Source organism: Chlorocebus sabaeus, chromosome 6, assembly GCF_047675955.1.
Source record: "Chlorocebus sabaeus isolate Y175 chromosome 6, mChlSab1.0.hap1, whole genome shotgun sequence".
In the NCBI taxonomy this organism is placed as follows: domain Eukaryota; kingdom Metazoa; phylum Chordata; class Mammalia; order Primates; family Cercopithecidae; genus Chlorocebus; species Chlorocebus sabaeus.
This window is the reverse complement of record NC_132909.1, coordinates 11648378-11719898: the sequence shown is the minus strand read 5'-3', so window position 1 is coordinate 11719898 and position 71521 is coordinate 11648378. Positions and strand designations below refer to the sequence as shown.

At 46.8% G+C, this 71521-nt stretch overlaps 1 protein-coding gene and 1 pseudogene across 2 annotated transcripts; one reads left to right on the top strand and one right to left on the bottom strand.

Moving 5' to 3' along the window:
* Nucleotides 1-2938: 2938 nt before the first annotated feature.
* Nucleotides 2939-4174, bottom strand: LOC103234901 (putative elongation factor 1-alpha-like 3; annotated as a pseudogene).
* Nucleotides 4175-54870: 50696 nt separating this feature from the next.
* Nucleotides 54871-66513, top strand: IGFL1 (IGF like family member 1). Of its 2 annotated transcripts, none has more exons than XM_073016266.1 (5): nt 54871-55768; nt 56576-56643; nt 65144-65197; nt 65310-65553; nt 65867-66513. In XM_073016266.1, the coding sequence occupies exons 2-5, from the start codon at nt 56580-56582 to the stop codon at nt 65868-65870; spliced, it is 366 nt and encodes a 121-aa protein (XP_072872367.1). In that variant the 5' UTR covers nt 54871-55768; nt 56576-56579; the 3' UTR covers nt 65871-66513. The 2 variants fall into 2 exon arrangements, with proteins under 2 accessions (XP_072872367.1, XP_072872368.1); XM_073016267.1 differs by having other exon boundaries at nt 55751-55768; nt 64693-65197.
* The last annotated feature ends 5008 nt before the right edge of the window (nt 66514-71521 follow it).

Here is a 71521-nt window from a genome sequence, read left to right as displayed (position 1 = left end):
TAGATGTGCAGACAGAGGGAAGGGAAGGGCAGGGCAAACTGAGGCCTGCCAGGCAAGTGCCAGCTAGGGAAGGGCTTGGACAAGTTCAAATAATCCCAAAGCTATGGAAAGGACCTCAGCCTTCATGGGTGTGTGATGATTCCATCAGAAAATGTCTAAGGATTGGCCAGACTTTCCATCCTCCACTTGCTGGCACAGCATGGGGACGAGTTCATCCAGCCTGTACCATAGCCTTTGAAATGGTTCTCCTTTTCTGAGCTTTGTTCTTAGCTTCCTGTACATGTGCAGAGGTGTGGGGTGTGGTTTGGATGCACAAGGCTGCTTTTCCCTACTCCGGAACCTAAGAAGGCCAACAATGTGAAGATTCCTAGTGAGCCCAGGCTATCAGCTTGTTTGCTACCAAATGTTAGAAAGAAACGTTCGAGTTTGATTAGGTAAAATACACAGGACAAATAATAATATCTTTAATATACAATTATCATTCTTCTTCCAGATGAAACTTTAGCTTGACTATTGGGCATTGGGAAGTTAATGTGTACTTAATTTTTCATCTTACAGAAGTGGCGAGGGGCAACTTGAAGGGATAATTTTTAATACATTTTATAATGATAATCATTTAGAGAAATTATCCTTAATGTTGTATCTCATTAATACTAAGATGTCATTGAAAGACACACTGTTGTTTTACAACTCTAAGATGCAATCTCATCACTTAGAATATTTATACTTATTAACAGAGTTTCTTGCTCTGTTGAGACGTAGACTTTTGGAAGGCAAATAGAAAAATAAAAATATGTGGGAAATAAATGTGTTAAAGATGTCTTAAAATGTCTCCACATTTGGAGACTGCCTCCTGTGAATCATCTTTCAACCCCAGATTGGTTCCTGTGCTTTCTTACACAACATCGTTCTCAGTTCTACCAACAGCACTGGTCATGCAGAGTTTGCTTTTATTCTAAGCTGCTGACACCCATGCTGCAAGTTATCATTGAACTGGTGACACTAGCCCCTTCTTTCTTTGAATTTTCTTTCATCTACTCCTAGAGATTTTGACAACTCCTTCTGCCTTTCTTTCTTTTTTTTTAAATTATACTTTATGTTCTAGGGTGCATGTGCACAACGTGCAGGTTTGTTACATATGTATACATGGGCCATGTTGTTTCCCTTGTGCTGGGCAATCCTTTTGTGCCTACTCAGAAACAAAATGTGATACTCTTCATCCCTTTGTCTTCTTGTGCCCCATAAAGCACTTGGTTATTGATTTGCAAGAAAATATGTACCTGGGTTTATTCCTAAAACAATGAGTATGTGCTTCATTAACAGTAAATTTACGTCATGGTCTTCTATTAATGTGTCATTCTGCACACACAACACACGAGCCAAGTCATGGCGTTTTCTGATATTTAAAATGACAATTACACTCAACACATGAAACATAAGCAATCCACACAACTTAATTGAAGTGTCAAGAATATTAACCTGAAGACTTAGTTTGTCCCTGTACAAGCGGCAGCAGCTCTGTCACTCTACTTGTCTGGCAGCTATTGCAAGACCTTATTGATGATAAGTTGTATCACCAGTTCAAGGATATGGGAATGTAGACTATATATGTACATCTCTGGGTGAAGGAGAGTCATTCTAATTTGAAACTGAGTATTTATGAGGATCAGATGAAGTCAGACTTGAAAAAGCTCCCAGCACAGTAGCTGGCATGTGTCAAGCTCTTAGTGTTTTCTCTTCTCAACTGTGCTTTCTTAAGAAAGCTGCAAAACAGGCTGGCACAGTGGCTCACACCTGTCATCGTGGCACTTTGGGAGGCTGAGGCAGGAGAATAGCTTAAAGCCAGAAGTCCAAGACCAGCCTGGGCAACAAAGTGAGACCCTGTCTGTGCCAGAAAACAAAAATAAAATTAGTTGGGCATGGTGGCGCATGCCTGCATTCCCAGCTACTCGGAAGGCTGAGGTGGGAGGATCACTTCAGCCCAGGAGTTCGGGGCCGCGGTGAGCTGTGATGGCACCACTGTAATCCAGCCTGGGTGACTGAGTGAGATGCTGTGGAAAGGAAAGAAGAAGGAAGGAAGGAGAGGAAGAGAATAAGAAAGAAAGAGCAAAATATACACATCTTGTTCCATGAACTACTGACAATTTAGGTCATAGGCAATCATCCTTAGTCTAAATTTTCTTGAAGGAAGAAATAACTTTCTGGCACTAAGTTTCAACATAATTTAGGTACTGGACAATTTTTGCTGATTTAATGAAAATTATCAATCCTCCTCCCAGAAAATTGTTCTTAAATGGATGTATAGGTAGATATATAGGTAGGTAGGTAGGTAGGTAGGTAGATAGATAGATGTCTATCTTAAATAGATGTGTAGGTAAGATGTATAGGTAGGTAGGTAGATAGATAGATAGATAGATAGATAGATGATGGATGGATGGGTGGTTGGATGATAGATAGATGTTAGATTGATAGACGACAGACAGACTGCATGCAATTTCCTTTTTTAGACACTAATTTTACTTTTTTAAAATGTTAAAAATTTACTTTTAATTTTTTCATAAGTTATTGGGGTACAGATGGTATTTGGTTACATGAGTAAGTTCTTTAGTGGCGATTTGTGAGATTTTCTTGCACCCATCACCCGAGCAGTATACACTGCACCCTATTTGTAGTCTTTTATCCCTCACCCCCTCCCAACCTTCCCCCTAAGTTCCCAACGTCCATTGTATCATTCTTATGCCTTTGCATCCTCATAGCTTAGCTCCCACATATTGGTGAGAAGATATGATGTTTGGTTTTCCATTCCTGAGTTACTTCACTTAGAATAGTTTTCTCCAATCTCATCTAGGTTGTTGCAAATGCTGTTAAATCATTACTTTTTTTATGGCTGAGCAGTATTCCATTGTATATATATACATGCCATAGTTTCTTTTTTTTCTCAGTAAACTTTTTAAATGGGTCTCAAAATTCTGTGATAGATTTTTGGTCAAGCTGTTTCCATTAAAAAGTACTGATTTAGAAAACTAATAACTTAAAACTGCCACACGCAAAAAAGAAAACCAAAGTGGTCCACAAAACATTCTCCTTTCCTTCTGAAGGTTTTGTGATGCATTATTATCCCTAACTAGTCTTTTATTACTAAAGTTAAATGGCCAATTGAAACAAACAGTTCTCAGACTGTTCTTCCACCACTGATTAAGACCAGGGTGGCAGGTATTAGGGATAATATTCATTTACCCTTCTGAGCTTTCTGGGCAGACTTGGTGAGCTTGCCAGCTCCAGCAGCCTTCTTGTCCACTGCTTTGATGACACCCATGGCAACTGTCTGTCTCATATCATGAACAGCAAAGCGACCAAGAAGTGGATAGTCCTTGAAGCTCTCAACACACATGGGTTTGCCAGGAACCACAGCAACGATGGCAGCATCACCAGACTTAAAGAATTTAGGGCCATCTTCCAGCTTTTTACCAGAATGGTGATCAATCTTTTCCTTCAGCTCAGCAAACTTGCATGCAGTATGAGCCATGTGGCAATCCAGTACGGGGGCATAGCCAGTGCTGATTTGGCCTGGATGGTTCAGGATAATCACCTGAGTGGTGAAGCCAGCTGCTTCTATTGGTGGGTCATTTTTGCTGTCACCAGCAACGTTGCCAAGATGAACATCCTTGACAGATGCATTCTTGACATTGAAGCCCACATTGTCCCTAGGAAGAACTTCACTCAAAGCTTCGTGGTGCATTTCGACAGATTTTACTTCAGCTGTAACATTGACTGGAGCAAAGGTGACCACCATACCAGGTTTCAGAACACCAGTCTTCACTCAGCCAACAGGAACAGTACCAGTACCACCAATTTTGTAGACATCCTGGAGAGGCAGGTGCAAGGGCTTGTCAGTTGGATGAGTTGGTGTCAGCTGGGTGCAGTCCAGAGCCTCAAGCGGCGTGGTTCCACTGGCATTGCCATCCTTACAGGTGAGTTTCCATCCCTTGAACCAAGGCATGTTAGCACTTGGCTGCAGCATGCTGTCGCCATTCCAACCAGAAATTGGCACAAATGCTACTGTGATGGGGTTGTAGCCAATTTTCTTAATATAAGTGCTGACTTCCTTAACAATTTCCTCATATTTCTTCTGGGTGTAGGGTAGCTAGGTAGAATCCATTTTGTTAACACCAACAGTTAGTTGTTTCACGCCCAGTGTGTAAGCCAGAAGGGCATGCTCTCAGGTCTGCCTATTCTTGGAGATACCAGCTTCAAATTCACCAACACCAACAGCAACAATCAGGACAGCACGGTCAGCCTGAGATGTCCCCGTAATCACGTTTTTGGTGAAGTCTCTGTGTCCTGAGACATCAATGTCCAATGACGACAATGTTGATACGAGTCTTTTCCTTTCCCATTTTGGCTTTTAGGGGTGTTCTGGTGGCAAACCCATTGCAAAAAAGTACCACAGTTTCTTTATCCACTCGTTGACTGATGGTTATTTGGGTTGGTTCCACGATTTTGCAATTGCGATTGTGCTGCTATAAACATGCATGTGTGAGTATCTTTTTCGTATAATGACTTCTTTTCCTCTGGGTAGATACCCAGTAGTGGGATTGCTGGGTCAAATGGTAGTTCTACTTTTAGTTCTTTAAGGAATCTCCACACTGTTTTTCATAGTGGCTGTACTAGTTTACATTCTCACCAGCAGTGTAGAAGTGTTCTCTGATCACTGCATCCATGCCAACATCTACTGTTCTTTGATTTTTTGATTATGGCCATTCTTGCAGGAGTAAGGTGGTATCGCATTGTGGTTTTGATTTGCATTTCCCTGATCATAGTGATGTTGAGCATTGTTTCTTATGTTTGTTGGCCATTTGCATATCTTCTTTGGAGAATTTTCTTTTCATGTCCTTAGCCCACTTTTTGATGGGATCATTTACTGATTTGTTTGAAATCCACAATCCCCATCAAAATACCACCATCATTCTTCACAGACTTAGAGAAAACAATTCTAAATTTCATATAGAACCCACATAGCCAAAGCAAGACTAAGCAAAAAGAACAAATCTGGAGGCATCACACTACCTGATTTCAAACTATACTATAAGGCCATAGTCACCAAAACACCATAGTTCTGATATAAAAATAGGCACACAGACCAATGAAACAGAATAGAGAACCCAGAAATAAACCCAAATGCTTACAGCCAACTAATCTTCGACGATGCAAACCCAACCATAAAGTGGGGAAAGGATACTCTTTTCATCAAATGATGCTGGGATAATTGGCTAGCCACATGTGGGAGAATGAAACAGGATCCTCCTCTCTCACCTTATACAAAAATCAACTCAAGATGGATTAGGGACTTCCATCCTGAAACTGTAAAATTCTAGAAGATAACGTTGGAAAAACCCTTCTAAACCTTGACTTAGGCAAGGATTTCATGACCAGGAACCCAAAAGCAAATTCAGTAAAAACAAAGATAAATAATTGTTACTTAATTAAACTAAGGAGCTTTTTTTTTTTTTTTTTTGAGACGGAGTCTTGGTCTGTTGCCCGCGCTGGAGTGCAGTGGCCGGATCTCAGCTCACTGCAAACTCCGCCTCCCGGGTTCTCGCCATTCTCCTGCCTCAGCCTCCCGAGTAGCTGGGACTACAGGCGCCCGCCACCTCGCCCGGCTAGTTTTTTGTATTTTTTAGTAGAGACGGGGTTTCACTGTGTTAGCCAGGATGGTCTCGATCTCCTGACCTCGTGATCCACCCGTCTCGGCCTCCCAAAGTGCTGGGATTACAGGCTTGAGCCACCACGCCCGGCCACTAAGGAGCTTTTGCATGGCAAAAGGAACAGTCAGCAGAGTAAACAGACAACCCACAGAACGGAGAAAATCTTCACAATCTATACATCTGACAAAGGACTACTATCCAGAATCTACAATGAACTTTTTTAACTTTTATTTTAAGTTCAGGGGTACATTTGCAGGTTTGTTATATAGGTAAATTTGTGTCACAGTGGTTTGTTGTACAGATTATTTCATCACCCAGGTATTAAACCTAGTACCCATTAATTATTTTTCTTGATCCTTTCCCTCTTCTCATCCTCCACTCTCTGAAAGGCCCCAGTGTGTGTTGTTCCACTCTATGTGTCCATATTTTCTCATCATTTAGCTACCACTTATAAGTACAAACATGTGATATTTGGTTTTCAGTTCCTATGTTTGCTAAGGATAATGGCCTCCACCTCCATTTATGTTCCTGCAAAGGACATGATCTTATTCTTTTTTTATGACTCCATGGTATTCCGTGATGTATATGTATCACATTTTCTTTATCCAGTCTACCATTGATGGGCATTTAGGTTGACTCCATGTCTTTGCTATCATGAATAGTACTGCAGTGAATATACACGTGCATGTGTCTTTATGATAGAATGATTTATATTCTTCTGGGTATATACCCAGTAATAGAATTACTGGGACAAATGGTCTTTCTGTTTTTAGGTCTTTGAGGAATCACCACACTGTTTTCCATATGGTTGAACTAATTTATACTCCCACTACAGTGTATAAGTGTTCCTTTTTCTCCACAACTTTGCCAAGTATCTGTTCTTATTATGTTTTAAACTTTTTAATAATAATTATTTGGACTGGTGCAAGATGGTATCTCACTGTGGTTTTGACTTGCATTTCTCTAATGATCAGTGATATTGAGCTTTTTTGATATGCTTGTTGGCTGCATGTATGTCTTCTTGAAAAGTGTGTGTTCATGTCCTTGGCCCACTTTTTAATGGGGTTGTTTGTTCTTTTTCTTGTAAACTTAAGTTCCTTATAGATGCTGTGTATTACACCTCTGTGAGATGCATAGTTGGCAAAAATTTTCTCCCATTCTGTAGGTTGTCTGTTTACTCTGTTGATAGTTTCTTTTGCTGTGCAGCTTTTCAGTTTAATTAGACCCCATTTGTCAATTTTTGCTTTTGTCATGATTGCTTTTGGCATCTTGGCTATGAAATCTGTACTTGTTCCTGTGTCCAGAATGGTATCACCTAGGTTATCTTCCAGGGTTTTTTTATAATTTTTGGTTTTACATTTAAGTCTTTAATCCATCTTGAGTTGATTGTTGTATATGATGTAAGGGAAGAGTCCAGTTTCAATCTTCTGCATATGGATAGCCAGTTATCCCAGCACCACTTCTGAATAGGGAGTCCTTTCCCCATTGCTTGTTTTTATCAGCTTTGTCTCAGATCACATAGTTGTAGGCATGCAGCCTTATTTCTGGGCTCTCTATTCTGTTGCGTTGGTCTATGTGTCTGTTTTTGTAGCAGTACCCTGCTGCCTTGGTTACTGTAGCCCTATAGTATAGTTTGAAGTCAGGTGGGATGTTGCCTCCGGCTTTGTTCTTTTTGATTGGGATTGCCTTGGCTATTCGGGCTTTTTTTGGTTTCATGTCAATTTTAAAATAGTTTTTTCTAGTTATGTGAAGAATGTTATTGGTAGTTTAATAGGAATAGTGTTGAATCTATAAATTGCTTTTGATAGCAGCGGCCGGCCGTCTGTGGCTGCAGCAGGGAGGTGCACTGCAGTGGTGGCAGGAGTGACTGCGGGAGCAACAGTGGTGCTGGTGGAACTCCTGTGCCCTGCATCCCCTGTGCCCTGTGTTCCCGAGGCAGCTGACTGCGCCACTCCCACCCTTGCACGGCCTAACAGGACCCACTCCCAGGCCTGGCGCCTCCACTGCAGCCTCAACCTTGCTCCCCGCTGCGTCCCAGGAGCCCACTGCCCTGGGCACCACCACAATGGGGCCGGGCTGAGTCACCCTCCAGCAGGGGAGCAGCCTGGTTGGGCACAGAGGGGCAGGCAGAGAGGAGCCCTGAGGTGGAGCTGTGTACACGGTGGTGCCACACTTCACAGAGCCAGCTGAAACCAGGAGGAGGCAGGTGCCCCACCCTTCTGGATGTGGCTACAGCTGCCCGAGTCAGGGCTGCAGTTTCCCAAGTCACGGCTGCAGACCGGGGCCTCCCTGTGTTCTTGGGGGCTGGGAGCAGGCAGGAGCCCCACCCTCCCAAGCACAGGGAGGACCTAGGCATCTCGGCACTTTGAAGGCCCCCTTTCCATTTGCTGAGGAGTGTTTCGTTCCCATTATGTGGTCGATTTTTCAATGTGTGCCATGTGGTGGTGAGAAGAATGTATATTCTGTTGCTTTTGTGTGGAGGGTTCTATAGAAGTCTGTCAGGCCCATTTGATCCAGTGCTGAGTTCAGGTCCTGAATATCTTTGTTAATTTTCTGACCCGATGATCTGTCTAATACTGTCAGTGAGGTATTGAAGTTTCCCACTATTCTTGTATGGATGTCTAAATCTCTTTGAAGGTCTCTATGAGCTTGCTCTGGGAATCTGGGTGCTCTTGTGTTGGGTGCATATGTATTTAGGATAGTTAGGCCTTGTTGAATTGAACCCTTTGCTATTACGTAATACCCTTCTTTGTATTTTTTTTTTTTTTTTTAATCTTCATTGGTTTAAAGTCTTTGTCTGAAATTAGGATTGCAACTCCTGCTTTTTTCTGTTTTCCATGTGCTTGGTAGATTTTCCTCCATCCCTTTATTTTGAGCCTATGGGTGTCATTGCATGTGAGATGGACTGCAAGAGTGGGCCACTCCATATCTATTTAACTCCTCACTTCCCCAGGAGCTGCTCAGGGCCAGGATCAAGTCCTCATGCTCAGCAACCCTGTGCAGGGCTTCCAGCTTCCTCCCCTTCCAGCTGAGGGCCTGCCTCCCTCACTCCACTCTCAATGCCTTCCTTTCAAAGATCTGCTTGCTGTATGCTGGGCTTCTTGATGGTCAGTCTCTAGGTGGGAGAAGCTCTTCCTGGCTGCATCTGGTTGGCTATCTCAGCTCCTCTCGCCAATCAGAACCAATTTTTTAAAAAAACTAAATCATTCAAATTGAATTCTGAGATTTTAAGTCTGAATTTAAGAAAGAACCTCTATACACTTGTAAGAAATATATGTTACATATGAGGTTCCAGAAATGTTAAAAATTAATATGTAGAAAAGATACATCATGCAAACACTAGCAAAAGAAAATTACTGTAGTGTAAGTGAATAGCAAGGTAGGCTTTAATACAAAAGATAAAGCTAGAGATAAAGCAGGACAAGGAATAATGACACAGGGGTCAATCCAAAAGCAACGTATAATAATTATAAATCTGAATATTCCTAATTACTTAGCTTCAAAAAAGTAACTAAAATAAAAGTGGAAATAAGCAACTTCACAACTATGGTGAAAGACGTTAATACACTTTTTGGGATAGCTTATATAATAAGGAGAACAAAAAATCAGAATGGGCTAAAAATTTGAACAACGCAACTAACACACATAACCAAACATATGTGTATATGTCTATATGTATTTATATGTGTGTATATATTTATATGTGTATGCATATATATGTATATATAGTATGAGATACACACACTATGTGTGTGTATATATATGTATGTACACACACACACACACACACACACACACACATATATATTTTTTGGGATGGAATTTCATTCTTGTCGCCCAGGCTGGAGTGCAGTGGCATGATCTCAGCTCACTGTAACCTCCACCACCTGGGTTTAAATGATTCTCCTGCCTCAGCCTCCTGAGTAGCTGGGACTACAGGTGTGCACCACTATGCTGGGTCAATTTTTGTATTTTCAGGAGACACTTGGTTTCACCATGTTGGCCAGGCTGGTCTTGAACTGACCTTAGGTGATCCACCCACCTCAGCCTCCCGAAGTGCTGGAATTACAAGCATGAGCCCCCATGCCCAGCCTATATATATATATATCTCAAAATGGTAGAACGTACATGATTTTCAAGTCTACGGAGAAGATCTACGCTAAATTGATCATATGTTGGCTCATAAGGAACATCTCAACTTCCAGAGGATGAACATTATTAAAAATAGGTTTTTGAGCTGGGCACAGTGGCACCTGCCTGTAATGCCAGACACTTAGGAGGCTAAGGTGGGAGGATCACTTGAGCCAAAGAGTTCAAGTCTAACCTAGACAACATAGTGAGACCTCATCTCTAAAGAAAATGTTCTCTGGGACTCCCAGTTTCTAGTCAAGCATGTAAGAGGCTTGGAACTCCTCACCACCATCTTAACAGAAAGTAAATACTGAACAAAGTAAAAAATTAACAACTCTTAGATAAGTGGGATCACAGAGCAAACTACTGCCCTAAGATTTGTTGACACAGGCAGGTGGATGCAGAGAATCAAAACTACTGCAACAGAAACCCATAAGCAGAAACCGCTGTGGGAACCAATACCAGGACAGGAAAACATGAAGTCTCATGAATGAATTCCTGGAGGCTCAGTATGGACCAATCTGAGAATTAGAAACTCCAGGGGGCCCAGTCTAAGGGGAGCCTCTGCACTTTTCTAAGAGTTTTACCTCCAGGAACCCTATGAGGTTCTCACAGCGAATATGAGAGAAAAATCTCCTTCATGCTCCGGCACAAAGTGGGAAGGGGAAAGTAACCATTGCGAAACACACCAGAATGTTCTGTTCTTTTTAACAAGCTCTGCCATTAAGAGAAACCGTTTTACCAGAGCCTCAATTATTAGGGTTTTATCAGAGCCTAAATGACCTGGAGGAAGAGAGTATCATTATTATACAGGACAGTAAACACCTATTGTTTACGCTAAAGGGAAACCTTACCTCTGTCTTCCAAGGAGGTTCACTACACAAACATCCTTGAGAAGAGTGTGGAACAAAAGGACAGTCAATGCCTCACTGCCAGGCCGGCAAAATTGCAAGCGATCCATGGAGAATTGTTTCTGACACCAACAAACCCATATTTTTGAAAAGTAAATACACACATGAGTAAGGTGATACTAGTGGGCAGGAAAACGCTACCTTGCTGCCGTGGTGACTGTGATAGTACCAGGTGTCTGGGAAGACACACCAGGATCACAGAGTGGGGCCTGGTTTTAGAAGAATGCAAATCTGGTCGTGAGTTTCACTGCTCAAAATTATTGAACGACTCCCCACCATGTCTAGGATGAAACCCAGGCTCCCCAGCTCATGCCATAAGGCTCTTCACTACCTGGGCCCGCCTGCCCCTCCAGCACCTTCTCCACCTACACCCACAGTGGTCCTCCGTCATCCAGCTGAACAGCCACTCCTAGAAACACCCAAAACTGACTTCAGCAACATGACTCACCTACCAGCACCTGCTTGAAGCCCTACTCCCAGTAACTGAGTTCCCTTCAGTGTTTCTCCTTCTCCCCACCTTCCCACCCTGCTTCCAACTTCCCTCACTGATAGAGAATAAAGGACTCACTCTATGCGTCCCATAGGACTCATGCTTACCTCTCTCATTATCTTGTTCTGCCATTGGTCACTCTCCTGGGTATTTGCCCAACCCGAATTCTCCCTAAATTATCAAAGATACACATGCAAAGAACAAAACTTCCAGTACATGGTTTTTAAAAAGTACAAATAAAGTATCCTTCTCCTCCTTTTACCTCACCCCTCACTTGCTCATTTGCACTCCTCAGACATCAATGCTATTAGCAGATTCTGGCTTCAGTATCTTTGAAGTTTCCTATCATACTCTCATAATTCTCTCTCGTGACTTTAGGGACCCAGGTTCACCATTATCAGTTGTGGAATTTTAAAATTTACTTAACCTCTCCGAGCTACAGTTTCTTCTTTAAGCACAATGAAATAATGACTTATAAGCATCCAATAACATAAATGTGTGTGTAAAGATCATGTAAACTGGGGACCCCACACACACCCCTTATCATGCCGAGTGAATCCACCTTGGGAAGTATGTTGGATAGAAAATTTTCAGAATGTAGAAATTTGCATTCTATTATATTAATTGACAAAAATAATAATGTTCCTAGCCCAGTTCATACCACCAGGTAATTTCCTCAAACATTACAAAAATACTCTTAAAAAGCTTTCTAGCAGTCTATCCAGGGTTTCTACATGAAATATAGCATCATGGGCCGGGCGCGGTGGCTCAAGCCTGTAATCCCAGCACTTTGGGAGGCTGAGATGGGCGGATCACGAGGTCAGGAGGTGGAGACCATCCTGGCTAACACGGTGAAACCCTGTCTCTACTAAAAATACAAAAAAATTAGCCGGACGTGGTGGTGGGCACCTGTAGTCCCAGCTACTTGGGAGGCTGAGGCAGGAGAATGGCGTAAACCCGGGAGGCAGAGCTTGCAGTGAGCTGAGATCCGGCCACTGCACTCCAGCCTGGGCAACAGAGCGAGACTCCATCTCAAAAAAAAAAAAAAAAAAAGAAATAGAGCATCAAAAAAGTTACTTCTTTGTTAACATTTACTTACTGGTGAGTATGGGTATCTGAAGTAAGAAATATCTGCGTAATATCTGAGTCAAGTTATCTATTCCTTCTGCAATGAAGAAACAATGCACTGTGATGTAATATAAATATACAAATATGTTATCTATCTATGTTTAAATTATTATATGAAAGAGACTATTTAAATTGGACTTAAGTAGGTAGCACCGCTGGTTGCTGTTAGATATTATTACTGGGACCCATGCTGGGTGAAACCCTCCGGAAAATGGTAGGGAAGATGAGAGATACTGCTCTGTATGTACAAACAAGCCCAGAGAGCTGCTGGCATTGGCATTGCACTCTGCATCCTCTTGCCTGGACTTCTGTCAATTTAAAAGCTTCCACTGGCTTCTACATGCACATTATAACAGCTTTTGATACAGATAATCTCATTTAGCTTATCACCATCAAGTCTTCACAGCAAATATTATAGTGTAAGTTTATATAATGAAGAACACCTCTACACTACAAAATCCGAAGAATTTTCGTTTAACTCCTATAAATGCACTGGCTTTGTGAGGTTGCTGGGTGGAAATGCAGGGGTTGACTGTTACATGTTACTGCAGTTGATGTTTGAACAACACAGGCTTGAACTATGCAGGTCCATTTGTATTTTCTTCCACCTCCGCCACCCCTGAGACAGCAAGACCAATCCTTCCTCTTCCTCGTCATCCTCTTCAGTGTGAAGGCAAGGATGAAGACCTTTATGATGATCTGCTTCCACTTAATGCATAGTAAATATATTTTCTCTTTCTCATGATTCTTAATAACATTTTCTTTTCTCTATTTTACTTTATGGTAAGAATATAGTGTATAATACATAGAATATACGATCTATGTATTAAATCTACTGTTTATGTTATCAGTAAGGCTGCCCGTCAACAGTAGGCTATTTGTAGTTACATTTTTTTGTTTCTTTTTTCTTTTAGACAGAGCCTCACTCTGTCACCTAGGATGGAGTGCAGTGGTGCAATCATAGCTCACTCCAGCCTCGAATTCCTGGGCTCAAGCAATCCTCCTGCTTCAGCCTCCCAAAGTGCTGGGACTACAGGTGTGAGCCACCAGGCCCAGCCAGTAGTTACATTTTGGGGGAGTCAAAAATTATATGCAGATTTTCAGCTGCACAGGGGTGTCAGGACCCCTAACCCACACACTGTTCAAGAGCCAACTGTATTATCAGATGGTATCGTTGGCAATAACAATAGCTCACATTTATAAACCCCTTCCCATTTGCCAAGCACTGTAGATAATGTCCCTGCTCAAACCCGTCCAGTGGCTTCCCTGTGGCGCAGAGAAAATCAAGACTGTGCACGGTGGCCTACTGAGCTGTACAAACAGGCCCTTGGTCTACTCTGACCCACCACCTGCTGCTCACATTCCCTCACTCAGACCCACCACATAGCCTCTGTTATTTGTTGAATGCCCCATGCTGGCCACCCCAACTTGGGCTAGAACCCTAGGGGATTCCTTGAGTAACCTGTGGGCCCACCCCTCACCTCTGTCAGGTCTCTGCTCAGAAGATACCTCATCACAGAGGCCTTCCCTGACCACCCTCACTTAGCATTGTCTACAGCAGGTGTTGGCAGACTTTTTATGTAGAGTCGGGCTTTGCAAAATATAAGTTCCTTCTGCAGCCACTCACTTCAGCCGTTGTAGTGCAGAAGCGTGAAGACAATACATGAATGAATGAATGAGTGAATGTGGCTGTGTTCCAGTAAAACCTTATTTATAGATACAGAAATGCTAAGTTCATTTAATTCATATAAATTTCGTATATTTTAAATGTGTCTTGAAATGTTACTCCTCTTTTGATCTTTTTGACCATTGATACAATATAATTATTCTTAGTTTCTGGCAGTTGACCCTCAAGTCATGACTTGCTGATACCTGTCCATGTAATTCTCTATCTCCTAAACTCCTTCGTTATTTTTCCATGGCATATATCGCTGGTTGATATATCATATCATATCATATCATATCATATCATATCATATCATATCATATCATATCTACTTACTCGATGTTTATTTTCTGTGTCTTCTGGACAAAATTAAACCCCTTATTTTGCTCACTGCTGTATTCTTTGCAACTAGAACAACACTTAGCATAAAATATGTATTCAAAATTATTTCTGAATAAATAAGTGAATACAAAGGTTAGTTTCCACACCCTGATTTTAATTATTTTATTTAAAAACATACAGTAAGTTGACTCTTTTCTATGCACAACTTTTTAACACAGGTATAGATTCATGTAATCACGATCATTATCAGGTTACAGAACAGTTCCATCACCCCAAATCCGACCCCAACCCTGACATTCACTCTTTCCTATAGTTTTGCCTTTCCTGAGTGTCACAGGAAAGGCTAAGTGGATTCTTACCTATGTAATTGTTGAGACCAACTTCTTGTATCTGACATGGTGCCTTTGATATCTCACCAAGTCATGGTGTATATAAATAGTTCCTTGCCTTTATATTGCTCAAAAGTTTCCATTGTATGTGTGTACCGTGGTTTGTCTCCCATTTCCCCTGTTGATAGATATTTGAGTTGTTTCCATTTTTTGCTATTACAAGTAAAATACTATGAATGCCTATGCTTTTTTGGTGGGAACATATGTTTTCATTTCTCTGGGATAAATACCCAGGAGTGTGAGTGATGGTTTGCATGGTAAATGTATAATTTTATAAAAACAGCCAAAATGTTTTTCGGAGTGATACATATATATACTATTTTCATTTCCATCAGTAAAATAGGAGAAATTCAGTGCCTTTACTTGCTTGTTAGCACTTGGTATTGCCAGTATTCTCTCTCTCTTTCATATATGTTTGTGTATGGTTTCATAATATCTAAATATGCATACTCCAGTACTTGTTCACCTGCACCCCCAGTGGCCCTCCCTCGTCCAGTCCAACACAGTCAATCCTTGCAACACCCCAAACAGGCTTCCACACATGACTTACCTACCAGTGAGTGACCCACTCACCAGCTTGAAGCCCTCCTTCCAGTAACTCTTAGTTCCTTTCAGCATTTCTTCTTCTCTCCACCTTCCCATCTTGCTTCCAGTTTCCCTCACTAATAGAGAATTAAGGATGCACTAGAATTGGTAAAATTTAAATATATATAATACATTAAATAAATAAATCATATAAATACATATTTATACATATTTATATGTATTTATTTATTATATATAAATATATATGTATTTATTTATTTAATATATATATTTAAATTTTACCAATTCTAGTAGATGGGAGGTAGTATCTCAGTGTGGTTTTAATTTGTAGTTCCAGTATGGCTAATATGTATAAATAAATAAATATAAATACATATTTATATGTAATTATTATATATAAATATATATGTATTTATTTAATATATTATATATATTTAAATTTTACCAATTCTAGTAGATGGGAGGCAGTATCTCACTGTGGTTTTAATTTGTAATTCTAGTATGGCTAATATGTATTTATATGAAGGGGTGACCTGCCCCTCCACACCTGTGGACGTTTCTTGTTAGGTGGAACGAGAGACTTGAGAAAATAAATGAAACACAGAGACAAAGTACAGAGAAAGAAAAAGTGGGCCCGGGGGACCAGTGCTCAGCATACAGAGGACCTGTGCTGCAGTGGTCTCTGAGTTCCCTCAGTATTTATTGATCATTATCTTGACCATCTCAGAAAAGGAGAAGTGGCAGAATAATAGGATCATAGTAGGGAGAAGGTCAGCAGTAAGACATATGAATAAAGATCTCTATGACATGAATAAGTTTAAGGAAAAGTGCTGTGCCTTGATATGCATGTGCAAACATCTCCATAAACCTTTTTAGTGCATAAAGAGCAGTATTGCCACTAGCACATCCCACCTTCAGCCCTAAGGCAGTTTTCTCCTTTCTCAGTAAATAGAACATACAATCGAGTTTTACACCAAGATGTTCCATTGCCCAGGGACCAGCAGGAGACAGATGCTTTTCTCTATCTCAACTGCCAGGAGGCCTTCTTTCCTCTTATACTAGTCATCCTCAGCACAGACCCTTCACGGGTGTCAGGCTGGGGTTCGATCAGGTCATTCCCTTCCCATGAGGCCATATTTCAGACTTTCACATGGTGAGAAACCTTGGACAATACCTAGCTTACCTAGGCAGAGGTGCCTGCGACCTTCCGCAGTGTATGTGTCCCTGGGTACTTGAGATTAAGAGAATGGTGATAACTTTTCACAAGCAAGCTGCGTTCAGGCACTTGTTTAACAGAGCACACCCTGCACAGCCCCAAATCCGTTTAAACCTTGAGTCACCACAGCACATGTCTCTTGCAAGGACAGGGTTGGGGGTAGGGTCACATATTAACAGCATCTCAAATACAGAACAAAGTGGAGTCTCTTATGTCTACTTCTTTCTATATAGACACAGTAACAGTCTGATCTCTCTTTCTTTTCCCCACAAGTGGGGTGTTAAAGTCTCCCATTATTATTGTGTGGGAGTCTAAGCCTCTCTGTAAGTCTCTAAGGACTTGCTTTATGAATCTGGGTGCTCCTGTATGGGGTGCATATATATTTAGGATAGTTAGCTCTTCTTGTTGAATTGATCCCTTTACCATTATGTAGTGGCCTTCTTTGTCTCTTTTGATCTTTGTTGGTTTAAAGTCTGTTTTATCAGAGACTAGGATTACAACCCCTGCTTTTTTTTGCTTTCCATTTGCTTGGTAGATCTTCCTCTATCCCTTTATTTTGAGCCTATGTGTGTCTCTGCATGTGAGATGGGTCTCCTGAATACAGCAAACTGATGGGTATTGACTCTTTATCCAATTTGCCAGTCTGTGTCTTTTAATTAGACCATTTAGCCCGTTTACATTTAAGGTTAATATTGTTATGTGTGAACCTGATCCTATCATTATTATGTTAGCTGGTTATTTTGCTCGTTAGTTGATGCAGTTTCTTCCTAGCATCGATGGTCTTTACATTTTGGCATGTTTTTGCAATGGCTGGTACTGGTTGTTCCTTTCCATGTTTAGTGCTTCCTTCAGGAGCTCTTGTAGGGCAGGCCTGGTGGTGACAAAATCTCTCAGCATTTGCTTGTCTGTAAAGGATTTTATTTCTCCTTCACTTATGAAACTTAGTTTGACTGGATATGAAATTCTGGGTTGAAAATTCTTTTCTTTAAGAATGTTGAATATTGGCCCCCACTCTCTTCTGGCTTGTAGAGTTTCTGCCAAGAGATCTGCTGTTAGTCTGATGGGCTTCCCTTTGTGGGTAATGTGACCTTTCTCTCTGGCTGCCCTTAACATTTTTGCCTTCATTTCAACTTTGGTGAATCTGACAATTATGTGTCTTGGAGTTGCTCTTCTCGAGGAGTATCTTTTTTTTTTTTTTTTTTTTTTGAGACGGAGTCTTGCTCTGTAGCCCGGACTGGAGTGCAGTGACCAGATCGCGGCTCACTGCAAGCTCCGCCTCCCGGGTTTACGCCATTCTCCTGCCTCAGCCTCCGGAGTAGCTGGGACTACAGGCGCCCGCCACCTCACCCGGCTAGTTTTTTGTATTTTTAGTAGAGACGGGGTTTCACCGTGTTAGCCAGGATGGTCTCGATCTCCTGACCTCGTGATCCGCCCGTCTCGGCCTCCCAAAGTGCTGGGATTACAGGCTTGAGCCACCGCGCCCGGCCTCGAGGAGTATCTTTGTGGCGTTCTCTGTATTTCCTGAATTTGAATGTTGGTCTGCCTTGCTAGGTTGGGGAAGTTCTCCTGGATAATATCCTGCAGAGTGTTTTCCAACTTGGTTCCATTCTCCCGGTCACTTTCAGGTACACCAATCAGATGTAGATTTGGTCTTTTCACATAATCCCATATTTCTTGGAGGCTTTGTTCATTTCTTTTTACTCTTTTTTCTCTAAACTTCTCTTCTCGCTTCATTTCATTCATTTGATCTTCAATCTCTGATACTCTTTCTTCCAGTTGATTGAGTTGGTTACTGAAGCTTGTGCATTTATCACGTAGTTCTCGTGTCATGGTTTTCATCTCTATCAGGTCGTTTATGGACTTCTCTGCATTGGTTATTCTAGTTATCCATTTGTCAAATCTTTTTTCAAATATTTTAGTTTCTTTGTGCTGGGTTCGTAGTTCCTCCTTTAGCTCTGAGAAGTTTGATCGACTGAAGCCTTCTTCTCTCAACTCATCAAAGTCATTCTCCGTCCAGCTTTGTTCCGTTGCTGGTGAGGAGCTGCATTCCTTTGGAAGGGGAGAGGCTCTCTGATTTTTTGAATTTTGAGCTTTTCTGCACTGCTTTTTCCCCATCTTTGTGGTTTTATCTACCTTTGGTCTTTGATGATGGTGACGTACAGATGGGGTTTTGGTGTGGATGTCCTTTCTGTTTGTTAGTTTTCCTTCTAACAGTCAGGACCCTCAGCTGCAGGTCTGTTGGAGTTTGCTTGAGGTCTACTCCAGTTAGGCTCTCCAGTTAGGCTACTCTGGGGTTAGGGACCCACTTGAGGAGGCAGTCAGTCTGTTCTCAGATCTCAACCTCCATGCTGGAAGAATCACTACTCTCTTCAAAGCTGTCAGACAGGGACATTTACATCTGCGGGGGTTTCTGCTGCTTTTTGTTTAGCTATGCCCTGTCCCCAGAGGTGGAGTCTACAGAGGCAGGCAGGCCTCCTTGAGCTGCAGTGGGCTCCACCCAGTTCGAGCTTCCAGGCTGCTTTGTTTAGTGCCCCTCCCCCGGCCTTGCTGCCACCTTGCAGTTAGATCTCAGAATGCTGTGCTAGCAATGAGGGAGGCTCTGTGGGCGTGGGACCCTCCGAGCCAGGCACGGGATATAATCTCCTGGTGTGCCGTTTGCTAAGACCCTTGGAAAAGCGCAGTATTAGGGTGGGAGTGACGCGATTTTCCAGGTGTTGTGTGTCACTGTTTCCCTTGGCTAGGAAAAGGAATTCCCTTCCCTCTTGCACTTCCCGGGTGAGGTGATGCCTCGCCCTGCTTCATCTCTCACTTGTTGGGCTGCACCCACTGTCCTGCACGGACTTTCTGACACAGCCCAGTGAGATGAACCCAGTACCTCAGTTGGAAATGCAGAAATCACCTGTCTTCTGTGTCGCTCACGCTGGGAGCTGGAGGCTGGAGCTGTTCCTATTCGGCCATCTTGACACCAACCCTGGTCTTTCTCTTTCAAGCAGTCATGAATTCCTTGGCAGTTGTGAATACCTTGGTTGCTGGCTGAGAGTTATAATGAGCTGTTCACACTAATTAACTTGGTAAACAGGAATGTAGTTCTCATAGGTCTGTTTTCTGTGTAGCTATTTTGTGTAGATGGGGAGGATATGTGTTTACAGGTGGAACTTCTGTTTGTGTGAGCAAGGAGAAGGCATATTGGTAGACAGACAGACACATTCATGCAAACAACTGCAGAATTAGGAGAGGAGAGCTAGTTTATTGCATGAATCAATACTGAAGAGCAGGACATCCAATTAAAAGGGAGAGAGGGGGAAGAGACTCTTCTAACAGTGCACTTTTATAAAGCCCTAACACCTCTCCTGATCTCTGTCTCACCCTCCCATCCATCTCACTGTGGTATGGGAAGGAAGTCAATGGAAAACACAGGAGCACATTATAATAATAGCCCACATGGTATCCCATCACACAAATAAGAGTGATGGTGACAATAAAATAACAGTAAGAAACACAGAAGGAGCGTTTCCTTGGACAAAGCACTCCAGAAACAACAACAAAAAGGTGCTGCCTTTCCGTCTATTCTATGAATCCCAGATGTCTGTTCTATCACTATTCCTTTTTTGTTCTCCCTGGCAGAGTTTTTACAGCCCCTGCTCTTTTTCTAGATTATGCTGCATCTTCACAGTTTCCCCTAAATGACTCTGAAGAATTATAGACAGTGCTGTCTACAATTATAATAATGGATATGGTGATCCATTTCCAAGACAAAGTACTTCAAACAGGCTGAGGCCCACAAACTATGGAAGGACAGAATATACTAGGCCCGTGCTTTAATAGCTGGTGCATGCTTGTCGGGGCCCCCTTAGTTACCCTCGCCTGAACCAGAGTTTAGCCTAGAATGAAAGTTTACTAGCCAGCAAAATAGCTCACTTTATCTATTCTTATCAGCTTGCCTGACTACCTAGGTCATAAGTCAAATACTTGAAAAGCCCCTGAGCTGACTTTGATTACAATGCATTATAGGCTGCAACAAAATGCAGTGAGACAATCCTAAAGAAAACACCTAAAAGCCTCAACCCAGCAACCAATTGGCGACGTCTGGGAAGATTGTGACCCCATCATACTCAGCCTGCGAGGAACTGGGGGAGAGACTTGTGCACTAGGGGATAAATTGCTTATTGTAACTGTACAGGGTGTGCCTGCCTACCAGACACTCAATTTTGCAAGACCGTCATTAAAAGTCTTGCTTCCACTGTTTTCTGTGTCTCTGAGTCCATTCTTTGGGCTTGGACGGGTGAGTTTGTTTCTCACAGTGCAGGTCTGCAGGTGGACTGAGATGGGGATAGAGGGACCCCTTTGAAACTTCAGGGTGGATGAATATGGGGAGCTTAGAGACAGCTGGTGTTTGGTGAGTAGTATGCTGTCAGATAAGTAAGAGCCAAAGAATCTCTTCCAAGTGGCTTTGTGTGGGCAGAGTTCAAAGAATGACACTGACTCACAGCTTTGAAAGGTTCTAGGGAAGACTTTATCCTGAGGTTTCGAGAGGTCTGAGAAGGTAGCAGCCACTTGGAACAGGTCCAGGAACATCTTACTAAGCTGTTGATGCATTTTTTTCCTTATGCTTTCTGCGACTTCATACCCCACCCTTTCCAAGAGGCCACTGCTTCCTCCCACCTCCCTAAATGTGGGTAAGTTCATAGCCTACATAAGTCCTTGTGTAAAGTCACTGACCCATTTCCACTGCTGCTGTCCCATCAGCTGCTCTGAAGCTCCATGGTACCCAGAATCTTCGGTAAGGCAACGCTAGCCGCAGGTTGAGCTAATGCCTACTGTTATCTCTAATGTACCTCTGAACCTCATACTTAATTCTCTTCTCCCTATTTAATTCTTGGTTTCCCACCTCATAATCACTCGTGTCCTCTCTGACTGCATTGCAATCTCTGTCCCCACCTATAAATTCCAGAAGCTTATCCCTTCCCAGAGCCCTCCCTACATTTTCTCACCTGCCAAGCCCAGTCCCCAGAACCTGCACACAGAGTCAGTCCCAAATTCCACTGTCAGTTGTTACAGCGACCAAAGAAACTCAGAGACAGCATCTTGTGCTTCATGATCATGATCTGGTGACCCCAGAATCACTGTCATTCTCCTTCTGCTCTCAGCCGATCTTTATTTTTGAACTCCTGGGCTCAGACTCAGAAGGGACTGCAGGTGAGAATGGGTGTGGTGAGTGGAGGGAGAAGAGAGGAGGGAGGATTATAGCACTGTGGATAGGGTTGGGAGCTCTCAGAGGCCCCCTGCCAGCTCATCAGCTCTGACTCTTCCAGATAATGAACTGTGGTTGTGCCAGTTGACACTCAGGAGTGGAGACCAGATCTGCAATCTCTTGGGACTGTGATGAGGGGATCATCCTGCCCTCGAACCACACCCAGCTCTGTAGCCCAGGCACTGCTGCCTGGAGTTCCTGGGCTCTCAGTGCCAGGAAATCATGAGGTTCAGTGTCCCAAGCATGAGGATCGACTACACCAGCAGTGTGCTCAAGTAAGGGCAGCCCAGGCAGTGGACTGTTTTGTTGTTTGTATTCCATCAAGATGAGCAATGCCTGCTGTGTTCATTAACTTCTTTTTGGGCAACCATCGCGCTCTCTCTCTCTCTCTCTTTCCTCTCTCTTCTCTCTCTCTCTCTTTCTCTCTCTCTCTTTCTGTCTCTCTGTCTCTCTCTCTCTCCTCCTCTCTCCCTCTCCCCCTCTTCCCCCTCTCCCTCTCTCCCTCTGTGTTCCATCCCCCTCTGCTCTCGTCCCCTCTCCCCTCCCTGTCTTTTCCCTCCTCTCCTTCTTTCTCTTACTTTCTCTCTCAAGTTTAAGGAAGAGTAGCTCAATCATCTTCCAGAATTGCTTTTTACCCCCAGTCACCTGGCCCCACAGCCCCCAACCACCGCATGCCCACTTAGCCGTTCCTTCCCTTCCCCTCTACCCTCACCCCTGGCAACCACCAGTCTGCTTTCTGTCTCTCTGGATTTACCTATCTGGGACATTTCTTATAAATGAAATCACACCATATATGACCTTTTGTGTCACTTTTTTTTTTTTTTTTGCTTAATGTTTTCAAGGCATATCCCCGTTTTAGAATCTATTAGTAGTCATTCCTTTTTATAACGAAATAATATTCAGTTGTATCCACATATTAGCATTCATTTATCCATTCATCTGTTGATGGACACTTGGGCTGTTTCCACCATTTGGCTATTGTGAATAGTCTTGTTACGAACATATGTATACATGTATTTGCTTGAGAATCTGTTTTCAGTTATCTTGGGGTGTAGCCTTAGGTGAAATGGCTAGGCCACAGGTAATTCTGTTTAACTTTTGGAAGAATTGGCAAACTGTTTTCCACAGAGGTTGCATCAATTACACTCCCACCAGCAGCGTATGAGGGCAGCGTATGGAGGGTTTCTCCGCAGATTCTCCAGCCTTTGTTATTTTCTATTTTTCTGTTTATTACAGTTATCTGGGTGGGTGTGTATGATATCCTGTGTAGTTTTAATTTGCGTTTCCTTAGTAAATAACAACCCTGAGCGTCTTTTCCATGTCCTTATTGGCCATTTGTATTCCTTTTTGAGAAAAGGTGTATTCAGATTTTTCCATGTTTAAATTGGGTTATTTATTTTATTATTATTTAGTTGTAAGAGTTTTAAAAGATATTCTGGATACTCATCCCTTATCATATGTATAATTTGCAAATACTTTCCTCATTATGTGGATTGTCTTCATTTCCTTGATGCTATTGCTTGTAGTGCATAGGTTTTTAATTTTTGATGAAGTCTATTCTTTCTTTTGTCTCTTGTGCTTTTGGTGTAATATCTAAGAAACTGTTACCTAACTCGAGGTCATTAAGACTTACTTCTACGTTTTCTGCTAGGAATCTTTTTAAGAAGTTGATGAAGAATAATTGTGTATATTTATGGGGTAAAATATGATGATTTAATATATGTTTGCCTTGTTAGATGATTAAATCAAGTTAATTACCATATCTACCACCTCATATACTTTTTTGTCACTGGAACATTTAAAATATACTCTTCAGCAATTTTGAAATATACAACACACCATTTGTTTTTAAGAGGCAGGGTCTTACTCTGATGCCCAATCTGGAGTGCAGTGGTGTGATCACAGCTCACTGCACCCTCCACCTCTGAGGCTCGAATGATCCTCCCACCTCAGCTCCCACGTAGCTGAGACCACAGGCACGCACCACCACACCATGCTAATTTTGTTTTTCATGGCGATGATGTCTCACTGTGTTGCTCAGGCTGGTCTCCAACTTGTGGGCTTAAGCAACCCTGCTCCTTGGCCTCCCAAAGTGCTGGAATTGCAGGTGTGAGGCATCATGTCCACCCTACAATACACTATTATTAATTATAGTCACCGTGCAGTAGATCTCTAAAACCTATCTTTCCTGTCTAACTGTAACTTTATATCCTTTGCATATCTCCCTCTTCCCATCTGCCCACACCCATCCTCTGGTAACTACCATCCTCTACTTCTATGAGTTCAACTCTTTTAGATTCTACATACAAGTGAGATGGTGTGGTATTTGTCTTTCTGTGGCTTGCTTATTTGACATTTCTGCTAAGAGTTGTGTATGTTTTGCTCTTGTCTTTAGGTCTATGATACATTTTGAGTTAATCCGTGTGTATGCTGTGAGGAAGAGATTCTCTCTTTGCCCACTCTTTTGTGTATGAATATACAGTTTTCCCAGCACCATTTGTTGAAAAATCATTTGCTCCCTTACTTCATCATCCTAGCACTTTCGTTGAAATTTGATTTCAACAAATCTAAGGGTTTATTTTCTGACTGTTGGTTTGATCCATTGATCTCTATGTCTATCCTGTATGTCAACTCCTACGCTGTCACTGTAGCTTTGTGGTAAGCTTTGAAATCATGAGGTATCAGTTCTACAATTTTGTTCTTTTTCAAGATCGTTTTAGCTATTCTGGGTCCCTTACGTTTCAATATGAATTTTAGGATCAACTGATTAATTTATTCAAAGAAGGCTGGGTGTTGTGGCTCACGCCTGTAATCCCAGCACTTTTGGGAGGCCAAGGCAGGTGGATCGCTTGAGCTCAGGAGTTAGACACCAGCCTGGGCCATATGGTGAGACTCCGTCTCTACCAAAAAATACAAAAAATTAGCCAGGCATGGTGGTGTGCATCTGTAGTCCCAGCTACTTGGGAGGCTGAGGTGGGAGGATCACTTAAGCCTGAGAGGTAGAGGTTGCAGTGAGTCATGATCGTGCCACTGCACTCCATCCTGGGTGACAGAGTGATACTTCATCTCACAAAAGTTCTTTGATATGGATTGCATTGATTCTATAGGTCAATTTGGGAGTTTTCGCATCTGAACAATATTAAGTCTTCCAATTTGTGAACATGGATGTATTTCCATTTATTTATATATTCTTAATTCTTTTCAACAATGTTTTGTTATTTTAGTGCACAAATCTTGCACCTCTTCTGTTCAATTTATTCATAAGTATTTTATTCTCTTTGGTACTATTATATGTGGAATTATTTTCTTAATTTCATATTTAGATGGTTTTTTACTAGTCTATACAATTGCTTTTTATATGTTGATCTCTTGTATCTTACAACCCTGTTGAATTTTTCTATTAGTCTTTAGGTCTTAGTAGCTTCCTTAGGTTTTTTTTTTCTTTTTCTTTTTCTTTTTCTTTTTTGAAACAGAATCTCACTCTATCACGCAGGCTGGCGTGCAGCGGCATGATCATAGCTCAATGCAGCTTTGAACTCCTGGGCTCAAGTGATCCTCCTGCCTCAGCTTCCTGAGCAGTTAGAATTACAGGCGTGTGCCACTATCCCTGGCTACTTTTTTATGCTTTTATTTTTATAAAGATGGGATCTCGCTATGTTGACCAAGCTGATTTCAAACTTCTGACCTCAAGTGATCCTCCCCACTTGGTCTCCCAAAATGCTGGGATTATAGGAGTGAGCCACTGTGCCTGGTCCTTAGGATTTTTAACATACAAAATCTAACATACAAAATCATGTCATTTGCAAATAGAAATCATTTTACTTTATCTTTCTCAGTCTAAATTCATTTTCTCTTCTTGCCTTACTTTCCTAGCTTGAACCGCCAGTGCTATGTTGAATAGAGTGGTAAGAGTGGATATACTTGTCTTGTCCCTGATATCAGGGGGAGAGTATTCAATCTTTCACAATTAAGTATGATGTTAGCTATGAATTTATTGTAGATGCTCTTTAACAGGTTGAGGAAACTCTTCTATTCCTAGTTTGTTCTTTGTATTTTATCATGAAAGAGTATAGATTTTGTCAAATGGTCTTCCAGTATCATTTGAGAGAATTACGTGTCTTCCCCCTATAGTCTAGTAAGATGGTGTATTATATTAATTGATTTTCATATGTTGAACCAACTTTGCATCCCTGGGATAAATCCACTTGCTCATGGCGTATCATTCTTTATATATGCTGCTGGATTTGGGTTGCTACATTTTGTTGAGGATTTTTGAACTTATATTCATAAGAGATGTTGGTCTATAGTTTTTTTTCCTTGTGATGTCTTTGTCTGATTTTGGTATCAGGGCAATACAGGCCTCAGAACAGATTGGAAAGTTGTGCTTGCTTTTTTTGAAAAGTTTGTGAATGACTGGTATTAAGTCTTCTTCAACTGTTTTGTAAAATTCACCATCTGGGCCTGGATGGGCATTTCTCGTGTGTGGCTATTCCTCATTCTCTGCATCCTTGCCAGTATCTGTTATTTCTTGTCTTTTTAATAAAAGTCATTTTAACTGAGATGAGGTATTTTATTGTGGTTTTGATTTGCATTTCCCTAATGTAAGTAATGTTGAACATTTTTTCATATACTTTTTTCATATACTTGAGTGTTTGTATGTCTTCTTTTGAGAAATAGGTATTCAGATCTTCGGCCCATTTTAAAATCAGATTCTTTATTTTTCCCAGCAATACAATTATGTACATATTGTTTTATGCCATTACTTTTAAGACCAGTTAAGAGAAGAAAGGATAAGAAATAAGCAATTATGCTGTTTTTATAAGGAGTTACAAATTATATAATTGCTTATATAATCACATAATTCTGGTTTATTAGTGCTCTCCAGAGGTTGCAGCCTTGGGCATGAGTGCTGGATCGCTAACTACTCCAGATAATTACGGTTTTAGCTGGGTTCTTTTTTTTGGGGTAGCTCTTGCCTTTTTATTACAAATTTTATATATATATGTGTGTGTGTGTGTGTGTATATATATATATTTTTTTACTTTAAGTTCTGGGATACATGTGCTGAACGTGCAGGTTTGTTACATGTGCCACGGTGGTTTGCTGCACCTATCAACCCGTCATCTAGGTTTTAAGCCCTGTTGCATTAGGTATTTGTCCTACTGTGCTCCCTCCCCTTTCCCCCTAGCCCCTGACAGGCCCCGGGGTGTGATGTTCCCCTCCCTGTGTCCATATGTTCTCACTGTTCAACTCCCACTTATGAATAAGAACATGTGGTTTGGTTTTCTGTTCCTGTGTTAGTTTGCTGAGGATGATGGTTTCAAGCTTCATCCATGTTCCTGCAAAGGACACGAACTCATTCTTTCTGACTATTCTTTCCCTGATGTTTCTGTGAAGCTTCTGGCTCATCTGCCTTTGTTGGTATCACTTGCATCTGTGAGACCCTCTAATTGTTCATTGATCGCTCTATTCTTTTTAATAGGCCTACAGCACAATGCATAAATCGTTCTGTAGGCTGCTTAATGTCTAGCCCTTTTGCCAAGAGAGAGTGTTGCCAGGGTTTGAGGCTGTCTCTGACCCCAGGAGGGCCCTTCTTAGTTATCTCTTTTTCTGATTGTATCTGTTAAGCTTCTGCCTGGTGTTTTTGTTTCTTGTTACTACCGTCATGGAATTACCACCCTCTTCTTGTTTTTTTAGCACCAACATTTCCAATGTTTTTGTACAGTGCCCTTAGGCATGTACTTCTCCACCCTCTATTTCAAGAAAAGCCAGTTTTAGGGAGACTTGTGGAGCTCCCTGTTCTGATGGCCTCCCTGTGCCCCCGGCAGAACCGCTGAGCCGCTGGACTGGAGCTGGTGTCAGGGACAGCAGCCAGCTTCTCCTGCCGCGATGTCTTTGCTCTAACAGCTGGAACACTGGGAGGGGGTGGTAGCTGCCAGTCTTCTCGGTTTGCTCTTTCCTGCGTGGAACCTCTGCCCCATGAGTGAAGTCAGGCAGGATCAATGAAGCCCAGTGTGCTTCACCGGCTAAACTTGGCGTGGAACTTCCATGCGAGGAGAAGGAGCTGGATGGGAGAAGGAGCTCCGGTCCTGTAAGCCACAATTTCTAACTAATGTAGAACATCTGCAACATGGAGGCAGCAGGATAAAAGATGCTGGTGCGGCCGGCATGGTGGCTCACGCCTGTAATCCCAGCACTTTGGGAGGTGGAGGCGGGCAGATCACGAGGTCAGGAGATCGAGACCATCCTGGCTAACACGGTGAAACCGCGTCTCTACAAAAAAATACAAAAAACTAGCCGGGCGAGGTGGCAGGCGCCTGTAGTCCCAGCTACTCGGGAGGCTGAGGCAGGAGAAAGGTGTGAACCCGGGAGGTGGAGCTTGCAGTGAGCCGAGATCGCGCCACTGCACTCCAGCCTGGGCGACAGAGCGAGACTCCATCTCAAAAATAAATAAATAAATAAATAAATAAATGCTGGTGCGCTGCCCTTTCTGGACTGAAACTGTAACCCTAGGCTGGGAGCTGGGGAGAGGTGGAGTCCCATTTTCTTGTCCATGACTACCCAGCATGGAGCTTCAATTACACAGAGTTGGCTGGGGGATGTGGGGAATAGGGATAATTTGTGGCTTAAATGCCCTCAGACTCTTGCTGCTCTATACAGATTGAGTAGAATTTGTTTCTTTTGTAGAGACGGGGTTTCACCGTGTTAGCCAGGATGGTCTCGATCTCCTGACCTCGTGATCCGCCCGTCTCGGCCTCCCAAAGTGCTGGGATTACAGGCTTGAGCCACCGCGCGCGGTCTAGCTGTTCTATCTTTAAGGGACTTACCATGTGGCTACTACGGTGGGAAACACAGGATTGGATGGCAGCTGGCTGCCCCCTCTGGGGAGGCTGACATGTGGAAGGACATTCTCCACTGTATCTGGGGCATGCATATAATGGTCTAGCATGTGGATGCCTGCACTGCACCTGCACCACCTGGAAATCAGCAGGTGGACTAGCCAACCCACATTCATCTCCTAGAGGAAGTTCTGTTTCTAACTTCCAAAAAGGTGTTGGAAACAGAAGATGTGGTCCACTGGCTACCAAAAAAAAAAAAAAGGACATTGAGAACAAGGTACCCTTTGGGCCTAAGGATGAGTACTTGCTTATGGGGAGACCGGACCTGGCTTTTCCTTAGCAGTTGAGAGATGTCAGACCTGCTGGTTGGTTGATCCTGTCGATGCTGCTGGTGTGTGCTACCTGATCAGAGATGGTGAGCGTTAACCAATTTATACCTGAGGTTGTGCTGCTGGTGTGTGCTGCCTGATCAGAGATGGTAAGCGTTAACCCATTTGTGTCTGAGGTTGCAGTTTTTTAAATTTGAAAAAATCGGACCTTGGTGATGACCTTGAGTCGCAATAGGATATGAATAATTCCCACATGCTTAGCATTCCAGTAATGGACCACTAGGCATAAATGGGGTTAATGTTTTCTTGAATAATTTATGTTACAAGAGTCTCCAAAAGTTCCAGTTTCACCCTCCCCCAATACCTATTTCTCCCTATCTTTGCCTGTTCCAGATCAGTCCTTGGTCCAGCCCCCAGAAAGGCAGGTAACCCCAGGGCATCTTGTGCATGTCAGGGTTAGTGGGGGACCCAGTGTGTGTACTGTAGCACCCATTTCTTTGTTTTGTGGTGGAGCAGTTCATCATGAATCCTGCCGTTTGCACATGATCAGCTAAGTGAAAGGTCCATCCCCAGCCACCGTGATGCTCATTCCTGTGACCCCCTCATTCTCCTCTATATTGCCTTTGTGGTAATTTATGTGTGGACCGACTCCCACGCAGGGTAATTTTGTACTAGCAACATAAAGCAGCACAGCCTTGATAATGGGTGATCAGAAGCTCAGTGTGTTCCTCTCTCTGTACTGAGGCTTACAATAGACTCCTGGGTCTTCATGAACCCATAGTGTTCCCCATGGGTTCTGTGTTCCATGACCAATGGTTTTCAGATGCTCAGTGTTCTTCCTGGTTATTGGGAACCCACACCCAGCTGGCCCCTATGGCCATCTGACAGCACTTCAGATGTATGGCTGGTGGGAGGTGCCTGACTCTTTGTTTGTCCTCTGATGCCCATATATTTCCTACCCTTGCCTGACAGTTCCTCTGCCTCCCAGCATATGGCCAGAGGCATGCCTTTAGCACCTCGGACAGAGCCCACATTCATCCTGGGGCAGGTGGCCAGCTTTTTGTGGGAGCATGGTGGGCAACTGAGAAGTCTTCCACAGTGGGATAGAGAGTCCTGGGATGTAGGGACCAGCCCTACAGGGTCTGTGGGTTTTTCTCCCCGTGTGTGGAGATAAGCAATCATAGGAATAAAGACATAAGACAGATAAAAGAAAAAACAGCTGGGCCCGGGGGACCACTACCACCAAGACGCGGTGACCGGTAGTGGCCCCAAATGCCGGGCTGCACTGTTGTTTATTGGATACAAGACAAGGGGGCAGGGTAAGGAGTGTGAGCCATCTCCAATGATAGGTAAGGTCACGCGGGTCACATGTCCACTGGACAGGGGGCCCTTCCCTATTGGTAGCCGAGGCAGGGGGAGAGAGAGAGGAGACAGCTTATGCCATTATTTTTGCATTTCAGAGACTTTCAGTACTTTCACTAATTCTGCTACTGCTGTCTAGAAGGCAGAGCCAGGTGTACAGGATGGAGCATGAAAGTGCACCAGGAGCGTGACCACTGAAGCACAGCATCCTACAAGGAGACAGGCCTCCAGATAAATCTTCCACAAGAGGTGGTGGAGCAGTCTTCTCTAACTCCCCCAGGGAAAGGGAGACTCCCTTTCCCAGTCTGCTAAGTAGGGGGTGCTTTTCCTAGGCACTGACGCTACTGCTAGACCAAGGTCCACTAGGTAACGGGCATCTTCCCAGGTGCTGGCATTACCACTAGACTAAGGAGCCCTCTAGTGGCCCTGTCCAGGCATAACAGAAGGCTCACACTCGTCTTCTGGTCGCTTCTCAGCATGTCCCTTCAGCTCCTGTCTCTGTATGGCCTTGTTTCTCCTAAGTTATACTTGTAGAGCGAAGATTATTATAATATTGGAATAAAGAGTAATTGCTACAAACTAATGATTAATAATGTTCATATGTAATTGTATCTATGATCTATATCTAGTATAAGTATTCTTATTTTATATGTTTTCTTTATTATGCTGGAACAGCTCATGCCCTCGGTCTCTTGCCTCGGCACCTGGGTGGCTTGCTGCCCACGCTGGGAAATGTCTCAGTAACACGTCCTGAGTTGACAGGGTAGGATCTGAGTAATAAATTTGTGAATGAGCCCTCAGGGGGCTGAAATCAGGAACTCTGCAGGGACCCCAAAGCCCAGAACCCAAAGTTAAACAGTGTTATGTGTCAGTTTGCTGGTGCTGCAGAATCAAAGACCTCTACATTCAGTGCAATGGAACAACCACATCATGATTGCTCCTGAGTCCATAGGTCATCTCATGAGTCTGTTGATCTGGGCCAGGCTCAGTTGACCTCGATAGGGGGGTCACTCACACGTCTGTGTTCAGCAGGTAGATAGACTGGACCCTTGAACATGGGGAGACTGCGCCTGGCCTGAGATCACCTTCTAGCCCTTCCTTGAGCTCCAGTCAGGACACAGAGACCCCCTTGGACCCACTCCTGCCACAGGCTGGGGTCCCAAAGATGGCTCGTGGCCTCCTCAGGAGCCCTCCTCTTCTTCCTTCTTCCACAGCTGTCTTGGCCTCTCTCTGCATCCTCAGCCTTCTCTGACCACATGGAGCCCCCAGGTGAGCCCAGGAAGGACTGGGAGGCTGAGGGAGGGGCGTGGCTCCCAGGGGATCCCAGGCTGGCACCCTCCTGCCCTTCCACCTGGACCTCACCAGCTCTGTCCCCTCCAGTGGTCCCCATGGGTGCTTATCTGATGCTGTGCCAGCCACAGGCAAGATGTGGGGACACGTTCTATGACCCCCTCCAGCACTGTTACTATGACAATGCCGTCTTGCCCTTGGATGGGACCCAGAGGTGTGGAAACTGCACCTTCAGAGTCTGCTTCGAGAAGTGCTGCCCCTGGTCCCTCAGTCCCCAGGCGGCCCTCATGGTGAAGATGAAAGGCCAGAAGTGCTCCTTGACCCCGACCTCAGATGACAGGTTTTGTCACAGGTGAGGTCCTGTCTCCTCCATGAGATTGTGGGTGCAGGGGGGCTGCATGCCTGTTCTGCCCTGAGTAGAGCCCCCATTCTCTGTGTCTATCCTGCCTCTAGTCAATCCACCTCCCCCTTTCCCTACAGCTGTGTTTCTTCCTCCCTTCGTTTTTATTTTCCTCTCACAACCTCACTCTCTCAACATTGCTGGCCTCTCTTCCTGGCTCTCCTGGCCTCCTTTCTGCACTGTTCAGTCTGTCCCCCATCTCCGGCCTGCTCAGAGTCTCTCTCTTCAGTGTCAGCTCAGACTGGAGGGCAGTGGCTCAATCACAGCTCGCTGCAGCCTCAACCTCCCAGACTCAAGCGATCCTCACATCTCAGCCTCCAGAGTAGCTGGGACCACAGGTGAGCACCACTGTGCCCAGCTAATTTTTGTATTTTTTATACAGACAGGGTTTCACCATGTTGTTCAGGCTGGTTCTTAATCTCTTGGGCTCAAAAAATCCTCTCTCCTCGTCTTCCCAAAGTCCTGGGATTAAAGGTGTGAGTCACTGTGCCCGGCCGGGACAGGAGCCCTGGACTGGCCCTGGCTGCCCTCCCCGCATCACAGATGGAGTTTTGCCGTGTTACGCAGGCTGGTCTTGAACTCCTGAGCTTAAGTGACCTGCCTGCATTGGCCTCCCAAAGTACTGGGATTACAAGTGTGAGCCACCACACCCGACACCTTCCCTTCTTCCCTTCCCCTTCCCCTTCCCCTTCCTCCTCCCCTCCCTTCCCTTCCCTTCCCTTCCCTTCTCCTTCCCTTCCCTTTCCTTCCCTTCCCTTCCCTTCCTTTCCCTTTCCTTCCCTTCTCCTTCCCTTCTCCTTCCCTTCCCTTCGCTTCCCTTCCCTTCCCTTCTTCCCTTCCTTTCCCTTCGCTTCCCTTCCCTTCCCTTCCCTTCTCCTTCCCTTTCCTTCCCTTCTCCTTCCCTTTCCTTCCCTTCTCCTTCCCTTCTCCTTCCCTTTCCTTCCCTTCTCCTTCCCTTTCCTTCTCTTCTCCTTCCCTTCTCCTTCCCTTCTCCTTCCCTTTCCTTCCCTTCTCCTTCCCTTCTCCTTCCCTTCCCTTCCCTTCTCCTTCCCTTCTCCTTCCCGTTTCTTCCCTTCTCCTTCCCTTTCCTTCCCTTCTCCTTCCCTTTCCTTCCCTTCTCCTTCCCTTCTCCTTCTCTTCTCCTTCCTTCCTTCCTTCTTTCTTTTTTCTCTCTTTCCCTCCTTCCTTCCTTTTTTTTCAGGGTCTCACTCTGTTGCCCAGGCTGGATTGCAGTGGTCAGTCTGATCATGGCTAATTGCAGCCTGGAACTCTTGAGCTCAAGCGATCCTCCTACCACAGCCTCCCAAGTAGTTGGGAACACAGGTGCATGCCACCATGCCAAGCAGTTAAATTTTTTTTGTTGTAAAGACTGGATTTTACCACGTTGTCCAGGCTGATCTGGAACTCCTGACCTCAAGCAATTATTCCTCCTTGGCCTCCCTAAGTGCTGGGATTACAGGCATGAGCCACCATACCCCACCACCTCTTCATTCTTGTTGACTTTGTGTCACTGGAAAAAAAAAAAAATTCTACCCAGTATGTAGCTTACCACAGTCATGTAGTTTCACTACAAGGCAGTTGCATATATAGAAATGAAACCATGGCTGTTTCTAGACGGGCTGTCCTCAACATTTGTGCTGGCCTAAACTCTCTTTAAATTAGATTCTGACCATTTTGATCACTAGGTTGACATCATCCAGTCTTTGGTCACCAAAGCCCCTTTGCAGGGAGAGAGAGATCAGCCCCTTCAATTCTGATAACTGTGCTTGGGGAAAGTGAGTGACACAGCTTCCTCAGCCAGCAAAGAGAGATGTCCAGGCTGGAGAGCTTCCGTCCCTCCTCTACACATGTGCGATGCCACCCCATTCCTGCCTATCCCCTGGGAGGGACTCCTTGAGGCCAGATGGAACTAACACCACAAAGATGCCAGGTAGAAGAGTCGTTGTATTTATTCTGGGACAAAAGGGCAAGTGAAGAGAGAGCCTTTGAGAGCGGGAAATGTCAAGGCCCCCGGGGTTTCACATTCCAGGAGCCCAGCTCTGCCAGCCCCACCGAGGAACCCCGGGAATGTCAGATTTTGGGTCTCATCGAGGGATATCTGTGACCAAGGCCTGCCTCCCCTTCCCAGAGGGGCTGGGCCAGCGGAGGCGGGGTGGGGCAGCAGTTGGAGGCACGTGGACTGGAGTTCAGGAAACCCAGGCTCTGGTCCAGCCTGTGTCTGTGACCAGCAGTTGGTCCTCGGACCATGTCCTGCTTGGATGGATTAGAAAGTGGGATGGGAGAATTAAATGTCTGTCTGAGGTCAGGATCTTGCACTTACTTGCCAGAAAAACAGAACCTCCTTTCACGATGGGTAGAGTTCAAGTTCCAAACCCTGAGGATCAGTTCCACCAAGACAGAGCTGGGCTCCAGTGCCAAAGACAGACCTGTCCCCAGACAATGCATGGGATAGGGTGGGGGACTCCATGGGGCTGGTGGAGGGATTGGACAGCGCTGTATGCAAAGGCTTTTTTGACAGCTGGAGAAGGAGCAGGGACAGGAGCACTGGACTGGCCCTGACCGCCCTCCCCGTTTCCCAGCCTCTGAGAGCCCCCTGTGCTGTCATGATCTCCCTCCACTGTCTCACCCCGGGCCTGACTCAGCCACCCTGAGAGACCAGGCTCAGGCCAAGGAGGGTTGGCCAGACTCCTCCCTCCTCGGGACCCAACCCTAATCCTGACCCAAGAAACCTGCTTTCTCCCACCAGTGTCTAGGCCTCCACCTGCCTTGAGCTGTCCCAGGAAATGCCCGGAACCATGGTTTGAGAGATGAACCTCATTATTGGAAGATGTGTTGGGGCATCTAAGTCAGTAGCACTTAGGCAAGAAGGAAGCCAGGCCATGCCTGCACCCTTCTTCATTCCTTAAAAAAATTTTTTTTTTAATTGAGACGGAGTCTTGCTCTGTTGCCAGACTGGAGTGCAGTGGCGTAATCCCGGCTCACTGCAACCTCCGACTCCCAGGTTCAAGCGATTCTCCTGCCTCAGCCTCCTGAGTAGCTGGGACTACAGGCACATGCCACCATGCCCAGCTAATTTTTGTATTTTTAGTAGAGACAGGGTTTCACCATGGTGGCCAGGATGATCTCGATCTCCTGAACTCGTGATCTGCCCACCTTGGCCTCTCAAAATGCTAGGATTATAGGCATGAGCCACCGTGCCTGCCCTAAATTTTTTTAATTTTTATTTTTTATTTTTTGAGACAAGATCTCGCTCTGTCACCCAGGCTGCAGTGCAGTGGTATGATCTCAGCTCACTGAAACCTCCACTTCTCGGGCTCAGGAGATTCTCCTGCTTCAGCCCCTGAGTAGCTGGGTCTACAGGCCCATGGCAGTATGCTCAGCTAATTCTAATTTTGTATTTTTTGTAGATATGGAGTTTTGTCATGTTACCCAGCCTGGTCTTGAACTCCTGAGCTTAGGTGACCCATGTGCATTGGCCTGTCAAAGTGCTGGGATTACAGGTGTGAGCCACCACACCCAGCCCATTTCTTTTCTTTTCTTTTCTTTTTTTCAGGGTCTCACTCTGTTGCCCAAACTGGAGTGCAGTGGTCTGATCATGGCTAATTTCAGCCTGGAACTCTTGAGCTCAGGCAATCCTCCTGCTACAACCTCCCAAGTGGTTGGGACCACAGGTATGTGCCACCATGCCCAGCTTTTTAAAAAAAATTTTTGTAAAGACTGGATTTTGCCATGTTGCCCAGGTTGGTCTTGAACTCTTGGCCTCGAGCAATTCTTCCTCCTCGGCCTAAGTGCTGGGATTACAGGCATGAGCCACCATGCCCTGGCCACTTCTTCGTTCTTGTTGGCTTTGCTTCCCTGGAAAAATATAAATTCTGCCTCAATATGTGACTCACCACAGTCATGAAGGAAGATTTCACTACAAGGCAGTTCATAAAAATCTGTGCAGTGCACACTAACCCATTTTTGTGTCTGTTTTTTGAATTAAAAAAAAAAATTGTCTATGACGTACTCAAGGAGTTATACCACCCAATAATACGTTGCCACTCTTAGTATGGAGGACAGTAATCTTTCCTGAGCTGCAAATGGGCAAGCCAGGAGAGCAGGGAGCAATGGAGAAAGAGAACACTCTGTCTCCTCTCCACAAGGGAGGAGGGGACTGCAGGCCCCTCATGACTGCACCATTACCCAGCTGCAGGCTCAACCCTCCTCTCCACCCTCCTCACAAGAGAGATGCAGGGATGTTCTACAACCATAAATCTGATCACTTCCATCCCCTGCTTAGGCCTGGGCCATGCTCAGTGCCCTCAGGATAGACTCTGGAGTTCTCCAGGGGCCCATAAATGCCCCAGCCTTGCTGCCCGCTCTGGTCTCCTCTTCCTGCCTTGCATTCTGGCCTCTCTGGGTTCCGCCTCACCGAAACAGGCACCGTTCCCATTCATTCTTGAAACAGTAGCTCAGACGTCTTCTCCAAGAAGACATCGCTGGCCTCTCAGGCTGGGTCGGGCAACCACTGTGGCCTCCCAAGCCTTTCCACTTCCCCAACCCAGCCCTGACTCTCTGAGTCATCAAGGCCTGAGGACATTCTGTGTTCCCAGTGATGGCACATGGCCCGCTATTATGTCTCTGCTGCATCCTCAGCAGCACGTCAAGCAGGGCTGGGCCCCAGATGGCCCTCGATGACTGTTTATTATTAATACCAGGTGGTTAAATATGTCACCTCTTGTTCATCCAGAAGACAATAGAGCCACAGGGCCTGGTGAGCTCCATTTTACCTGGAAGGCACCTGAGGCTCACAGAGGCCAAGTCTCTCCTCCTGTTGCACCCAGCGATTATCAGACCCAAGCCTCTCTGGTTGCAGAGCTGGACTCTCAGCCAGCCCCATGCTGGGTCGGGGGTGGGGAGCTTGGAGGTGGGGAGCTGGGTGCCTTGGCTCTTTGCTCTACAGGGTGATCATCCCCTGTGGTGCAGAGAGTGTGGTCAGGTGTGGGAGAGGCCAAAGGGACCCTGGCAGCACTTGTGCATGGTACAAAGCCTGGGAACCACACATGTCCCCCTGGCAAGGAACAAAGGGGTTTGTTAAAGGCCATTAGACAATCCTGGAATCTCTGCGCAGGGTTTGGGGTGGAAGGAGAACCTTGTGTGTGACACCAGTGCAAACTTCCACATCCACCCCCGGGGCTGAGCTGATGATGATGCCTCAGCTTCTACCTGGGAGACACCAGAGCTGGCACCATGGGCAACTCGGGAGCCAACCATGGAGATTTTCCTGAATCCTCAACTCCTGGTGGGTCTGGACACCACGTGGCTCCCCCATCACAGGATCACAGGATGGTCGCAACACTTTTCCTGCTGGACTGGGCCCTCACACTGATGCACATCTAGAAGGGGACCGGGTCGTGGAATAGCCCCAGGCCTGTGCCTGGGCTCAAGACTCACAGGGTCAGATGTAAAGCTGTGTAGACATGTGAGTGTGGGAGGGTGAGGACCCAAAAATGTCCTGCAATTTCCTGTTTTCTTTCTTTTTTTTTTTTTTTGAGACAGGGTTTCACCCCTGTTGCCCAGGCTGGAGTGCAGTGGTGCGATCTCAGCTCACTACAATCTCCACCTCCCTGGTTCAAATGATTCTTATGCCTCAGCCTCCTAAGTAGATGGGATTAAAGGCATGTGCCACTACACCCAGCTTATTTTTGTATTCGTAGAGACAGGGTTTCACCATGTTGGCCTGGCTGGTCTTGAACTCTTGAGCTCATGCCATCTATCCAGCTTGGCCTTCTAAAGTGCTGGGATTACATATGGGAGCCACCCCACCTGGCCTCTGATTGAAATTTTTTATTGAAATTTGGGCCGGGCACGGTGGCCCATCCCTGTAAACCCAGCACTTTGGGAACCCAACACAGGTGGATCACAAGGTCAGGAGTTCAAGACCAGCCTGGCCAAGATGGTGAAACCCTATCTCTACTAAAAGTACAAAAATTAACTGGGCATGGTGGTGGGTGCCTGTAATCCCAGCTACTCAGGAGGCTGAGGCAAAGAATTGCTTGAACCCAGGAGGCAGGGGTTGCAGTGAGTCGAGATTGCACCACTGCACTCCAGCCTGGGTAACAAGAGCGAGGCTCCATCTCCAAAAAAAAAAAAAAAAAAAGAAAGAAAAGAAAGAAATTCAAATGTGGGGTTACTATGGTATTCAGTATATCTATATTGTGTATGCTGGAGAGTTTTCATTTGTATTTTTAAAAAACACATTGTGATAGATTTCCCATGTTATGGCTCATTTCTAGGGTCCCAGCATAGAGGCACCTCATGGAGCCCTGCCAGATGTCACGCGAGTCCATGTGAAGAGAGTCCACCAACAGGCTTTGTGTGAGCAACAAGGCTGTTCATTTCACTTGGGTGCAAGTGGGCTGAGTCCGAAAAGAGAGTCAGCAAAGGGAGAAAGGGGTGGGGCAGTTTGATAGGCTTTGGGTACGTACTGGAAAATTACAGTTAAAGGTGGTTATCTCTTGTGGGCAGGGGTGAGGGTCACAAGGTGCAGGGTGGGGAGATCATGAGACTCATTGTCCAGGGGAGGAATGTCACAAGGTTGGTTGATTAGTTGGGGTGGGGCAGGAATAAATCACAATGATGGAATGTAATGTTTTGTAGTTCTTCAGCTGCCTCAGGCCATCTGGATGTATATGTGCAGGCTTGGGCTCAGAGAAGAAAAACAAAACAAAATAGTGGTAAAGTGTTGGGGCAGTGAAAATTTTTGGGGGCGGTATGGAGAGATAATAGGCGATGTTTCTCAGGGCTGCTTTGGGCGGGGTTAGGGGCCGTGTGGGAACCTAGGGTGGGAGAGATTAAACTGAAGAAAGATTTTGGAGTGAGGGGTGATATTGTGGGGTTGTTAGATGGAGAATTTGTCATATAGAATGATTGGTGATGGCCTGGATGTGGTTTTGTGTGAATTGAGAAACTAAACGGAAGACACAAGGTCTGAATAAGAAAAGGAGAAAAACAGGTTTTAAAGGACTTAAGAATTGAGAGGACCCAGGACATCCAATTAGAGAGTGTCCAAGGGGAGTTCAGTGTAATTATTTGCTTGGTTGGCGAGTTTTTGGGCTCTATCCTTGAGTTTTTTTGTGTTGTCATATACCAGGCCAGATTGATTTAGGTAAAAACAACACTCTTCATTTAAAAATATACAGCCTATTTTTTTTTTTTTTTTTTAAGGCAGTGAGTAAGTCAAGCCCTTTGCGTTTTTGGAGGAAAGAGAAATGCAAAACCAGCAGTTGTTTGTTAAAAAAGGATTAGAAACGACTAGGAGAGAGTGATTGAGGTTGAGAGTGTGGTGGAGATAGCTGGGGAGAGGTAGAGGGAGGCACAAGAACAGGAATGAGAATAAGAGTGAGTATAAAAGCAAAGAATAGGACTTTATTGGGGGAAAGTATTGGAAGGTGCCCTGTCAGCAAAGATTATCTATCCACTCCAAGAGGGAGTCAAGATTGGTGGATTGGGGATAATACTAGGAGATATCCGCTGTGATGGTTTGGAGGGTAAGTGTAAATCGGCAGTGTAAACAGGGGCACAGCATTTATGAGTAGTTGAGAATGGTGAATAGGAATATGACTAGACAGAAGATGGCAGGAATGACAAGTTTTGAGGGCACAATCCAAGTAGTGGGGGTGACTGCAAAAAGCCCTGTTGTAAAGCGTAGGGTAAGGAAGAAGAGACCTTAATAAAAATGAAAAGATGTATTAGGCTTATAAGGATTACTATTATCCTTTAGGAATGCGGGTGAGTTTAAGGGAAGTAGGGGTGAGTACTTGCTACTTCCAGGAGGAAGAGGAAAGATTAGACTGGCTGTCTGATAGGCACAGCTTTATTCTAGAATGGTGAACCCAATGGGGAAGGTCCTGCAGATGGACAGCAGTTGGGGTGCTATAGATGACTAGGTAAAGTCCTGCCCATTGAGGTTGTAGAGTTTGAGGCATCAGATTCTTAACAAGAACTGGTCGTACAGCTAGGGTGTCTTCATATGGCTGGGAATCTGGAGTAGGCAAGAGAAGATTAGCAGCCTGGCAAATTTCATGTCTAGCCTGCTGGAGGACTGGAAGATAGCTGCCTAGAGAGCTGGTGTCTGGGATGAGGTTGGGGCCGAGCAAGAAAGTGCATCCGTATAAAAGTTCAAATGGACTGTACCTTACAGCATCTCAAGGACAGGCTCTAATTCTGAGAAGGGCAAGAGGTAAAATTACTGTCCAGTCCTTTTTAAGTTAGAGGCTGAACTTGGTGAGGTGTGTCTTTAAAAGACCATTAGTCTGTTCTACCTTTCCTGAAGATTGAGGATGGTAAGGGGTATGAAGTTTCCACTGAATATCAAGAGCCTGAGAAACTACTTGGGTGATTTGACTAATAAAGGCTGGTCTGTTATCAGACCATATAGAGGGGAGAAGGCCAAACCGAGGAATTATGTCTGACAGAAGGGAAGAAATTACCATGGTGGCTGTCTCAGACCCTGTGGGAAAAGCCTCTAGCCATCCAGTGAAAGTGTCTACCCAGACCAAGAGGTATTTTAGTTTCCTGACTCGGGGCATGTAAGTAAAGTCAATTTGTCAGTCCTGGGCAGGGGAAAATCCCCAAGCTTGATGTGTGGGGAAGGGAAGGGGCCTGAACAATCCCTGAGGAGTAGTAGAATAGCAGTTGGAACACTGAGAAGTGATTTCTTTGAGGATAGATTTCCACAGTAGAAAGGAAATGAGAAGTTCTAAGAGGCAGGCTAGCAGCTTATAACCTACATGGAAGCGGTTATGAAATGACGACAGAATAGAATGGGCCTGTGAGGCTGGAAGGAGATATTTTCCTTGGTCCAAGAACCATTTGCCTTGAGTGGGGAGGGATTGATAGGTGGAAACTTCAGTGGAAGAGTAAGTAGGAGTGACTGATGAGTAGGAGGAAAACTGGCCATGAGGGACAGAAGTAGGAATACTGGCTGCTTCTTTAGCTGTCTTATCAGAGTGGTGGCAGCTGCCACATGCAGACATAAGGGCCAGCCTAAAACAGTAAGATCAAGTTGTTTGAACAAAAAGGCTATGGGGCACAGTCCTGGTCCTTGTGTAAGAATTCTGACTGCACAGTCCTAAACTTTGGCTGTGTGTAATGAAAAAGGTTGGGATGAGTCAGGGAGAGCTAGTGTGGGAGCAGTCTCTAGAGCTGTTTTCAAGGAACAGAAAGAGGAGTGGGGAAAGGATTTAGGATCTATGGGGTCAGCTAGGTTTCCCTTTGTGAGTTTATATAATGGTTTTGTTAGGATGGCAAAATCAGGTATCCAAAGGCTAAAGTATCCAACCATGCCCAGGAAGGAAAGGAGTTGTTGCTTTGTAGAAGCAGTTGGGGTTTGAGAGGTCAGCCAGACATGATCTGCAGGGAGAGCACATGTGTTTTCATGAAGAATTATGCTGAGGTAGGTAATGGATGGAGAAGAAATTTGAGCTTTGGAGGGGCATACCTGATATCCCTTGGAGAATAAATGTTGAAAGAACAGGAGGGCATCTTGTTGAGAAGATTCAAAGGAGGGGCTACAAAGTAGAAGGTCATCAATATATTGAATAAGGTGAGAAGAAGAGGAGTGGAAAGAAAGTAAATCATGAGAAAGAGCTTGGCTGCAGTAATGAGGGCTGTCCCTGAAGCCTTGTGGCAGTACAGCCCAGGTAAGCTGCTGGGACTGATGGGTGCCAGGGTCAGTTCAGGTAAAAGCAAAGAGAGGCTGGGACAAGGGGTGCAGGGGAATCATGAAAAAAGCATCTTTTAAGATCAAGAATGGAATAATGAGTTGTGGAGGAAGGTATTGAGGACAAAAGAATGTACGGGTTGGGCAATACAGGCTGGATAGGCAAAGCAATTTGGTTGATAAGGCACGGATACTGAACTAACCTGTAAGACTTGTCCAGTTTGGGGACAGGTAAAATGGAGGAATTGTAAGGAGAGTTTATAGGCTTTAGAAGCTCATGCTGTAGCAGGCAAGTGATAACAGGCTTTAGTCCCCTTAAAGCCTGTTGTGGGATGGGATACCGGAGTTGAGTGGGGTAAGGGTGATTAGATTTTAATGGGATAGTAATGGGCATGTGATTGGTTTCCAGGGAGGGAGCAGAGGTGTCCCATACTTGTGGGTTAAGGTAGGAGGATACAAGAGGAAGACATGAAGGAGGCTTTAGGTTGGGAAGAAGGGCAGCAATGAAATGTGGCTGTAGTCCAGGAATAGTCAGGGTAGTGGATAATTTTGTTAAAATGTAAAGGAAAAGGAACATTAACCTTGACTATGCCTTCAGCTCCAGCCACATCTCTAAGAGGAAATTGTTGGGCAGGTTGGGGAGGGCTAGTCGTGGAACGAAACTGTAAGCCAGACCAGATGTGAGGAGGTGATAGAAGGATTATAGGGTGGGAGAGCGGAAGCTGAGGAAGAATTGGGACCTGGCTCAGCCTGGTGAGGAGCAGTCTGGGGAGGAGGGGAGAGGTCACATGGGTTCATAGAATAGGAGGATTTAACAGACTCAGAGCTTGGGGTGGAGACTGAAGGAACAGACAGGAGAGAAAGAAGAAAGATTTGGCATGAGTTGCATTGAGCAGAGACTAGGGAGGAACTGACATGTAAAAGAATGCCTGGACGTCAGGCACCTCAGACCATTTGCCATTTTTCAACAAAATTTTCTAGATCTTGTAGGATGGAGAAATCGAAAGTGGCATTTTCTGGCCATTTAGAACCATTGTTGAGTTTGTATTGATGCCAAGTGCTGTTGCAGAAGAAAAGATACTTAGGTTTTAGGTCAGGCAAGAGTTGAAGAGGTTTTAAGTTTTTTAGAACACAGACTAAGGGAGAAGAAGAAGGAATGGAGGGTGGAAGGTTGCCCATAGTAAAAAGGTAAGTTTAGAGAAAAGAGAGGGTAGAGACACAGGGTGGGTGGTGGTGCTTGCCACCCAGGAGAGGTGGTACTTGCCACCAAGGTGAAGGATCAAGGCAGGCATCCCTGCAGTGATCAGACACCACTGGAATGTGGGTGAATAATCAGGCAAGCATCCCCGCAGTGATTAGACACCAAGGGAAGACCATCTTCCCAAGTCCGTGACCAGTGCTGGAGTTTTGAGTTCATGGATAAAACGTGTCTCCTCTGTCTCTACCAGAAAGGGAAAGGAACTAAAATTAAGGAAGGGAGATATTGAAGGCTGAAGGGATAGCAAGGATAGCAAGAGAGGCTGGAGAAGAGAATAAAAAGAGGCCACTTACCCAATTTAAAATTGGTGAGATGTTCACTGGGCTGGGCCAAGGACCCAAGGTCATGGGTGGATCTCACGGAGAGAGGGTGAGGACAGTGTACCGGTCTCCTGAAGGAGTCCTCCTGTCCTGTCCTGGGTCTTCAGCACCAAATGTCATGTGAGTCCATGTGAAGAGAGTCCACCAATAGGCTTTATGTGAGCAGTAAGGCTGTTTATTTCACTTGGGTGCAACTGGACTGAATCCGAAAAGAGTCAGCAAAGGGAGAAAGGGGTGGGGCAGGTGTATAGGATTTGGGTAGGTAGTGGAAAATTACAGTTAAAGGTGGTTATCTCTTGTGGGCAGGGGTGGGGGTCATAAGGTGCAGGGTGGGGAGATAATGAGACTCATTGTCCAGGGGAGGAATGTCACAAGGTTGATTGATTAGTTGGGGTGGGGCAGGAACAAATCACAATGATGGAATGTAATCTTTTGTAGTTCTTCAGCTGCCTCAGGCCTCATCTGGATATATACGTGCAGGTCACAGGGGTTGTGATGGCTTAGCTTGGACTCAGAAGCCTGACACCAGAGAGTTGGCCAACACCCCAGTACAGTTGGCCAGCTGCGCTAGAACTGCTTTTTTCTCCTTGAGTTTCAGTGGTTTCTTCTTCTTGCAGTTTTTGCTGCTGCTGCTGCAGAGCATTTAAACAGGAAGGGATCCAGTCCAGCCATCCAGGGACTTGCCCGCAAGTTCTTGTTGTGGGTAGCAGGGACTGGCTTCCAAGCTTAAAGTGTGCAGATGGAACACAGAGCACTTCACTCATCCAGGCAGATATCAGAGGATGGGTCCTCAGGCACTGGTGAGGCCCAACCCTCTCCCTCAGTGATATCTGCATTCCTAGCATTCTGGGTTTTTGTTTGTTTGTTTGTTTGTTTGTTTTTTGAGACAGAGTCTCACTCTGTTGCCCAGGCTGGAGCACAGTGGTGGCAATCTCGACTCACTGTAACCTCTGCCTCCCAGGTTCAAGCAATTCTCCTATCTCAGCCTCCCGAGTAGCTGGGATTACAGGCACCTGCCACCATGCCCAGCTAATTTTTGTAATTTTAGTAAAGACAGGGTTTCATTTTATTGGTCAGGCTGGTCTTGAACTCCTGACCTCAGGTGATCCACCCGCCTTGGCCTCCCAAAGTGCTAGGATTACAGGCGTGAGCCACCAAGCCTGGCCCTAACATTATTTTTGAACATCTGAAATTCTACCAAATTCCTGCCTGTCACCTGAGAGAGGCTCCCTGAGGCCAGGTGGAAATCATACCCAGATGCCACCAGAATAATGATTGAGCTCTTTCTGCGCTTGTTGCAGAGGGGAAGCCCATGAAAGGAGGAAAACTCAGTGCTCTCCTGTGTGCCATGTTCCAGAAGCTCAGGTCTCCCACCAGCACCTGGGGTTGTGGAACAGTCTTCCCTGAGTCTTCCCAAGGTGCCTGGGATCAGGGCCTGCTTGCCTTTCTGGAGGAACTGGACCCGGGACTGAGGGGCATGGCTGGGCTGGGACAGGGGTACCTGGGTCCAGTCTAGATGGTGTCTGTGACCTGCAGGGGCCCCTCATGCCAGGGTGTTCTTTACATAGAGGGAACTAGGGTGAGAAAATATGACCAATAGGTGTTGGAGTTTACTCTTATTTCCCAGGGAAGCCATGAGAATCCTGTGACCCTGGAAAGAGACAGGGTTCCCAATAACTAGGGACATGGCAGCGTGTGATGCAGCCCTGCGCCCTGTCCTCAAACAGCTCTAGGTCCACTGTCCCTAGACAGTGCCAACCCAGAGTGGGCAGCTCTGGAATGCAGAATGCACAGGCAGCTGCTTCGGGAATTTTGATACGGAGTTTTAGCAGCTCCTGCTGCTTGCTGGGAAAAATCCCCCACCAGGGAGTTGTAATGGACTTCAGGAGAAATGACACAATTTCTGTTGTGTCGTTTTGTTTTGTTTTGTTGTTTTGTTTTGTTGTTGTTTCTGAGACAGAGTCTCACTCCATCGCCCAGGCTGGAGTGCAGTGGCATGATCTTGGCTCACTGCAACCTCTGCCTCCCAGGTTGAAGCACTTCTCCTACCTCAGTCTCCCAAGGAGCTGGGATTACAGGCACCCACCACCACACTCAGCTAATTTTTTTTGTGTGTATCTTTAGTGTAGACGGGGTTTTGCCATGTTGGTCAGGCCGTTCTTAAGCTCCTGACCTCAGGTGATCCCCCTGCCTTGGCCTCCCAAAGTGCTGGGATTACAGGCGTGAGCCACCATGCCCAGCATGAAATAAATTTTTTTTTTTTTTTTTTTTTTTTTTTTTTTGAGGCGGAGTGTAGCTCTGTCGCCCAGGCTGGAGTGCAGTGGCCGGATCTCAGCTCACTGCAAGCTCCGCCTCCCGGGTTCACGCCATTCTCCGGCCTCAGCCTCCCGAGTAGCTGGGACTACAGGCGCCCGCCACCTCGCCCGGCTAGTTTTTTGTATTTTTTTTTTAGTAGAGACGGGGTTTCACCGTGTTAACCAGGATGGTCTCCATCTCTTGACCTCGTGATCCACCCGTCTCGGCCTCCCAAAGTGCTGGGATTACAGGCTTGAGCCACCGCGCCCGGCCGAAATAAATTTTATAACCTAAATAGGACCCAGTGATATAGGAATTAAGAAGAAATTATTTTAGGCAGATAACGAGGGTAAGAAAGTCCTTGGTAAGGTTTTGCTTTTAATGAAAAGCACCCTCCAAATCATATTCTTTTCTAAAGAGCAGCCATTAAAATCGAGTCGCAGACATAGAAGGCAGGCTAGAAGCTTCCACAGATGAATGCCAGCAGTTGTGCCAATAGGAAAAGGCTACCTGGGACTAGGCATTTTCACAATGGTAGCTCCATCTTCCCTTTTCCTTTCCAACCACATGCACAGTAGAAAGCAGACAACATGGCATCCACCAAGTGGAAAGTCCATTTGCGTAATAAGATTAGGGTGGGGTGACCCAGCTTCCTTGAGCACTATGTAAATATCACAGCTGGTCCAGCCAATCTGTGGGCCCTATGGAAATCAGACACCGCCTCCTCAAACCTGGGCTGGAAGTCCCATTCAGGTGCCGAGAGAGAAAGAGAGAGAGCTGTTCTTTCTCTCTCTTTTGCCATTAAACCCCTGCTCCTAAATGCACTTTTTCTGTCTGTGTACTCAGTTTTCTTGGTATTAGACAATGAACTTTGCGTATTTACCCCAGATGATGACGCCACTTTGCCAGTGTCAGCACTCCCCAGGAAGGATTCAGGCTTGGTCCAGTGTGAAGCAAGTGGGCAGTTAAGCAGGTGGCTTTGGCTAGTTTTTGAGCATGGGGCTATGGTGAGGGTTGCTGTATATGGGCTGGGGCTTGAGTAGTTTGAACGTCCTTCTGCTGCCAAGACAGAAAGCGCATGGTGTGCCCAGATGTGCACTGGATGTGACTGAGGAAGGGCTGGGAAGCTGACAATATCCAAAAATCGAATGTTCTTGTCGTACAGGGAGATGAACAGGGCTACTGGAAAATAGCTTATCTGACCCTTTGAGAAAATGTAGAGAGAAGAGTCCAAGCCAGGGCTATTTGACCCCTAAGTCTCAGGATTGCTGGAAGAGGGACTCTTGCATCCACAGAGCCTTGGCCCTGCCCCGCTGCCTTCCCTCCGACCCAACTTCTGACACCCTCTGCCCCGTCATCATCTCCCACTGCTGCTTTCTCTCCCCAGCCTGTGTGTCATTTCTCCTGAAGTCCATTACAATTCCCTGGCGGGGGATTTTTCCCAGCAAGCAGCAGGAGCTGCTAAAACCCCATCTAGGTGAGAAAATGTGACCAACAGGTATTGGAGTTTACTCTTATTTTCCAGGAAGCCATGAGAATCTTGTGACCCTGGAAAGAGACAGGGTTCCCAATAACTAGGGACATATCAGTGAGTGATGCAGCCCTGCACCCTGTCCTCAAACAGCTCTAGGTCCACTGTCCCTAGACAGTGACAACCCAGAGTGGGCAGCTCTGGGATGCGGAATGCATAGGCAGCTGCTCCGAGAATTCTGATATGGTGATAAATTGATTCACAACCTGAGAGTGTCACAATCCCCATGTTGGAGATCACTGCTCTACACGGCAGCTGCAGGAGAGGGGAGGCCAGAAGACAGAGTGAGAAATGGGGTGGGGGGAGTGAGTGCTTATCTCATCCACCCATGAGAGCAAGTGGGCCTGTAGGACTCTGGGAATTGCATGAGAATTTCTGCTCCATGAGTCTCCTGCCTGGTCTCCTACTCCCATCTCAATCCTCTGACCCACCCTCCTCCCAGCAGAAGGACACATGTATTTTCCTGAATCACAATCTGATCACTTCTGTCCCCTGCTTAGGACCTGTCTGTAGCTCGAGTGCACTGAGAAGAACAGTTCTCACCAAGGCTCATAAGGGGAGATGGACAGGGGAAGCTATGGGAATGGTGGGAACTTCCATGGCCTCCCTGGACACCCCATCCTCTCAGCACCTCCACATGTTCAGCAACTGGGAAGTTCAACTCTAGTTTTTCGAGAGTTTTTATAAAGTTTGGTCTTTATCGCCTTGCCATTTCCACTTTTCTTGGAAGTTGGTGGGTAATACTGAAAGTTTCTACCCTCTAATCCTCAAATATCTTGGTCTTTCTGGTGACTGGCACGACACTGAGGCTATTGGGGGCCCTTCCCTAAATCACATTTTCTTTTTTTTTGAGAGGGAGTCTCACTCTGTCACCCAGGCTGAAGTGCAGTGGCATGATTTCAGCTCACTGCAACCTCCGCCTCCCAGGTTCAAGCAATTCTCCTGCTTCAGCCTCCCAAGTCGCTGGGACTACAGGCATGCACCACCACACCCAGCTAATTATTGTATTTTTAGTAGAGATGGGGTTTCGTCATGTTGGCCAGGGTGTTCTCAAACTCCTGACCTCAGATGATCCACGTGCCTCGTCCTCCCAAAGTGTTGGGATTACAGGTGTGAGCCACCACACCTGGCCCCTAAATCACATTTTTAGCATGAACTCAGCTGGTGTGATCTGAAAGAGGCTCATCTGGAAGAACAAAAGACATTCCTATCACTCAGGAAATTCCAAGGTTAGCTTCATGGTAGGAACAAGAATCAAAGAACAAACATTTTCATATGATAACACGCCCAGTAAGCCATGGGTTCATCAGATTGGATTTTCCTTGCTCTGCCAAATTGGCAGCATTTGTGAGTTACCAATCCCAAGGGAGGACTCCCACTACAGGGAGGATGGCAAAGGTCACCGCTGCACTCACCACCCAGAATAGGGATCTGAACACTTCAGCCACTGCAACTTGGGCTGCACTCTGACTACACTGAGTGTGGTGAACAGAACACCCACAACCACAGCCAGTTCGACAAAGCAGGTTAATTACTTACAGACAGGCAGCGAGGGACAGCAGAAGCCTAGGCTTCATGACTGTTCATCTCTCTGTACCACAAGAACATTCGATTTTTGGATATTGTCAGCTTTCCAGCCCTTCCTCAGTCACATCCAGTGCACATCTGAGTACACCATGGGCTTTCTGTCTTGGCAGCAGAAGGACGTTCAAACTGGTCTCCCGAGGCTCACGAGCACTGCCCAGGACAGATGGAGTCTCCCATGCCTGCCCCGCTTGCACCACAGCTGAGGACTCATCAGTGAGCTCTGGGTTTTATATGTGGTGGACACGCCCTGGGCTACTGTGGCAGGACACCCCCTCTAGGAGGGATGGGAATGAGACCAGGGCTGTCCTGGGCAGTTTCTCTTTAGCTCAAGGTGTTGCATTCTCTCGGAGGAATAGAAACCAAGCTTGGGCACTTTCAGGCAGTTCTTCCTTACTCAGGATGGTGTATTCTTATATAATTTGGCTCTGTCTTCCCACCTAAATCTCATCTCACATTGTAATCCCATGTGTCAAGGGAAGGACCAGGTAGGTGACTGGATCATGGGGGCAGTTTTTCCTATGCTGTTCTCGTGATAGCGGGGGAGTTCTCACGAGATCTGGTAGTTTAAAAGTGTGTAGAAGTTCCTGGCTCATTCGCTTTCTCTCCTGCCACCATGGAAGACGACGTGCCTTGCTTTCCCTTCACCCTCAAACATGACTGTACATTTCCTGAGGCCACCTTGGCATGCAGAACTATGAGTCAATTAAACCTCTTTCCTTTATAAATTACCCAGTCTCAGGTAGTTTTTTTAGCAGTGTGAAAATGGACTAACACACATTTCTAGTGCATTCTACAGTGATTCTGGGAACTGTGGGCAAGAAGAGAGGCGGGAAAGCCAGAGCTCTCCAATGCTTGTCTTCTGGTGCCCTCCTCCAGGAAGCCATTCCTGGTGCCCTGGGTACTACTCCCAGCCTTGCTCACCCTGGATCATCACTGTTTTTGGAGGGGTCTGTGTCTCCCCCAGACTATAAGACCCAGAAAAGCAGGGCCTGGAGCTAAGTCACAATCGTGTCCCCAGCATCCATTGACACAGAGTAAGTCAAGTGCATAGCGTGTGTTAAATGAATGAATGAAAAAAGTGAAAGCATGATGAAAGCCCTGTGTTCAGGGTGTGTCTCACTCAACCTGTCTGTCCTGTCCTGGTGACTTGGTGAGAATTGTTGCCTGAAGGTCTTTAAACCTCTCTCCCTTCCAGGGCTTCCGCATGGAGTTGCTTCTCAGCTGTGCCCTACAGGGTCAGATGCACTGGGGAAGAACTAAGGCTCTTCTCCACAGCCCACCTTCTGTCCCATTAGCCCTTCCAACACAGGATACACCACATCCAGGGCTGCAGGAGCCCAGGCTGCCAACAGCATCAGCATCCTGCTAGAAGAGGGTAGGGATGCTGGGACTCAGAAGAGCCTTCTAGATTCCTAAGTTTATTAATCCTTTCACTGCAACTACTAGGAAAAATAAGTGTGACATCATTATGTGGGTTACACACAGTCACACACAAAAAAAGAAAGCGAAAGCAAAAATTGGCAAGAATATGTCAGCTTCCCTCAGGGGAGTGGCTCCTTCAACTTCGATCCCAAATGACTTCTTTCAGAGGAAACTTCTTCCCTTCTCCTCAGAACAAGCACATTCACACAGGAAGGAGATTAAATTCCTGCAAAGAAGAGGGAAAACCTTCCACTGGTCCTTTGGTCTTAACTCTCTTGGGGCCATGATATATCTGAGTCTGGTAATGACTGTGGACTTTTTTGCTCAGAATATCACAGATGATTGCCAAACATCGTGAAATGCCACTGAACTGCACACTGAAAACACACACATATACATGAAAAGTTAAGTAAACACATATACTTAATTGTGGGACCTCAGGGGGAGAGCAGAAAGAAATGTCCAGACATCTGGTGGTAAATATTCTGCTCTGGTTCAGCTAAAAATAAAGCCCTTCATCAGTCTGGTCACTGGAAGGACTTGTTCCCTTCTAGTTTATGATCAGAAACCTTAGCAGGAACTGATTCTCAAGTGTCTACCTTAACAGAAAAGCCACAAAGAACCATGGTAAGAGGGTGGCAGATAACATCCACAGTGCTGTCAGGAGGTGACAGGTGACTGACCTCAGCCTCGGTGTTCAAGAAGATTCCAGAGGGTGGGTGACATTTAAGGGAAAAATGAAAAATGAAGAGGGATGGAGGAATTGGAGACAGAAGCCAGAGAGACGTTGTGGTTCTTCCAAGGAGCGGTGCTAAGTCCTTGTGGTCTTCTAGAACATTATAGAATGTTCTACACTGTAGAATGTTGCGAAATCCCAACATGGTGTTTGGAGAAATTGACTCACACAGACTCCTCCTTGTCAACCAGCAGCGGAGGGGCCTCCGGCCTGGGGAAACCCGGCCTTCCTTCTACATACCTGACATACTTACACACCTGAAATTCCACCTCATTCCTGCCTGTTTCCTTGCAGGGCTTCCCTGAGGGCAGATGGAAAGGCCACCCCAAAGCTGCCAGGAGGGAGATTCCTTCTATTTTTTCCTGGAGTAAAAAGCAAGCCGTGGGGGAGCTGCTGACAGCAGGAAATGCCAACATCCTCTGGGGTTTCACATTCCAGAAGCCAAGATCTGCCAGCCGTGCCCATTCTCTCACCCCACTTCCTGGATCCAAGCAAGACACGGGCTGAGGTCCTGTTGCTGGTCAGTGACACAGGCCGGACAAGAACCCAGGTCTCCTGACCTCTCACCCATGGGCTTCCCAACTCCCCAGGCCTGGTCTCTCTGGGAAGGGCAGGCAGGCCCTGTTCATAGACACTCCTGAATGATACCCAGGTTCTTGGGCCAGGCTGGCAGATCTTGGCTCCTGGAATGTGAAACGTCCAAGGACTTGGCAATTCCTGCTGTCAGCAGCTTCCCTACTTCTACTGTACAATAATATAATATGATAGAATGATATTCTACCATTACGTGGAATACACACAGTTCCAATAAGAGTGTCATAAACAATCTAGCACAGCATTCTGGTTAGTGCACGCTGTCCCATTTCTTAATCCATTTTGTTCAATTAAAATATAACATTGTTTATGCCCAACTGATGGTTTTCCATGTTATCAGCACGTCGTAATCTGTGTCCTGGAAAACACCACTCTACCCCACAGCAGTGAGGCATGGAGACCAATGTAGCAGCCAGGGAGATGGTGCTGGAAGCAGGGTCCACTCTGCCCCAGGGGAAGGCGGGTGCTGAGCACTCTGGTATTTATCATGAGGTCATTTCTGCTGCCACCTCTTCCCTTGTCTCCTGCCTCCAGAGCTCCAGAGAGAAGCCCCTGTCCATGCTCCACAGAAAGACAGATATAGGATATTCCACACACAAAAATCTGACCGCATACATGCCCTGCTGGGACTAACCCTGGGGAGAATGGCTTGTCCATGCCAGGTGTGGCCTGTGAACTCACAAACTGAGGAAATCCTGTAGAAGCTGGGAGCGGCCCACAGAACTGACTCAAAACAGTTCCTTCCCCTCTGTTTTCTCATCCTGACCCCAAGATGGCTCTTCTGGGGGGAAATCACACACTCCACCCTCTGAAAAAGCACGTTAAGGACAAATGTCCTTGAAAATCTCCGGAGGGCTGTGGAATTTCTCCACCAGAACTTCACAGTAACAATGACACTAAACACAAGCACCACAATAACCAAAATCAGGAGTTTTATTCTCCTACCTTCTCTCTCTCTCTCTCTCTCTCTCATGAACTTCATGAAGACACTGACTTTGCGTTTTCTACTCAGCACTGCATCACCAGTGTCTGACACAAAGAGCCTGGGACATGTGGGCTTCCAAGTTCTCCTGTCCTGGGTAAATGACCATTAATGAGACAGAGAAGGAGCTGAAGAGCCCCCAGAGGAATGTGAGTCCCAGAGGTCCCGCCAGATCTACTCCCACCTTCCAAACCTGTGAAAGTCAGGTGCCTGAGTCACGCAGTCTCACAGTCTCTCCCACCCAAATACCAGGAGCTGTAGGTGAGTGAGCAGTTACTGCGTCCTCGGCCATGGGCTTGGGTTTTGAGGTCGGGACCTGATGGGAGGATGTCAGGGGTTAGCAATGTACCAAGGAAAGTGGAGAGAGTCATAGCTCAGTAGGATGCTGTGGAGTCACTGTGTAGCTGTGTGAGGAGGGGAGGGCGATAACCCCAGAAGCAGGCTGCACCTTCCTGTTTGCCAAAGAAGGGGCACGTAGGGCAGAGAAGGTGAACGGTGCACCGCTTCTGCCCTGGTTCTCAAAGTGTCTGAGATCAAATCTACTATCCCACATACACTGCCTGGCTCCTCTACTGCCCAACGACCCAGCCTGTCTCTGCAGGAGGCCTAGACATGCCGTGACATCACCAGCTCCTCTAGGAATATGGGATACAAGGAGTGGCTAAGATCAGCTGATCACCCGCTCACTCGGCTGTAGCCGCCCCAGAGCAATTGCTATACGAAGCCGTGTTCTGGATAAGGAGGACAGGACGCCATTCCCGCGCAAGCCCATCTCCCATCTCAGCCACCACCAGGGCTTGCTTCCCACCCTAAACTCCCTGTTCCCTCATCCCTGTTCCCATGCCCAGCCAAATCTCTGCAGTTCCCCATCCACAGCACCCAGGTCAGCCCCATTCACAGCCCTGTTTCAGTTTCTGAACTGCCTAAGCCACATCGAGCCCTGGTTCCACCCAGTCTTCTAAATGTCAGTGCCAGTCATATCTGTGGCTGTCCACTCACCCCATCTTCCCCTTCCTTCTCCCGCAGCGGTCTGGTCGTGTGCTGGGAGATGAGTTCTCAGGCAAAGGCAGAAAACATATGAACATCAGAAGACAGGCATGGAGTGAGGTTCCTCCCACCATCCAAGAGTTTCCATTATTGGTTTCCTTTTAAGCTATTCACTGGGTAACACATTTACTTGTCATCCTATATCGCCAAAGTCATTGTACAAAACATCTTTCACAGGCTTTTTCACACAGGCCAGGAATGGACACTCAGACCATGTGTAGACTCAGCTGAGTCAAATGTCATCCTCTGCCTCCTGCTTTATTGTTAAGCTGCGAAGTTTCTCTTCATTCATTCACTTCTTTATAGATTCTCCCTTGAGGTCTTGTGAATCCTTAATTTTTCATGACTAAATACTTCCTTTTCTTTCATAACACGTAGTATCTGATTTTCTGGGAAACTTTCTATTTGGCAAATATGGGACCAGGGATGTCAACATGAGTTCTCCATGGAAAGACTGATCTCACTGATTTAGAATTTGTAGTGGTTCTTGTGATAAGATACCTGAAGAAAATATTGCTCTTATGTGACATTAAAGAAGAAAAATGTGACACTTAAGGTAAGTAAAAAGAAGGTGTGTGGTTCTCTATTCCCTGGGCATTCGTATGTAGGAACTGGATGCTAAAAAATCTTTGGTTTCACTTTCAGCTTTTGGCTCAGAGGAGGCCAAGGTGCACCTTTCTTTGGTCATCCCAAATCTGGGTTCATCCAACACCAGCCGCCACCACTATGACCCCAGTGAGATCAAAGTTCTATACCTCAGGTGCACTGGGGGTGAAATCGGTGCCACTTCTGTTCTGGCCCCTAAGATTAGCCCCTTGGTCTGTCTCCAAAAAAGGTTGGTGATGACATTGACAAGGCAACAGGTGACTGGAAGGGCCTGAGGATTACAGTAAAACTGAACATTCAAAACAGGCCCAGACTGAGGTGCTGCCTTCTGCCTCTGCCCTAATCATCAAAGCCCCCCAAGGAACCACCAAGAGACAGAAAGAAACAGAGAAACATTAAACACAGTAGGAATATCACTTTTGATGAGATCGTTGACATTGCTCGACAGATCCAGCACCAATCTTTAGCCAGAGAACTCTCTGGAACCATTAAAGAGATCGGGGGAATGCCCAGTCTGCGGACTGTGATGTTGATGGCCGCCACCCTTATGACATCATAGATGACACCAACAGTGGTGTTGTGGAATGCCCAGCTAGTTAACAAGCACAAAGGAAAATATTTCAATAAAGGATCATTTGACAACTGGGGGGAAAAAAAAAAAATCTTTGGCTTCATCTTGAGGGAAAGGCAAAAGACGCTACCAGCCACTTCCCCAACACTACCTCATCACATCACTATTGTAAAACCTAAAGAACTGGTCTTTGAGGGATTTTTCAGATTTAGCACTTCAGCAGACCCAGGGCTGTCGCCTGGTCCTGAGACTCCCTGAGTATTGCTCCTGCCTGCTGTGCTTGTTCCACCCACTCGGCTTGACTGCACTCCGACCGCACTACCACGCCAGATCCCACACCTGCCACAGGCAAGCCAGACGTGGTGTGTGAGCAAGCAAGAGTAGCGTCTGGCCACTGTGCACAGTCAAGCACTCTGGCTGCTTCGGTGGAGTGGGCAGTTCCAGGAGCTGGCATAAATGCCATCTCCATGCAAGGCTGTGGCTGGACCAGATGTACCGCATACAGCTTCTGCTGCAGGCACCTGCATCTGGACAAGGGGAACGTGGCAGTGCCTGGAAGCTTGGAGACACCAAGAACCACAGAGCCCCAAAGAGGGTGTCACAGCCCTGACTTGACAAACCCCTCGGTCTCTGGTCCTCAAAAGGCGGCAGCTTTTCTCTGCTTCTTGTTACTTGCAATGTGCAGAGTGGGAGGTCATGTTTCAGCCCTGTTTGTGTTACGGTTCTTTCAGGGGCTGGCACCTAAGTTCTTGTTGCAGGTAGCAGGGATCAGCCTGCATATGTGAAGTGTGCAGGTGGAACACAGTGCACTGCACCCACCCAAGTGGATATCAGAGGATGGGCCCTCAGGCACCGGTGAGGCCCAACCCTCTCCCTCAGTGACATCTGCATTCCTAACATTCTTTTTGAACATCTGAAATTCCACCAAATTCCTGCCTGTCCTCTGGGAGAGACTCCATGAGGCCAGGTGGAAATCACACCCAGGTGTCACCCGGATAATGATTCCATCTCTTTTGCACTTATTCCAGAGGCAAAGCCCACGACAGGAGGAAACCCCAGTGCTTTCTTGTGTGCCGCGTTCCAGAAGCTCAGTCCCCCAGCAGCACTTGGGATTGTGGGTAAGTCTTTCCTGAGGCCAACCTGGGGCATCTGGGATCAGGGGCTGCTTGCCTCTCTGGAGGGGCTCAGCTCAGGACTAAGGGGGATTCTGGGCTGGAATAGGTGTGCCTGAGTCCCGTCCAGATGGTGTCTATGACCTGCAGGGGGCCCTTGTGCCAGAGTCTTTCTTTCATAGAGAAAACTAGGGTGACAAAATGTAACCAATGAGAGTTGGAGTTTACTCTTATTTCCCAGGAAGCCATGAGAGTCCTGTGACCCTGGAAAGAGATGGGGTCCCCAATAACTAAGGACATGGCAGTGAGTGATGCAGCCCGGCTTCCTGTCCTCAAAGAGTTTCAGGCCCACTGTCCCTGGACAGTGACAACCCAGAGTGGGCAGCTCTCGGATGGGGAATGCACAGGCTGCTTCTTTGGGAATTTTGATACGGGTTTTTAGTGGACCCTGCTGCTTGCTGGGAAAATTCCCCACCTTGGAACTGTAATGGATTTCAGGAGAAATAACACACAGTTGCTTATGGATATAAAATAAATTTTATAACCAAAATAGGACCCAGTGTCAGCACTCCCCAAGAAGAAGGATTCAGGCTTGGTCCAGTGTGAAGCAAGTGTGCACTTACCCAGGTGGCTTTGCCCATTTTTGTGCATGGGCCCATGGGGAGGGTTGCTGCATGTGGGTTGGGTTTTAAGTGGTTTGAATGTCCTTCTGCTGCTGAGAGAGGGAGCACATGCTGTGCCCAGATGTGCAGTGGATGTGACTAAGCACTGAAAAACTGTCAATCTCCAAAATTGAATTTTCTTGCCATACAGGGAGATGAAAGGACTACTAGAAAAGAGCTTATCTGACCCTTTGAGGAAACGAAAAGATCCCAACCCAGGTATGTGTGACTGCAAAGTCTCAGGATTGCTGAGACAGGAGCTCTTGCATCCACAGAGCCCTGGGCTGGTCCAGCTTCCCTCCCTCCCACCCAGCCTCTGACTCCCCGGCTCTGTCATCATCTCCCTCTGCTGATTTCTCTTCCCAGCCTGACTTAACTGCCCTGAGAGACCAGGACCAAGGCCAAGGATGGCCGGCTGGGCTCCTCCCTCCCCAGAGATGCCAACCCAACCCCACCCTGAGGAATGTGCTTCTCCTTGGCACTGGCTAGTCTCCAGGCCTAAATTCAACCCTCTTTGTAGCAGGCCAGATGCCAAGCCCAATCTCAGCTTGTCCAGGAAGGACCTAGGACTGAGGCTGTGAGCTCTCAACTTGTGTTTCTGGAGCAACATACTAGGGCAGCTAGTCAGTGATTTTAGGAAAGACGAGGTGAGCCTGTGCCCAGAGGATTTTTCCTTCCGGTGTTTAGTAAGTGTTTGGCTGTGACTCACTAGGAAAAACTCACATCACATTCTATATGACTGACACACAGCCCAAAAGAAAGTTGAATTAAACACCGATGAATAAGATACTGTAGTGTGCACATTCCTCTATTCTTTATTGATGCTAGTTTAATGTCTAAGATACCCATGGTGACAAATAAATTGGTTCACAACCTGAAAAAGTGTCACAGTCCCCATGTTGGAGATCACTGCTCTACACGGCAGCTGCAGGAGAGGGGAGGCCTGAAGGCAGAGTGAGAAATGGGGTCGGGGATGTGAGTGCTTATCTCATCCACCCATGAGAGCGAGTGGACCTACAGGACTCTGGAAATTCCATGAGTATTTCTGCTCCATCTGCCTCCTGCCTGGTCTCTTGCTCCCATCTCAATCCTCCCAACCAGCCTCCTCCCAACAGAAGGACACACAGATTTTCCTGAATCACAATCTGATTACTTCTCTCCCCTGCTTAGGGACTGCCTGTAGCTTAGGAGCACTGAGAAGAAAGACTAGATCTCACCGAGGCTCATAAGGGGAGATAGACAGGGGAAGTGATGGGGATGGTGGGAGCTTCCATGGCCTCCCTGGACTCCAGATCCTCTCCGCATCTCCATGTGTTCAGCAGCTAGGAAGTTCAGTTCTTCTTGTTCAGGAGTTTTTAGGCCAGGTGCAGTGGCTCACGCCTGTAATGCCAGAACTTTGGGAGGCTGAGGTGGGCAGATCACCTGAGGTCAAGCGTTCAAGACTACGCTGGCCATAATGGGGAGACCTTGTCTCTACCAAAAAATACAAAAATTAGCCGGGCATGGTGGCGGGCGCCTGTAATCCCTGCTACTCAGGAGGCTGAGGCAGGGAGAATTGCTTGAACCTGGACAGTGGATGTTGGAGTGAGCCAAGATCATGCCACTGCACTCCAGACTGGGTGACAGAGCAAAACTCTATCTCAAAAAAAAAAAAAGAGTTTTTATACTTTGGTCTGTATTGCCTCCCCATCATCACCTTTCTTGGAGGTTAGTGGGTGACACTGAAGGTTCCTTCCCTCTAATCCTCAAATATTTTGGTCTTTCTTCTGGTTACTGCCCTGATGCTGAGGCTACCTGGGGGCCCTACCCTAAGGCATATTTTTAGCCTGAGCTCCTGCTGTGTGATCTGAAAGAGGCTCATTGGGAAGAACAAAAGACCCTCCTATCACTTAGGAAGTTCCAAGTTTAGCATCATAATAGGAAGAGGGCCAAAGAACAAACATTTTCATATTACAGCCCACCTGGTAAGCCATGGGTTCATCAGATTGGATCCCCCTTGCTCTGCCAAATTTGCAGCACTCATGAGTTACCAATCCCAAGGGAGGACTCCCACTGCAGGGAGGATGGCAAAGGCCACCACTGCGCTCACCACCCGGAATACAGGTCTGAACACTTCAGCCACTGCATCTTGGGCTGCACTATGACTACACGGAGTGTGGCGAACAGAACACCCACAACCACAGCCAGTTTGACAAAGCAAGTTAATTACTTACAGACAGGCAGCAAGGGACAGTGGAAGCGTAGGATTCATGACTCACTGGTCCCCCAAGGCTCAGGAGCACTGCCGAGGGCAGATAGAGTCTCCCGTGTTTGCCCCACTTGCACCACAGCTGAGGACTCAGCAGTGAGCTCTGGGTTTTATGTGTGGTGGACACGCCCTGGGCAAGTGTTACCGGACACCCCCTCTAGAAGGGATGGGAGTGAGGCCAGGGCGGTCCTGGGCAGTTTCTCTTTAGTTCAAGTTGTTGCATTCTCTGGGAAGAATAGAAACAAAGCCCAGGCACTTTCAGGCAATGATTCCTTTCTTAGGATGGTGCATTCTGATATAGTTTGGCTCTGTGTCCCCAAACAACTCCTCTCAAATTGCAATCCCCATGTGTCAGGGAAGGGATCTGGTGGGAGGTGATTGGGTCATGGGGGCAATTTCCCTATTGTTGTTCTCGTGATAGCGGTCGCGTTCTCATGAGATCTGACGGTTTAAAACTGTGTAGCAGTTCCCTGCTCCCTCTCTTTCTCTCCTGCTCCCATGGCGTTCCCTTCACCCTCTGCCATGATTGTACATTTCCTGAGACCTCCTTAGTCATGAAAAACTGTGAGTCAATTAAACCTCTTTCCTTTATAAATTATCCAGTTTCAAGTCATTCTCTTTTTTGAGATGGAGTCTCGCTCTGTCGCCCAGGCTGGAGTGCAGTGGCGCGATCTCGGCTCACTGCAAGCTCCGCCTCCCAGGTTCATGCCATTCTCCTGCCTCAGCCTCCCGAGTAGCTGGGACTACAGGCGCCCGCCACCACGCCTGGCTAATTTTTTTTTTTTTTTTTAGTAGAGATGGGGTTTCACTGTGTTAGCCAGGATGTTCTCTATCTCCTGACCTCGTGATCCGCCCATCTCGGCCTCCCAAAGTGCTGGGATTACAGGCGTGAGCCACTGTGCCCAGCCCAGGTCATTCTTTATAGCACCATGAAAACGAACTAATACACATTTCTAGTACATTTGACATGATTCTGGGAACTCTGGGCAAGAAGAAAGGTGGGAAAGCCAGAGTCATCCAATGCTTGTCTTCTGGTGCCCTCCAGGAAGCCATTTCTGGTACCCCGGGCACTGCTCCCAGCCTTACTCACCCTGGGTCATCACTGGAGAGGTGTCTCTGTCCTCCCTGGACTATGATAACCAGGAGGGCAGGACCTGGAACTAAGTCACAATTGTGGCCATAGCATCGACTGGCACACAGTAAGTGTACAGGGTGTATTAAATGAATGAATGAAAAAAGTGAATTGATGATGAAAGTCCTATGTTCAAGGTGTGTCTCACTCAACCCGTCTGTCCTGTCATGGTGACTTGGTGAGACTTGCTGCCTGCAGGTCTTCAAACCTCCCTCTCTTCCAGACAGCCCCAGGGCTTCCCTGTGACGCTGCTTCTCAGCTGTGCCCTACGGAGTCAGATGCACGGGGGAAGGTCTAAGGCTGGATTCCACAGCCCACCTTTTCCCCGCTTAGCCCTCCCAACACAGGACACAGCCACATGCAGGACTGCAGGAGCATCAACCACCTGCTAGGAGAGGCTAAGGACGGGTGAGACTCAGAGCCTTCCAGCTTACTACATTTATAAATCCCTTGGCTGAAACTATTAGGAAAAACAGTTGTGACATCATCACGTGGGTTACACACAGTCACAAAGAAAAGGGAAAGCAAAAATTGACAAGAGTGTGTCACCCTCCCTAAGGGGAACATCTCCAGATTTGGATTCCAAATGACTTTTTTCAGAGGAACCCTCCTTCCTTCTCCTCGAACAAGCACATTGATTCACACAGGAAGGAGATTAAATTCCTATGGAGCAGAGGAGGAAAAACCTTTTCACAGGGGCGATTGTGTGGTTTTAACTGTCCTGGGGCCATAATGTATTGGAGAGTCTGGAAATAATTATACAGTTTTTTGCCCACATTATCACAGATAATTGCAAAATATTGTGAAATGCCACTAAATTGCACACTTGAAAACACGCACCCATACACACATGAAAAGTTAAGGAAAAATATGTATTTTACTGGTGGAGAGTGTTGGGGGAGAGGAAAAAGAACAGTCCAGATGCCTGGTGCTGAATGGTCTGCTCTGGTTCAACTAACAATAAAGCCCTCAGTCAATGTGGTCACTGAAAAGACTCGATCACTTCCTGTTGACGATCAGAAACCACAGCAGAGACCTGACTTTTGAGTGTCTGCCTTAACAGAAAAGCCACAAAGAACCATGACAACGGCATGGCAGATGACAATCACGGTGCCATCAGGAGGTAACAGGTGACTGATCTCAGCCTTGATGTTCAAGAAGATTTCAGAGGGTGGGTGACATTTAAGTGAAAGATGAAGAATGAAGAGGGATGGAATATTGGGTGCAGAAGCAGGGGTGACGCTGTGGCTCTCCCAAGGAGCTGTGTTAAGCCAAGGGCAGTGAGAGCCAGGGAGGGTGTGCAGGATGTGGGTGTGGACACTTGGGATCCAGCTTACATCTTCAGGACCTTCTGGTCTGCAGAGGCTGGAAGCTTCATGCTTTCCTTCCGAGAAGACCTTGCAGCCGGGGTTCTGGATGCATTTGAATCTCTGGACAGCACAGCCATAGTGTCTCTCGGTGTAGCCACAGGAACATCTCATGTCCAGGTGATGGCCCTGAATTGCTGAGACACTATTCTAGCCACAGAACCGGCATCCGGATCTTGAGTCTCCGCTCGGTCAATTGTTCTAGCTTCATTCCTGGCAGCAAATCCTGGGGCCTCTCCTCCAGCCCCTCCTATGACATGGAGGCTCTTAATTCGCTGGTCTGCATCTTGTGAAGGATCCTGCCAGAGCAGGGATCAGGCTTTGGTCAACAGAAACCCCCTTGCAGGGAGCTTCTGAAATCCCAACATTGTGTTTGGAGAAATTGACTCACACGGACTCCTCCTTGTCAACCAGCAGCAGAGGGGCCTCCGGCCTGGGGAAACCCAGCCTTCCTTCTACATACCTGACATACTTGCACACCTGAAATTCCACCTCATTCCTGCTTGTTTCCTTGCAGGGCTTCCCTGAGGGCAGATGGAAAGGCCATCCCAAAGCTGCCAGGAGGGAGATTCCTTCTATTTTTTCTTGGAGTAAAAGGGCAAGCAGTGGGGGAGCTGCTGACAGCAGGAAATGCCAACATCCTCTGGGGTTTCACATTCCAGAAGCCGAGATCTGCCAGCCCTGCCTGGGAGCCCTGGGAACATCAGACCTGGGTGTCCTCTAAGAGTGTCTGTGAACAGACACTTCCCAGAGGGGCCAGGCCTGGGGAGCTTGGCAGCCCTTGGGTGGGAGGTCAGGAGACCCGGGTTTCCTGGCCCAGCCTGTGTCACTGACAACCACCAGCAGAACCTCAGCCCGTGTCTTGCTTGGATCCAGGAAGTGGGTGAGAGAGTGACAGTGAAGGTCATTTGAGGTCAGGCTTTGCATTGACTGTCCAGACCCCTGGGATCTTCTCTAGACACTTGAGAACAGGCTTCTACCGGGAAATCCTGGTCTCGCCTCACACAGCTGGGCCCCCAGGCAGAAGATAGACCCATGCCCAGACATGGATGCCCCAGACTGGGCATCTGAGGGGGATTCTGAGGGACTGGTGGTGGGATCGGACATGGCTGTGTGCACAGCCTCTTCTGACATCTTAGGAAGGGGCAGGGACAGGGTTTGAACCCAGGGCTGACTGACTCTAAAGCTTCATCATGTCTAGTCAGGGGCTCTTAGTGTCCAGGGAGCCCCGGATGGGCGCCCACTGGCCTCACACTGTCCCAGCCTCTGAGGCCCCCATGCTCTGCTAAAATCTCCCTCCACCTTTGAGATGTTGGGCTGACTCAGCTGCTCTAAGAGACCAGGCTCAGGCCAGGAAGAGCAGCTGGCCGTCTCCCTCCTCAGAGATGCCTACCCTGCCCCTGCCCCGGGGAAGGTGCTCTACTCTCTCACTCTGGCTCATATGCAGGCAGCCTTGCCTCTTCTTGGTAGAGACAGTAAGACCTAGTGCAGGGCTCCACTGCAGCCTCCCAGAAAATGCCTGGAACCAAGGACCTGAAAACCGTACTCCTTATGGACAACATCAAAGGGGAGACGTGTCAGTGACTCTTAGAGAAGGAGGAGATGATCCTGGAGGCTTCTGTGCTCCCAAGTGTCTTAACCATTTGGCTGTGACTCCCTGCAGAAACTAGATATCTAGTTCTAGATATATGCTATGCTATCATGTAATAATATCATGACAGAACAATATAATAATATTCTATCATTACTTGGAATACACACAGTCCCAATAAGAGAGTCCTAAACAGGCTGGGCACAGTGGCACACACCTGTAATCACAGCACTTTGGGAGGCTGAGGTGAGCAGATCACTTGCGTTCAGAAATTCAAGACCAGCCTGGCCAATACGGTAAAACCCCATCTCTATGGAGAACACAAAAATTAGCCGGGCATGGTGGCGGGCATCTGTAACCCCAGCTACTCAGAAGCTGAGGCAGGAGAATCGCTTGAACCTGGGAGGCAGAGGTTGCAGTGAGCCAAGATGGTGCCACTGCACTCCAGCCTGGGCGACAGAACCAGACTCCATCTCAAAAATAAATAAATAAATAAACGATTTTTTTTTTCAAGAAAAGAGTGTCATAAACAGTTGAGTACAGCATTCCGGTAAATGCACACTGCCCCACTTTCTAACCCTTCTTTTAAAAATTAAAAATGACATTGTTTATGCCCAGCTGCACTGGTTTTCCACACTACTAGCACATACTAATCTGTGTGCTGGAAAACACTGCTGTACCCACAGCGGCAAGGAATGGAGGCCAATGGAGTGGACAGGGAGATGGTGCTGGAAGCAGGGTCTGCTCCCCCGGGTGAAGGTGGTGCTGAGCACTCTGGTCTTTATTGAGGTCATTTCTGCTGCAGCCTCTTCCCTTGTCTCCTGCCTCCAGAGAGAACCCCCTGTCCATGCTCCCCAGGAACACAGATGCAGGATCTTCCACACACACAAACCTGATGACATCCATGCCTTGCTGGGACCCAGCCATGGTGCCTAGAGGGTGACAGGTCACCTTGCCTGGCCGGGAGGAGAATGGCTTGTTCGTACCAGGTGTGGCCTGTGAGCTTGAGCTGAGGAACTCCTGCAGAACCTCAGAGGGGCTCACAGAACTGACCCAAAACAGCTCCTTCCCCTCCGTCCTCACATCCTGGCCCAAGATGGCTCTTCTCAGGGAAAATCACAACCCATCCCTCTGAAGAAGCACATTAAGGAAAAAGGCCTTTGAGAATCTCCGGAGGGCTATGGAATTTCTCCACCAGAACTTCAGAGTGATAATGACACTGAACACAGGAACCAAAACAACCAAAATCAGGAGTTTTATTCTCCTACCTTCTCTCTCTCTCTCTCTCTCCTCTCACTGTCATGAACTTCATGAAGACACTGACTTTGCGTTTTCTACTGAGCACTGCATCACCAGCGTCTGACACAAAGCCTGGGGCATGTGGGCTTCCAAGTGGACCTGTCCTGGATAAATGACCATTAATGAGACAGAGAAGGAGATGAAGAGCCCCCAGAGGAGTATGAGTCGCGGGGGTCCAGCCAGCTCCACTCCCACTTTCCAAACCTGTGAAAGTCAAGTGCCTGAGTTTCACAGTCTCTCCCACCCGAGTGCCATGAACTCCAGGTGACGGAGCAGTTACTGGATTCTTGACCATGCATTTCGGTTGTGAGGTCAGGACCTAATAGGCCCCCTTGGAAAGACGTCATGGGTTAGCAATGTCCCAAGGAAATTGGGAAAAGTCATAGCTCAGTAGGATCCCATGGAATTGCTGTGCGGATGTGTGAGTGTGGGAGAGTGTTAACGCCAGGAGCATCCTGCACCTTCCTATTTGCAGGAGGACTCAGTGTGGGGAATGACACTGGGGCACGTAGCACAGGGAAAATGAAGGGCACACCGCTTCTTTCCTGAGAACAAAGGTGAGATCAAAGCTACAATGACACGTACCCTGCCTGGCACCTTTCCTGCCCAAAGACCCAGCCTGTCTCTGCAGGACTTGCAGGAGGGCAGGACATGCTATGACATCACCAGCTCCACTAGAAATGTGGGATAAAAGGAGTGGCTGAGATCTGCTGATCACCTGCTCACTCCACTGCAGCCACCCCAGATCCATGGCTTCCCGAGGCTGCATCCTGGGTAAGGAGGACAGGACCCCATTCCTACCTGAGCCCATCTCCCATCTCAGCCACCATCAGGGCTCGCTTCCCACCCCAAACTACACCTCATCCCTGCTGCCATGCCCAGCCAAAGCTCCAGGGGTGAATTGCTCACAGCAATTTCCCATCCACAGTTCCCAGATTAGCCCCATCCACAGCCCTGTTTCAGTTCCTGGACTGCTCAAAGCCATACCGAGCCCTGGTTCCACCCAATCTTCTTCTAAATGTCGGTGCCAGTCATATCTGTGGCTGTCCACTCACCCCATCTTCCCATTCCCTTTCCCACAGCTGTCTTTGCCATTTTCTTCATCTCCAGGATCCTCTGCTCACACGGAGCCCCAGGTGAGCCCAGGAGGGCTTGGGAAGCTGGGGGAGGGGTACACCTTCCAGGGGACCCCAGGCTGGGACCCACCTGCCACCACCACCTGGATCTCACCAGCTCTGTCTCCTCCAGTGGCCCCCATGACTCCCTACCTGATGCTGTGCCAGCCACACATGAGATGTGGAGACAAGTTCTACGACCCCCTGCAGCACTGTTGCTATGATGATGCTGTCGTGCCCTTGGCCAGGACCCAGAGGTGTGGAAACTGCACCTTCAGAGTCTGCTTCGAGCAGTGCTGCCCCTGGACCTTCATGGTGAAGCTGATAAACCAGAACTGCGACTCGGCCCCGACCTCGGATGACAGGCTTTGCCGCAGGTGAGTCCTGTCCCCTCCATGGGGTTGTGGGTGTAGGGGAGCTGCATGCCTGTTCTGCCCTGGGTGGAGCCCCCATTCTCCTTGTCTCCCTGTCTCTGCCTGCTGCCTCTATTCAATCCACCTCTCCCTTTCCCTACGCCTGTGTCTCTTCCTCCATCTGTTTTTATTTCCCTCTCAGAATCTCACTCTTTCTACCCCGCTGTGCTCTCCTCCTGGCTCTCCTGTCCTCCTCTCTGCCCATGTTCAGTCTTGCCCCGATCTCCGGCCATCTCTGTCCTGCTCAGTGTCTCTCTGTCACTCTCTCCATTGTCAGCTGATGGAACATCAGGGGAACGATGACTCCTGGATTCTCCTTCCTGGATGGGCCTGGAGAAAGAGGCTGGTGTTACCTGAGATCTGGGATGCTGAGTGGCTGTTCTGGGGCAGGAGAAACACACACTCAGCTGCCCACCTCATTCTGTGACCTGTCTGAGGTCCGCCCTGCAGCTGTCCTGAGGAGGCCCACAGGTCCCCTTCTAGGATTCTGGACAGCGTGAGATGCGTGTGCTGATGGGGTCCCAGGGACTCTGACACCTCATGATGACCCCTACGGCTAACATCAACCAGGCACCACCCCAAGGCTGGCTGGGGAACCCTTCACCCTTCTGTGAGATTTTCCATTCCCTTAAGTTCTCTTCTATCCAGGAGCAAAGCACAGGACCATAATAAATTTATGTACATTGTAAATTAATGCTGTAGAATTCATGAATTAGAGAGTTTGGACGGTTGAAAGGGGTCACAAAGGGTGATGTGGGGCCCCTTCTCTCTGTCACCATCTGGCATCTTGGCCTTTCCCTTTGTTCTGCTCATGCACACACTTATTTTTTCTTTCTCCATTTATTTTTTAAATTTATTATTTTGTTATTTGTGCTTGGTGACTAGGGCCCTGGCCACCCCTGGGACAGGGGTCACCCTACTACACCAGCCTCCACCACCCCGTGGCTCCCTGAACCCAGTCCCAGGATCAGGAGCAGCCCAGGTTGGGTGGGGAGGAGGTGGGGATCGAGGGAGGGCTTCGGAGAGGCACTCCCTGTCCCACACCAGTTCTGGGACAGAACAGGATCTGGCTGTTTATTCTCGATGTCCATTAAGGAGATGCAGACAGACTGGGAAAGAACGGAGGTTCTTTCTGCAACCAGTTATGGGGAGAAGGTCGGAGTAGCTTACCAGACCAACTCAAAGTTACAAGCTTCTTTTTCTTTTTTTTTTTTTTTTTTTTTTTTTTTGAGACAGAGTCTCGCTCTGTCGTACAGTGGCAGGATCTCAGCTCACTGCAAGCTCCGCCTCCCGGGTTCACGCCATTCTCCTGCCTCAGCCTCCCGAGTAGCTGGGACTACAGGCACCCGACACCTCGCCCGGCTAGTTTTTTGTATTTTTTAGTAGAGATGGGGTTTCACCGTGTTAGCCAGGATGGTCTCGATCTCCTGACCTCGTGATCCACCCGTCTCAGCCTCCCAAAGTGCTGGGATTACAGGCTTGAGCCACCGCGCCCGGCCACAAGCTTCTTTTTCTAGTGCTTATATACATTCTAAGCTCCATGCCTATGTGTGGAGTGCACCTGCAAGACAGCGTATTTCATTCTATCAATATCTAAACTTTTAAGTAGTGACTAGGGTCTGGAAAGCTTTCTCCAGAGTCTTGGAAAGTTTCTTAATCTTGAATGGACCCTAGTATGAGGAATATGTGAAAGAACGCTATTATTATTTGATCAGACTTTAGCATCTGAGAAAACCCAGCTGGTGTTTTAATGGGCTTGTTTTCTCATTCCCGCCCTAGTCCCCAGGCACTAGTTTTTCCAGTTCTATAATGTTTAATGTGTTAATGCATTCATAAAATTAAAGTTTAGTGGAAACTGACTCCTCTGGTCGCTAACAGAAACCTGACCTGCCACACGCGTATCCCAGGCATGCGTCCCTTGGGATCCTGGAAAACTCACTGGGCAGGTCCAGGGCCCAGAGATGCCACACTTCGTCTGACTTTGGGCCAAAGCTGGAGCCTGAGCAGGAGTGGGTGGGGCAGGATGCAGAGGGTGTGGGCCATGGAGGAGCCCCTGGGGTTGGAAGGAGGAAGCAAAGGCCCGCCAAGGCACCTGAAGCACATTCTTCAGGCCCCGTGCCAGGGACAAACGCTCGTGCCCAGTGCTGATGTGGAGTAGATCGCAGGGAGGGGGCCACACTGCTGTTTACCCGACCCAGAAGCAACTTCCTTAGGGAGGGTTCAGCCCTAGGGTCTCCATCAACCTGGAGTCCCTGAAATCAAAGAAGCCACCACCTTTCTGGGTCCTGTTTCCCAGGGCCAGGGGGTCTGCATAGCGCCCAGACCTGCGTCCATGGGCTTCAGTCACCTGAGGCCACCCCAGGCTCCCAGACTGCCCCATGGCTTCCTGGGCAGATTCTGACTCAAAGGGTTCCATCATCGCCCCACAGGCGGCAGCATCGCCTCAGTGGCCCCAGACGGGCCCAGTGGCCAGGTGTCTGCACCTGCAGGAACTCTGGACCCAGCACATAAGGATGGCAGCAATCTGGCATCACAGGGCAAATGCCCTGTCTCACAGGCCTAACCCTAGCTCAGGGCTTATCAGTGGGCGCACACCCACTGCTGGGTGAGCTCTGCCTCCCCATGCTAGGATTCTGCAGGGCGTAAGGGCTGTGCTGACGCCTAGAGAGCGACAGACCCACGCTACCTACAGGGCGGCTGCTTCCTCATCCTCCACAGTGAACGTCCTAAACCTTCACCCTGTCCACATGTGACTCTCCCTGCCTCCATTCTCCTCACCCATGAAATGATCTCATCTGGATATTTTAGTGGAAAACTAAAAAGTTTTAAGTGACTGCAGGAGAACAGGACAGAGGCGGGTCTCCCAGCTCAGACCCCGCCCTGGACGCCCCCACGGAAGCCGCACAGCACGATGTAGGTGCCCAAAGCACCTCGTGTGCGCGGAGAGGCCTCGCTCAGCCCCACCCCTCTTAAACCCGGTGTCCTCAGGTGTCTGGGTCCTGCCCCATACGGGCCCTCTAGACCACCGGTCCAGATCCCGCACCTTCCCACAACACGAGGTACTGACATCAAAGCATCACCTCATCTGGTACATGAATCTGACACAGACCACACCTTACAGCAACGTGGTGAATCCCTCCTTGGACCTCAGTCCAACAAGCCCAGAGTCGAGGCTCTGGGTGGCCGCCCAAATGTCGCGCATGCGCACAGAAGACACTGGCGTCTCCTCTAAGGGACGGGAATCTCAGGCTTTCCAGAATCACTAGGTCTGATTTAAATAGCATCAAATAAATTGGAAAAGAAAGAAAGTACTATAAAGTTTGGCTAAGGTGATGAATTTTTCAGAGGTTGTATCGGTCCTGTCTCATGAAGGGAGTGAAGGAGATTTCTGTGAACATCCATGAGGATGAAGAACAGTCACTGAGGTGATGGTACCAAGTCACCAATCACCTCCCAGGGATCCTCTCATCCGGTCCTCACAGCAGCGCTGCATGGTCGGACCTCATCACCCACATTCCACCAAGAGGAAGCTGAAGCCGGGGGCCTTCATCCACTCACATCCGCCAGATCCCTGGCACCCATCCTGGGCCACACCCCATCATCCAGACCTTGGACCTTCGACCTGGGGAGGGTCCCTGTCTCCTCCATGAGCCGTCCTGGGCCTGAAGAAAGCAAAACAGAAAGAGCTGTGATGGAGTGGCTCTTATATAGTAAGAATAAAATTATTTTGAGAAATTTCTGGGTCATGTATTTACCCACAGAAAAATAGAAGCTAACACACACACACACACACACACACACACACACACACACGCTGTCACGTGTTCTCAGCACAAAGTGCCTTGAGCAAGACCATTGCTGACCCCACACTTAGCCTGACTGTGATCTTGCTGTGATCAGCACATCCCATCAGTGTGGCAACAGGTGTGGCCAGCGTGGGAACCAGGTCTCTTCTTCAGATTTGCTCTTTGTTTCTGAATAGCCACCGTCAGAACAGGCACCCTCCTAGAAGTCACTTGATTAAAAATTTCCTTTTGGATATTTAGGTTGACGTTCTATAAATCAGCTAAAATGTAAATGTATATTTAATATAAAAGTGTAAATTACAGCTCTAATTAGTGATTATGGTGAATTTTACTAACTATAGCTATGAAAATATTCCAATAGATAAAAATAGTGCTAAAATGTACAGTTATTACAAGAGTAATTACTTTAAGATAAATTTTATAATTTTTGGTCTAATAAATCTTCATAAAATATACATGATCATGAAGCACACCAATAGAATTAATCCTAATATTTATGGCAATACTTGGTGTGCTATCCCTCATAAAAAATATCATTGATAGTAAAAAAAAAAAGAAAGAAAGAAAGAAAGAAATCGGCCAGGCGCGGTGGCTCACGTCTGTAATCCCAGCACTTTGAGAGGCAGAGGCGGGCGGATCCCAAGACCATTCTGGCTAACACTGCGAAACCCCGTCTCTACTAAAAATACAAAAAAAATAGCCGGGCGTGGTGTCAGGCGTCTGTAGTCCCAGCTACTCGGGAGGCTGAGGCAAGAGAATGGTGTGAACCCGGGAGGCGGCGTAACTTGCAGTGAGCCGAGATCAGCCACTGCACTCCAGCCTGGGCGACAGAACGAGACTCTGTCTCAAAAAAAATTAATAATAACAAAGAGATGATGAAATTTAAAAATTCTATTTAATTTTGAGTTGTTTAATTTTCATTTAGGTCATGACTATCTGAAGTAATAAATTTTGGGGGACATTAATATGAGATGACTTATGTCTCCCCCTAAATTCATGTGTTGAAGTCCTAACCCCAGTATCTCAGAATATAACTGTATTTGGAGACAAGGCCTTTGAAAAGGTGATTACGGTAAAATGACGTCATATGAGTGGGACCCAATCCAAGCTGACTGGCGTCCTTACAAGAGAAGATTAGGCCAGGCGCAGTGGCTCACGCCTGTAATCCCAGCACTTTGGGAGGCCGAGGCGGGCGGATCACGAGGTAAGGAGATCTCCGAGACTATCCTGGCTAACACGGTGAAACCCCATCTCTACTAAAAATACAAAAAAATTAGCTGGGCATGGTGGCGGGCGCCTGTAGTCCCAGGTGCTCGGGAGGCTGAGGCAGGAGAATGGCGTGAACCCGGGAGGCGGAGCTTGCAGTGAGTGGAGATCGCGCCACTGCACTCCAGCCTGGGTGACAGAGGGAGACTCCATCTCAAAAAAAAAAAAAAAGAGAAGATTAGGGCGCGCACACATGCAGAGGCCATGTGAGGACACAGGGAGAAGCTGGCCATGGATAAGCCAAAAGATAGACCCTAAGAAGAAACCATCCGGCCAACACCTTGATCTCATACTTCTGGCTTCCAGAACTGTGAGGAAATGAATTTCTCCTGTTCAAGCCACACCTCTAGTACCCCTGATTATGGCAGTCCTGGGGGATTAACACAGGCATAAGGAAAATGCAGGATGTAAGAGTCAGAGAAAGGAAGAAAATCAAATGTACTTTCTCCTCATACAATTTTCAAAATTATGGACTTTAGGAAAACACTTTTTGGGAAACTATTCTAAACTGGGTGTTTGGCGTTTTGTTCTAAACTGGGTGTTTAGTGACTAGGTACTTTCTTTTCTTTCGTAACACATGGTATCTGATTTTCTGGGAAACTTTCTATTTGACAAACGTGTGATCAGGAATCTCTACCTGAATTCTCCACGGAAAGACTGATCTCATGGATCTAGAATTTGTGGCGGTTCTTGTGATTAGATACCTGAAGAAAATATTGCTCTTAATAAGAAAAATGTGACACTTAATGGCAAGTAAAAAGACGGCGTGTGGTTCTGTACTCATTGGGCATTTGTATGCAGGAACTGGATGCTAGAAATCTTTGGCTTCATCTTGAGGAAAAGGCAAAACTTTGAGAATG

Excerpts from the sequence above, each read along its gene's own strand:
- IGFL1 (XM_073016266.1), top strand. The coding sequence starts at position 56,580 with ATGAAAGGACTACTAGAAAAGAGCTTATCTGACCCTTTGAGGAAACGA. Across the intron at positions 56,644-65,143 it reads ACGAAAAGATCCCAACCCAG|CTGTCTTTGCCATTTTCTTC; the intron begins GTATGTGTGACT and ends CCTTTCCCACAG. Across the intron at positions 65,198-65,309 it reads CTGCTCACACGGAGCCCCAG|TGGCCCCCATGACTCCCTAC; the intron begins GTGAGCCCAGGA and ends TGTCTCCTCCAG.